The sequence below is a fragment of the Coffea arabica genome, chromosome 11c, assembly GCF_036785885.1.
Source record: "Coffea arabica cultivar ET-39 chromosome 11c, Coffea Arabica ET-39 HiFi, whole genome shotgun sequence".
NCBI classification, from domain to species: Eukaryota; Viridiplantae; Streptophyta; class Magnoliopsida; order Gentianales; family Rubiaceae; genus Coffea; species Coffea arabica.
Genome location: NC_092330.1, coordinates 32,386,176 through 32,458,264, shown reverse-complemented (window position 1 = coordinate 32,458,264; position 72,089 = coordinate 32,386,176). Strand labels below are relative to the sequence as shown.

General features: G+C 33.7%; 6 protein-coding genes and 1 long non-coding RNA gene across 9 annotated transcripts in view; 3 read left to right on the top strand and 4 right to left on the bottom strand.

The window, feature by feature from the left end:
- The window catches only part of LOC113716914 (receptor-like protein kinase FERONIA), a 3,817-nt gene extending 2,532 nt beyond the window's left edge, over window positions 1-1,285 (bottom strand). The window contains exon 1 of the mRNA XM_027241469.2: window positions 1-1,285. This exon is cut by the window's left edge and continues 2,532 nt beyond it. Within this exon, the coding sequence (XP_027097270.2) occupies window positions 1-351 (351 nt within the window). The 5' untranslated portion in view covers window positions 352-1,285.
- A 4,761-nt stretch (window positions 1,286-6,046) lies between these two features.
- Window positions 6,047-6,451, bottom strand: LOC140016553 (uncharacterized). The gene has a single exon (XM_072070098.1). The coding sequence runs from the start codon at window positions 6,449-6,451 to the stop codon at window positions 6,047-6,049; it is 405 nt and encodes a 134-aa protein (XP_071926199.1).
- Window positions 6,452-21,515: 15,064 nt separating this feature from the next.
- On the bottom strand, window positions 21,516-23,300 carry LOC113716044 (short-chain dehydrogenase reductase ATA1-like). Its single transcript, XM_072070097.1, has 2 exons — window positions 23,274-23,300; window positions 21,516-22,316 (listed from the first exon to the last, which is right to left on the bottom strand). Exons 1-2 carry the CDS (start codon window positions 23,298-23,300, stop codon window positions 21,516-21,518), a joined length of 828 nt encoding a protein of 275 aa, XP_071926198.1.
- A 20,213-nt stretch (window positions 23,301-43,513) lies between these two features.
- LOC140003884 (myb family transcription factor MOF1-like) lies at window positions 43,514-48,274 on the top strand. Of its 2 annotated transcripts, none has more exons than XM_072070271.1 (6): window positions 43,514-44,366; window positions 44,487-44,563; window positions 44,688-44,724; window positions 45,321-45,462; window positions 45,689-45,983; window positions 47,866-48,274. In XM_072070271.1, the coding sequence occupies exons 1-6, from the start codon at window positions 44,240-44,242 to the stop codon at window positions 48,133-48,135; spliced, it is 948 nt and encodes a 315-aa protein (XP_071926372.1). In that variant the 5' UTR covers window positions 43,514-44,239; the 3' UTR covers window positions 48,136-48,274. The 2 variants fall into 2 exon arrangements, with proteins under 2 accessions (XP_071926372.1, XP_071926371.1); XM_072070270.1 differs by having other exon boundaries at window positions 45,315-45,462.
- Window positions 48,275-51,647: 3,373 nt separating this feature from the next.
- On the bottom strand, window positions 51,648-63,229 carry LOC113715413 (uncharacterized). 2 transcript variants are annotated; one of them, XM_027239598.2, is made up of 7 exons: window positions 62,899-63,229; window positions 62,672-62,718; window positions 58,848-59,001; window positions 55,422-55,632; window positions 52,678-52,807; window positions 52,323-52,499; window positions 51,648-52,228 (listed from the first exon to the last, which is right to left on the bottom strand). In XM_027239598.2, the coding sequence occupies exons 1-7, from the start codon at window positions 63,104-63,106 to the stop codon at window positions 52,091-52,093; spliced, it is 1,065 nt and encodes a 354-aa protein (XP_027095399.2). In that variant the 5' UTR covers window positions 63,107-63,229; the 3' UTR covers window positions 51,648-52,090. The 2 variants fall into 2 exon arrangements, with proteins under 2 accessions (XP_027095399.2, XP_027095400.2); XM_027239599.2 differs by having other exon boundaries at window positions 55,422-55,620; window positions 62,899-63,228.
- Window positions 63,230-68,001: 4,772 nt separating this feature from the next.
- LOC113716043 (abscisic acid receptor PYL4-like) lies at window positions 68,002-68,529 on the top strand. The gene has a single exon (XM_027240342.1). It carries the CDS (start codon window positions 68,002-68,004, stop codon window positions 68,527-68,529), a length of 528 nt encoding a protein of 175 aa, XP_027096143.1.
- Window positions 68,530-70,517: 1,988 nt separating this feature from the next.
- Window positions 70,518-71,848, top strand: LOC140017065 (uncharacterized). The gene is made up of 2 exons (XR_011823381.1): window positions 70,518-71,154; window positions 71,564-71,848. It is a non-coding gene; the product is annotated as an uncharacterized lncRNA (long non-coding RNA).
- The last annotated feature ends 241 nt before the right edge of the window (window positions 71,849-72,089 follow it).

Genomic DNA, 72,089 nt, shown 5'->3' with positions numbered 1-72,089 from the left:
GGAGTAGGAGGCCGGGTAGAAGTAAAGGCGGACGAACTTTTTGCCGGGAGAGACAGGGAAGGTATAGGAGAAATTAGAACGAATGATACGGGCAATTAAAAAAGGGACTCCGGAGACCGAAGGGGCTTGCTCGGTGGCTGTGACAGCTGATGATATATTCGCCATGTCTTTAGGGGTGAATTTTGAGCCGGCGTCGCCGTACCAGTTCCGGCCATCGGTTGAGTTTGCGTTTGAGGATGATCCGCAGTTGATCAGGATGTAATCTATGGGGCTGTAAGGCGGAGTATCGCTGGAAGTGATGATGAACAAGAGATTGAAGAGAAAGGAGAGGTATACAAGAAGAGTAAACATTGGAGCAAAATTAAGAGGGTACCCCAAAAAACAAAGATTACTCCTACATCGATGGAGATGATAGGTTTAAAGCTGGTGTAGGATTAGCAGGATGAGGTGGGAGGAATTATTGGTCCTTGGAAAATGAAGCGAGGATGGCTCCGTCACTGTAAACTCCTGCGTGGACTTGCCAAGTCGGAAAAGCCAAGTCTTTAGACTGATTCAAATTATACTATACTCCCATACTCCAAAGAATAATTTCTATAATTTTTTTTGGAGGCAGGTAAGGAAAGGGACAAATTCCTGCTTGAAATTATTTCTTGGAAGCTAGCAAAATAGAAAAAGATTCTTGGGTTTATCAGTCTATCACCCTGGTGGCTGCCATGAGAAAAGAGAGCAGTGGAGAGCTGCGGGGACCATGGCAATTGTGGTCGAGGCTGTGAAGAGAAAGCTGTGGGGTACTTGAGAAAATTCTGTGGATGCTAAGACATTAATTTCAATGAGAAGACTAGCAGCAGCAGCAAGATTGCAACTTCATCTTTCAGTATCATTGCTGTACTAGCAGCGGATATGGACCGGTTAATTTGGAGCAACTCTGGCGGCCTTTCTATTAGAGCTTCAGTCATTTTGACTGCTGCTTTTGAGATCGCAAATAGCCCGTCTGGATACTATTTTCTGGAGTTTTTGTGAAAAAATAGATTATAACTATACGATACACATGAGGTGAAAAAAAAGTGATTGAAAGCTGCATTAACGCAAAGTGTAAAATTTTTTGGGAAGAAATGGGAATCCAAACAAGGCCGACTCTTGATTTTTGCTTCACCTCGAGCGGTGAATTTTGTTTACATGTATAATTGATTAGGCAGAGCATATGAGCGGCATATGCACATAGATTACTTGTTTCGGTCTTATCAATTTGTTAATCAATCAAGCAGGTAAGAAGCGCGAGTACGAGCTTGTCATGGAACGGATGCAGAAGATCCGGGAAGCCGAAGCCCAATAAAAACAAGGCTCCCCAGCGGCGCAGCCTATTCCTCAAACTGCCAATGCTTGATCTAAAGGTAATTATTTTTTAGTTTTTTCTTTGAGTTCTATTTTGGATGATTTTACCTGGGGATTTTTTGGAGGCTTTTTGACATTTTTCTGGGCTTCAAGTTTTATTTGGTTTAATCTAAGGGAAGGTAAATAAAATTTTGTTTTCTTGGGTGACGGTTGGATAGGTTTTGTTAAGTGGGTTTGCTTTAGTTTTTTAAATTGACAGTCTTTACGATTTTTAATCTCTATGTTTTGACAGTCTTAAGGTTATCTCTGAATGGGGTTTTTGGCATAGAAATGTAATTTTTGGTTGAAGTGCTTGCAATGTATGAGCTAATGACTCTTATAATAGACAATTTAATGGCAGTTTTGGTCTGCTGTTGAGAATTACTCGCTTCATCCCATAAAATTTATTGCACTTCGGGAATTGTAATTTTTATGAAGAGTGGATAGAATTTGAAAATTGAAGAGCTTTAAGTGTTGTATTAAGACATAAAGAAACGTGGAGCCAATCGCAGATATGATTGCGAACACTTAATGGCTTTAGTTTCTTAATGCCAACTAGCGCGTACTACAAAAGAAGTTGTCTTAGTTTCGTTGGTAATAATCTGTGGGCTCATGAAAAGACACATGCATTGGACTTTTAGGGAGTGTTTGAACGGTAAATGGAGGAATTGAATGCAAATGTGTTAGCCAATTTTTGTAAGTTACAAATAGGAAAATATGACAGTGTCAATGGAACAGAGGGAGTATTAGTCAAGGATTTTTCTTGTTTTAGTTTTTAATTGGTTATTTACGTTTTCTTCAATCGAATGTGGTTTAATTCAAGTTTATGAGTTTCTCAGTGAATTTCTGTATCTGTCAAGACTCAAGAGTGTTGCATTGCTCATTTATGTGGTTCTTTGTGATAAAGCTTATATCCTTCTTTTGTACCTTACTTTTGTTGGTTGGAATTTTGCTTCAGTTTTGTTGATTTGCGTTGGTAACTCTCCTTGTGTGTTTGGATTCTTTCAATGTCTGTCTGTGGATATTGAGGTTCATATGCATTGAACACATTATTTCCAACATTGTGCTTGTAGATTTTTTCGCAAAAGTTTGTTTTTCAAGCAATAGGTTTTCTCTGCGAAATATTTTGACTGGAAAGAAAATATTGATTCCATAATGCATGAAATATTATCTCTTGCACTTGTGGATTTTTCTCACTTATGTCAGGGAAGCTTTGGTTTCTGTTTAATGTTGTAGGTTTTATTTGATAATTTGAGGTACAGAATTCTGCATCAGAGTGCTGTCCTGGGGCACTGGCTGTTTTTCAGATTCAGGTTGGGTCCTGCAGTAGAGTTGGGGAGGAGGATGCGCCAAAAGGCACTGGTGCCTGCCTCCCCATGGTTTTTGTCACCCAAAATAAGTTGGACACTCAAGGTCCTCTTTTTGGTTGAAATAAAGGATTCTGCACATTGGGGGATCTAGTCAAGAGACAGCCAAGAAGTTTGTTGATTATCGGTTAAAGGGCAACATGTGGTGCTTAGATTAGATATTTCACAGTTTTCACTAGTTAGATGTTTTATTCAAGATGATTTAGTTTATAGGAGATGAGTCCATAGTTGGGGACGATCATGTGTAGGTCTATTGGTCTTAGAATTTACTTATGCATAGCTGCCCTGAAGATCTGAATCAAAGTAATCCTTTTTTAAAACAGAGAGCGTTCCTGCTCTATTCAATGGATGAAGTTAAACAGTTCCTAAACCACAAAATAATTGGCATAAAGTTAATTGCAGGATGCCATAGTTTTGCAATCTTTGGTCAGTTGGTAGGCAAAGAATAGTACCACTTTAGAGACAATGTATATGAATTTGTTTTTAGTTCCTTTGCTTTGTGTGGATCTGTGTTTAGCTTTTTGATACCTTTGAATGTTCATTGATATTACGTCTAACTCCCAAAGTTGTTTCTAGATGTGCTAACTATAATGGCCTGATTAGTTTTCTGCTGTCAACTGAACAAATTTTGATAATTTTGTACCTCAGAGGTATTGAAGCTAATCGTTCCGTTGTAATGGAAAAGATTGCAAATGTAGTGCTTTTGTACTAGATAATAAATGATTTTCACATTTAGCCTCTTAGTTCACCTGCAGTACATCAGGTTTCTGTCTAGGTTTTTTCATTTGTACCTGAATGTTTACCAAATTCTGTCAAAGCATCAATCTGAACCTTATGAAATCATCAAGCTAAATGGATGGCTTCTTTTTTACTAAGAGCAGTTGTGTTTCGTGACTGCTTTTTAGTTGTATTAAGTGAGTAGACTATGTGATGTGTGACAAACCGGCTATAAGTGCAACTGCTCGCATGAAGAAAAAACCATGGGATTTGGCCAGTTACAGCTTTCATTTCTTGTATGAGCCTCATTTTTCACTGGATACTGGGCAAAAGGACTTGAAAAAAAAAGAAATAAGAAATTATCCATGTAGTGGAGCTAAACTGCAAAACAGTTGTGGCCTATTGAGGTTTGTAGCCAAAAGTTCTCTTCCAAGGGGCATGTAGAGATACATTGTATCCCCAGCTGGGAACGAATCTGATTAAACAGCTTTTCCAGAGAAAAGATAGCTGAGGATAATACTCACATTTAACAATAAGCTGTATTCCTGGGAATCTTGGCTTTTATTGAGTTTGAACTTCAGTTGAATGGGAAGTATGCTTGAGTTAGGGGCAGAGAGAGATAAAGGCAAATAACAGTTGTTGACTAGTATAGTTTCTGATATGTTTTCCTTTCGAGGTTGGAACAAAGTTCAATTCTTAACAGTTGCTTATTAGCAACTTTCATTGCAAAAGTGTTTTAGCAGCACTCATAATGTTAATGAAGTCTGAAAACCCTACTGGCTAATTGCTGGTAACAAAACTGCTGTGAGTGCAAGTTGGCATGTTACTGGTTTGGTATCTATACTTGCGTTGAAGAATGATACTCAAGCCTGTTTGAAGAGGTTTCGCCGATGGCATTATTCAGCAAGGCTGTAGCTGGATTCATCATTCTTGTCATCAGTAAATTCAAACACGATTATAATCTTGAAACCGTTTTTTTGTAGGAATTTGCTTTCTGTCCTCTTAAAACGGCTGTAGAAATAAATCATGTGTGTTGAGATGAGGGGTATATTTGGTTCCTAATACACATTAACTTTTCCATGGCCAGTTCCGTGGCATGGAATGTTGATTCTAATGTGCCAGGTAGAAAGGAAGAGAGAAGTTAGCTTTATTAAGTGATTGAAATTTCCAGCTATCACTTTCACCATCTATCTTTCTTGGAAGACTGAGCAATGCAAAAGATTTTCCAAGACATAGTCATCAAGTTGTGTATAATTTTGTCAGGGTGAAAGCCATTGTTGCCATCAGGGGTATAAGCTGCACCATGCTTGTCAAACTGGTGACACTAACAAATAAGCTGCCTGAAAATCACCTTTCCACCTATGTTACTCCGGCTCTTTGTTTTAGCCCAATGTACCCATGTCGACATAACTTGACACCGGTACTGGTATGGGATCCGTTTGGGACACTTTCAACAATTTTTTGGGTACTTTCTTTTTTGTCAGTGGATGTTGATGTTGAAGGGGGAGGAGAGAAGTGAAGTGGAAAACTTTAGGACTTTCATGTTACAGAGACAGAAGACCTATCTAAATTCTGAAATTTCCTTGTATAAATGAAATCTGAAAAGCTCCCAAGGAAAAATGGCCCTGTTCGTTAATAAGTAAACAACAATCGATGTACATAATTTGTATATTTCCTAGAATGTCCATCATACATAAGTACCAGTATCCAACTCTTTAGAAGTGCCCCTTTATCCTGACTTTAGATGATTAAAGAACTAACATAGTTGTCCACTCTGTTACAGCAAATTGCATGTGTTTTGGTGCTAAACAATTGCTGCGTTTAGGATGGCAAATTTCGTCTTTAATTGTCGTGTAGCAGGAACTTGTTCACCATAGAGCATATAAATACATATTTGGAGGCCTGAAGTCTTTTTCTTGTGGAAGTTCTTGGACCAGGAAAAGGAAAATGGATTTACTGGTCTGATTTATGTTGGAGATAATGGTTGAGAGCCCTGCTTTATTCAAAACGGGAAGAAGATTATGTAGAGTTGTGGTGAATCTGGTGATACTATGTGCAGAGCAGCATTGAGAAGTGGAAAACCAGTTTCTCGTTGTTCTACTATTTATTGTGGTGACTTTTTTTCTTCTCTCTTGTATTATCTTTTTCATTTCAATGTATCTAATGGTGTGTTTATTCAATGTTCTAACAGGTTGCTGAGGCTCCTGAGATTGTGTCACTATTAGTCCATCAAATTCTGTTCGAAACTCTTCTATGTAATGCTACCTGGAGCTAGCCTATCCTGTTCTGGCATTTTGTTTTTCTATTAAGCATCTTGTGGACACAGCTTTTGTTTTATTGTTAACTATAGACTTAATTTTTTTCAGTTAATTGAGATAACTATTTTTTTTTTTTACCAAACGATAACAGCTTTGTATTTCAAACACAAAGGATTACAAGGATGGAGCAATTGCTCCTACATCGTTTCTGGCTAAGTTGATTAACTAGAGAGGGAAAGAATCCCTCTAACAGACTTCCTTAACCAGAATTATGGCAAATTTTGCCAAATGATGACTAACATAGTTACCTTCCCTCTTGATAAAGGAAAGATGTCATTTACTGAAATTTTGTATAAAACTAAGTATGTCCTCAACTATTGTTCCCATCACAGGATCAAGTGTACAACTCTCTGCAATCTTGTCCACCACCTTTTTGCAATCTGATTGGACTATAACCTTCCTCCAACCTTCCTGTTTGGTCTTTGTCAATGCAGTTCTGATTGCATCCGCTTCTTCAATCTCAGCCTTAATGTCCTTGCTTTCATTTCCAGCCCAAGTGCATACTACTTCCCCATGTTCATTCCTTGTTACAATTCCCCATCTAGCCTTCTCTTGTTTCTCATCCAAAGTTGCATAAGTGTTTAACACAATGAAACCATTTGTAGGCGGTTTCCACTTGACCTCAAGCTCAAAATTCTTCTTACCTTTTCCTGTTTCCCCATCTTCCCCTCTTTGCATTGCTCTATATTCTTGTTATTCTTGCACTGCTTTGCTTGCCACTATTCCTGAACATTTTCTTTCCTTGTTGAACTGAAAGTGGTTTCTAGATTTTCATATCTTCCATAAAATGTCTACTGTCAATACAATGTGTTCCGTCCCCTCTTCTCTTGCCTTTACCTCCATTAGACTGTTCCACCAGAGCCAAATATTTTGTCTGAACATGTTTAATCCACCCCAACTGATTGGGGCTGCCTTCCAAATCATTTCTGCATGTTTGGAAAAGAATAACATGTGCTTCAAAGTTCCTGACCCCTCTCCACAGCATGTACAAGTATCCACTCCTTTCCCAATTCTTGTCTTTATGACTTCATTAACTAAAAGTATTCTGCAATGACACTTCCAGATGAAGTGTTTCAGTTTATGTTTTATATTTAGGCTCCACAAAAATTTCCACACACCAGTATTTTGGTCGTTTCTGCTACTTCCTTCATCAGGTTGAGCCTTTCTGCTTCTTTCCTGTTGTATATCTTTAGCTAATACATAGCCTGTTTTTATTGTATATTTCCCTGATAATGAATAAGGCCATACCACATTGTCTTTTCCCCTATAGCTACTGATTGGTATTCCGCTAATTCTCTTGCAGTCTTTTTCAATCAGTAGAGTTCTCATCATTGACATGTTCCATTTTTCATCCTTGATGATTTCCTGCACTCTTCTTATTTCATAATTTGGTAGTCTAGTAGTTGATACTTTCCCTTTTCCTCTGTCTGGAATCTATCTATCTTTCCAGTCCCCTACTCTTTTTCTAGCCCCTCTCTCCAATAAATCCCTGGCACTACTGATGCTTTTATATATCCAAGAATCACTGCTTCTATATGATCTGTTTACCTAGGATCAAAGCAAATTGATTAAGACTTATACAATGTTTCAGAAAAAGGTTTCAATCTGTTAACCAGGATTTTAGAAAGGATTCTGTACACCGTATTGTAGAGACTTATGGTCTAAATTGTGAAACCAGAAAGGGAGAATGGATCTTTGGAATTAAAGTAATAGCTATTTCAAGAACACTTTTCAGAGATTACCCGTATGAAAGAAACTATTAATAGTTGTAATCATATCTTGCTTAATAATGTACCAGAACCTTTGAAGAAGATTGGAGTCATACCATCCGGCCCTAGTGCCTTATTAGGGTGTAAAGAGAAAACCGCCTTTTTAATCTCCAGTTCAAAAATAGGTCTAGTTAACCTTGAGTTCATTTGGCTTGTAATTGATGGTGAAATGCCTTGTAAGATTGTATCAAATTGCCCTGCATGGATAGAAGTGAGGAGTTTCTAGAAATAACTTGAAATCTCCTCTTCAATTTCATCATTAGTAGCACATCAGTTCCCATCTTTCTTCTGGAGAGTTGAAATATTTATTCCATTTCCTTCACCTTTCAACAACAGCATAGAAGTAGCTTGTATTTTTATCCCCCTCTTTTAACCAATTAATTCTTGCCTGTTGTCCCCAAAACATCTCTTCTTTTTTGAATCCTTCTATTAAGTTCATTTTCAGCTCAAAAATTTTTGCTTTTCTTTCTTGAAACCCTCCATTTTGCATGTCACTGATCTGCTACTTTAAATCCTAGATCTCTTTTTTTGCATTCATGTTCAATGTCCTATTCCAATTAAGCAAGGCAACTCTGCACTCTTTAATTCTATGTTGGAGTTCGAAGAATCTAGATCCCAATTACTATTTGTTCCATACTGTTTTGATTACACCTTCAACTTCCTTCTGTTGAAGCCACTTTCTGTCAAAATAAAACCTTTTCTTCTATTTCCTTTCTCTTGGTTCTGTGTCAAGCGATAACATTCAGTGATCTAAGGCTTCATTTTGGATATGGTTACACTTAGCTTTCCTGTGTTTTGCTCTCCATTCCTTGTTGCTTAAAATTCTGTCTAGTCTCCCTTTCACATCCCTTTCTTGTCCCCAGTTATTACACCAAGTCCATGGTCTAGCTTCAAAACCAATGTCAACAAGTTGGTTGTTACTTATAAAGCTCGTAAGAACACTTAAACTCTTTTCTGATCTTTTATTACCTCTCCACTTCTCTTCATTAGTTGTTATATCATTCATATTTCCTGCCAGTACCCATTTTGTTCCCTAAATCTGCTTCCTTTGCTAAATCAATTTCCATTGCTGTTCTCTAATATGATCCTTAGTATTGGCATAAACACCAGCAAACCACCAATCATCATTTATGTATTGGTTTTCTATCATCGCTTCAATTGTAAAATCAGTAAACAAGACTTTCTTCACTCCCAGTTCCATTCTCCACATAATAGCAAGTCCCTCAGGTTTTTCTATAGGGTCTACCACAAACAGCTTATCAAACTTCAGTTTCATCTTCACAGTATTCAGATAACTTTTCTTATTTTTGGTTTCTGACAGAAATATTAACTGTAGGGAGTGGAGTTTAACCACCTCCTCTAATTGGGGAACTGTTAAGGGACTTCCAACACCTTGACAGTTCCACATCTAAACTCTCATTGGTGATTAGGAGCCCCATTAAGGGAGGGCTCCAACTCCTGCTGAAAAAATATCTCAGTGTTATCATACTCCATTCTCCTACTCTTTTTCTATTCTATTATCTCTTTCTTCTTACTTTCCAAATCAATTTCTGTAATAAATGTCTTCCTCTTACTGGACTCTGTTTTTTCAATACTTCTTCCATTGCATTCTAATAGAGGCCTTCTCATACTAACTTCTTGAACTAGCCTTTTCCAACCCCTATTTCCTTTATATTTTCCTTTTCTGTTCTCTTTCACATTCCCTGTAGTATTCTTTCCTATCATATTGACTTGGTCTAAGCATTTTTTTTTTATGTTCTCAGATCTTGATGTAGCTTCATTCACACCATCAATCCATATAATATCATTTTGAATCTTTTCGCTAGACCCTATTTTACTTTCAAAACTTTCTTCTCTCATATGGTCTGTGACAGGTGCCGAACCTGTACAATAATAAATACCTACTCGAGAAGAATACAGATTTTGTATATAGCGGTGAGTAGGGTCGAATCCACAGGGATTGGGGATAATTCGTTTCTTCTAGAGTCCAAAGTATGGGGGGTTTTGGATTAAATGCTAACTAAATAAATTAACTGCAGAAAATAATTAATTAAAAGAAATAACTAAGAGAAACTCTAGCCAAGGGTATACTTCAGAAATGGTTCATGCACTGATCATTGATGCAAAAATAATCCCAACATTTATTAATAGATTGGTTATAGTTGTCATGCACGCGATAAACAACCAACCCTTCCTTAATTTATCGATAGCTAAGGTACGACCGTTAGCTATTTCTCTAACCCAAAAACAACCCTAGGTACGACCGTAGGATTTAATTTCTAGATTGCATTAATAATTAGAAAGGCCCAATCCTAACTAACAAACACGCTACGAGGGTTTGTTTAAGTTAGATCGTATGTTCCCCTGACATAAATACAATTACGCCAGTTGCTACTGAGATAGAGATAACGAACAATTACGGATTCAATTATCCCTATTTAGCAAAATAGCCTATATGAATAATTAAATATTGCGCATCTATTCAATCACTCACATGAGCTATAACAATTAAAAGCAGGAAACATATAAATACCAATAAATTAAGGAAACAATTAAAATAAATTAGATCTCACAGTAATTGTTGAACCAAATCTTCAGTTGTCCCCTTGACTAGAATTGGGAGGTTAGTCCTCCATTAATGGAGAACAACCATGCGAAAGAATAAAACTAAACTATGCTAAGAAAATGTCTCCGTAGCCTTTCTTACGATTGTCCTTATATAGCCAAAGGAAATGACTAAAGCTATCTATCCAGTGGTCCCCACGAATAAAGAACAAAAACAACTCTCAATACTCCCTACGTTTCTTTCCTTCCAAAGCTGAAAATGACTCAATGCTTTCCCGTGGTCCCCGCCGCAGATTCCAAATCAAAGTACAAAAGGCAAGGCCTCTTGATGTTTCCTCCTCTTTTTCGTCTTTCATTGCTCTTAGGACTCTTAAGTACTCAAGACACGCCCAATTAGCAAAAGAAATGCAGTCCACGTATATCACCATGTGGGCCAAGTCTGTGGCTTATTTGAAGTCTCAATTATTTCCAAAAAGTCCCTCATTTTTGTAGTTTTCTGCTCCATTCCTGAAATGTGCCGAACCTGTACAATAATAAATACCTACTCGAGAAGAATACAGATTTTGTATATAGCGGTGAGTAGGGTCGAATCCACAGGGACTGGGGATAATTCGTTTCTTCTAGAGTCCAAAGTATGGGGGGTTTTGGATTAAATGCTAACTAAATAAATTAACTGCAGAAAATAATTAATTAAAAGAAATAACTAAGAGAAACTCTAGCCAAGGGTATACTTCAGAAATGGTTCATGCACTGATCATTGATGCAAAAATAATCCCAACATTTATTAATAGATTGGTTATAGTTGTCATGCACGCGATAAACAACCAACCCTTCCTTAATTTATCGATAGCTAAGGTACGACCGTTAGCTATTTCTCTAACCCAAAAACAACCCTAGGTACGACCGTAGGATTTAATTTCTAGATTGCATTAATAATTAGAAAGGCCCAATCCTAACTAACAAACACGCTACGAGGGTTTGTTTAAATTAGATCGTATGTTCCCCTGACATAAATACAATTACGCCAGTTGCTACTGAGATAGAGATAACGAACAATTACGGATTCAATTATCCCTATTTAGCAAAATAGCCTATATGAATAATTAAATATTGCGCATCTATTCAATCACTCACATGAGCTATAACAATTAAAAGCAGGAAACATATAAATACCAATAAATTAAGGAAACAATTAAAATAAATTAGATCTCACAGTAATTGTTGAACCAAATCTTCAGTTGTCCCCTTGACTAGAATTGGGAGGTTAGTCCTCCATTAATGGAGAACAACCATGCGAAAGAATAAAACTAAACTATGCTAAGAAAATGTCTCCGTAGCCTTTCTTACGATTGTCCTTATATAGCCAAAGGAAATGACTAAAGCTATCTATCCAGTGGTCCCCACGAATAAAGAACAAAAACAACTCTCAATACTCCCTACGTTTCTTTCCTTCCAAAGCTGAAAATGACTCAATGCTTTCCCGTGGTCCCCGCCGCAGATTCCAAATCAAAGTACAAAAGGCAAGGCCTCTTGATGTTTCCTCCTCTTTTTCGTCTTTCATTGCTCTTAGGACTCTTAAGTACTCAAGACACGCCCAATTAGCAAAAGAAATGCAGTCCACGTATATCACCATGTGGGCCAAGTCTGTGGCTTATTTGAAGTCTCAATTATTTCCAAAAAGTCCCTCATTTTTGTAGTTTTCTGCTCCATTCCTGAAATGTGCCGAACCTGTACAATAATAAATACCTACTCGAGAAGAATACAGATTTTGTATATAGCGGTGAGTAGGGTCGAATCCACAGGGACTGGGGATAATTCGTTTCTTCTAGAGTCCAAAGTATGGGGGGTTTTGGATTAAATGCTAACTAAATAAATTAACTGCAGAAAATAATTAATTAAAAGAAATAACTAAGAGAAACTCTAGCCAAGGGTATACTTCAGAAATGGTTCATGCACTGATCATTGATGCAAAAATAATCCCAACATTTATTAATAGATTGGTTATAGTTGTCATGCACGCGATAAACAACCAACCCTTCCTTAATTTATCGATAGCTAAGGTACGACCGTTAGCTATTTCTCTAACCCAAAAACAACCCTAGGTACGACCGTAGGATTTAATTTCTAGATTGCATTAATAATTAGAAAGGCCCAATCCTAACTAACAAACACGCTACGAGGGTTTGTTTAAGTTAGATCGTATGTTCCCCTGACATAAATACAATTACGCCAGTTGCTACTGAGATAGAGATAACGAACAATTACGGATTCAATTATCCCTATTTAGCAAAATAGCCTATATGAATAATTAAATATTGCGCATCTATTCAATCACTCACATGAGCTATAACAATTAAAAGCAGGAAACATATAAATACCAATAAATTAAGGAAACAATTAAAATAAATTAGATCTCACAGTAATTGTTGAACCAAATCTTCAGTTGTCCCCTTGACTAGAATTGGGAGGTTAGTCCTCCATTAATGGAGAACAACCATGCGAAAGAATAAAACTAAACTATGCTAAGAAAATGTCTCCGTAGCCTTTCTTACGATTGTCCTTATATAGCCAAAGGAAATGACTAAAGCTATCTATCCAGTGGTCCCCACGAATAAAGAACAAAAACAACTCTCAATACTCCCTACGTTTCTTTCCTTCCAAAGCTGAAAATGACTCAATGCTTTCCCGTGGTCCCCGCCGCAGATTCCAAATCAAAGTACAAAAGGCAAGGCCTCTTGATGTTTCCTCCTCTTTTTCGTCTTTCATTGCTCTTAGGACTCTTAAGTACTCAAGACACGCCCAATTAGCAAAAGAAATGCAGTCCACGTATATCACCATGTGGGCCAAGTCTGTGGCTTATTTGAAGTCTCAATTATTTCCAAAAAGTCCCTCATTTTTGTAGTTTTCTGCTCCATTCCTGAAATGAGATTCAAATACCAAATATAAATATATATTTAACAATTAAGCAATATTTGGCAAGGATAAAAAGGGAAATTAATAATAAAATTGCTAACAATTAACACCCTATCAGTCTGAGTAGCTTTCCTTTGTCCCCCCTTATCTGTTCCCTTTATAGTCTTAGTAATGACTAGTGACTTTTCCAATAGTATCATTTTTTCTCCTACAAAGTTCATGTTTTTCTTCCTAACCCCTTTTTTCATTACTCTCCCCATTTTCCATATTACTATCCCCTCTGAGTTCCTCAACACTAGTGTCATATTCAAAAGGCTTCCAAGTCAACATCAGTCTTTCTTTAGTGTTATTCTTATTAGAGTTTCTTCCATCATTAGTATTATCATTTTCAGAATGTTTAGGTATACTTTGTTTTTTTGTAGGACTCCTAGTTGTACTGGCTCTAAGCCAAGCACCAAACTGAGCTTCCTTATCAATATGTCTTCCTCTCACCTTACAATTTTTTTCACTATGCCCCATAATTCCACAACAGTAGCAAAAATCCGAGCATTTCTCATACTTGAAATCAATCCATTTAATTATTCCATTCATTTTAACAGTAGTTCCTCTAATTAAAGGTTGTGTTAGATCTATTTCGACTAGAATTTTCGCATGCTTTCCTTCATTGCTCCCCACCTTAGGTATAATAACATCTTTTGATGACAGAAAAACCCCACCAATCTTTCTCCCCACTTCCTTGGTAATCCAAGGAATAGGTAAGTTCCATATTTGAACCCAGATCCAAGTCTTCTTAATCCTAGGCAAAACAAGTGGTTGATTATCAAACACCCACAGTCTTCCATTCAAAACTCTCTCTTTGTCATGCGTGTTTTCAAAAATCATTTGGAATAAGTTCACTCCTATCTCCACTACTTTCAGATTTTTGGCAAAATCCCACATATTAGTAGCGAAGCTTTTCATACTTTTTGAGTTAGCTATCTTTTCCCCACAACCTTGCATATGTGGTGCATCAGATCTGTCAAACAGGAAAAGGAAAGGATAGCAAACACACTTATAAGAAGACTAAATGAGGTCCAAGCACACAAACTAAAGAAAATCAATGACTCTAAACTAAAATGAGCGTAAAGCGGGAAAGCAAAGCTGAACTAAAGTAGATCGAAACAAAGCTATAAAAGCAGTCGAGTTAAATGAGCATAAAGGGTTAGGTGATTTCTGTGTTTTTCCTTTCTTTTGGTTCCATTGAAGCAGGATTTGTGAAAAATGGAAGAAAAAATATTAAGGGAAGCTCAATCTCAGACAAATCCTTGATCCTACAGTGATTGCTTTGATTTTAGTCAATGTCTGAAGAGAACGAGACTAAATCTTGTGTTTTTGGCAAGAAGGCTAAAGCATTCTAAAAAAGGTGGTACAATGTTTTTCGAAATCTAAAACATCCACCAAAGGGATTTTGACTCTCAAGAAGAAAGAACTTTTTTTTTTTCTAATTGGGATAACTAATTGATAGAGTCTGAATTGTGAATTCTTGCAGAAAAATTTTCTTGATATATTTTTCGATCAATTTTTTACTTTACTAATATCACAACGTCATAGTATATTTTAGTATAAAATTTCAAAAACTTGCAATCCATACGGGCCATTTAGTTTGTAATGAGTCGTTATGAGTACAATTCACAACTGTAAGACTTGAATTGAAGACGTCTTGCATTTGGGAAAAAGCTTGGTCCTTCTTTTCTTCTCTTTTCTTGGGTTTCAACGGGCCCTTCTTGCTAAACAAGACCAGTGGCCCAAATTTGAGCCCACTCTTTTTGAAGAAACTTTTAATTCTCTGCCATAAGGCTGCATCAAAAGTGCAATAAAATGGGTTTTAAGTAATGTTGTACAATTGATCTGGATCGACTGCGTAATTTTTTCTAATAAAGTTTTTGTATTTATTGTCTCCGATGCATAAATAATTGTATCAATCAACAAAGTTAAAAGTTTTATCCTCTTCTGTACAAAAATATTCTCTTAACATTTTTATGTTCTCAAAAAAAATAAAAAATAAAAATAAAAATCTTGCACATATGAATCGGATCATAATTTGCACTTTTCGTCATGATACACTTATATTGCATTTTGACACTAGTTTTTTGTCTGGAATTTATAGTATTTTTTTTCAATGCTTCAAATTAGCATCTAACTAATATTTTATTTTCCTCAAACTTTGAAGACCCTTTTGTCATTTTCATCTCGGGATTTCCTTTCAGCTTTTGGAAATACAAATAGCTCACCTACAGGAAGATGCTTATTGTAATTTTAAATTTCTCACAAATTTCTTTTGAATTTTTTTCAGTTTAACTTTTTCTTTTAGCATAAAGTCCTACCTTTCACACACCATTTGTTCAGTCATATTTTGATTATATATATGTGTGTGTGTGTGTGTGTGTAGACACACAAAAAAAAATAGGAGAGATGTGAGATTTAAGAAGCGGGGTGGGAGAAGAGGGAATTGAATTCAGAACCTCCAATTTTTGAATTACATACCTTTTTACTTACAACGTAAACCAAGCGATAAAATGGGAAAAAAATCTAATAAATGAAGAACCGACCAAAGAAAATTTCAAAACTCATTATACAAAAAAAAAACTCATAAGATTTTCCTTTATTTCTTATTGTCAAACCACAAAGAAACTTTTTTTCTTTTTTTTTTTTTTTGGTTTTGCTCTTCTTGATGCAGTACATGGCGACGCGAATCCACGATTAACGCGTGCATTAGAAAAGAAAGGAATCATATGATTAGTTGAATTTGGTACCTTATTGACATAAATTATATATTTTGACTCTACTAATACATTCTTGGGTAGAATAATCAGCAAAGTTAATCAAGACTAATTGTAGTTCGACGGCACGAATATTCGGATTAGAAAAGGCTTTTTTTGTTTCTCATAATTTTCCTACTCGTTGAAAACTGGAGATGGTGGTCACAAGGCTCAAATATAAAAGTGTAATGGTTGTATTTTCCTACTCGTTGTATTCACATTATTCTTTTTCATCCACAATTAAGCTCTAATTACATAAGATCAATGGCCGGAGTACTTGTTTATTTAACGGAAATGCAGTTTGAACCCTATGGTCCTCAAAAGATGGCCTAAGTATTACCTAAGATATACAGAAGATTCAAGCAATATATTTTCTCAGTTCTTATAGAAAGAGTGCAACAAATCCATGAAGAAGATTTGTCAATTATTGGTGATGGTATTTGTGCTGCATTGTTTCATCTTAGATAGTGTTTGTGTACAAGGCAAAAAGTGAAGCAAATTTAGTTATTTTTTTTCTTTGTGTATGTTTGTTTAGCTAGAAAATTGAAAAAAAAAAATTCTACGCTTTTCCTCGCTTTCTTATATTTTGTGTCATGTAAAATTTGCAGTATTTTGTGAAAAAAAATGGTTGATTAGGCATAAAAAACTTTAATAACTGCCATTAACTATTGATAACATCCCATTTTCTCTCAAATTTTTTCAGTTATTGATGTATGTTGGATTTCAAGGGAGTCTAACAAGGTTGCGCATGTTCTGGCACGTTATGCTAAAACTGGCAATTTTTTGGCCGATTCTTTATGAAACTCGTTCTCGAATTTTTTAAACAATTGGTGTTGAACGAATTCTAGCAAATTCAATAATAAAATTACCTTTTTGTTAAAAAAAAAAAGAGTGTATTAAATCGATTGTACTTGTTGAATCTCATAGGATGCCTTTTTGTCATATCCAGATTAATTTCAATCCAAACATTGAACTTGGTAAACCACTAAAGGTGTAAGCAATTTGAATGGTTGGATGTGATGAAATTCTAATGACAGCTCAGACACAACCTTTTTGTGCACCGAGAGAACTAAAAAAAACTCCTACAAAAGTTTTTGTTTTTATTTATTTATTTATTTTTTTGGGTCCATTTCTTCATGGTGCATGACAGAAGCACAAAAGTAATACAATGGTTGCAGATAACGATGAATTGCATATCTTACTTGTCCATTTTCAAACACATACATCAAATTCTCACCTAATTCCAATCTTCAAGGAGGTAAAAGTCAAGAAAGGTGGGTCCAACACCACATCCTTTGATTTCCTCAAAAGAGAAGATAACTTGACACTTTCTCAGTAACTCTTAAGAATTAAGATTGATTGCCAGGGATTATCCTCTGGACTGTGCCTATTTCCAAATCTTGCATATGAATAAATTGAAACAAAAATAAAACTACTTTTCTTTGCTATAGAAAGTGTGTCAATCGGTTTTACAATTTGAATTTTGTAACGTACGAAAGTTGGAGGAATACAATTGTGTTTGGATAGTAAATTATTTGGGATAGTTTTAAAAAAATACTGTGATACTTTTTCTGATATAATGTTTGTAAAATAAATGGATGATTGAAAAATGCACCGATGATGTAAGCAGATAAATTTCTTGAAATAATCCACTATCCAAACAAATGTAACTCAATAATAAAGTTAAAGAATTTATGTTATATTTCATGAGAGGTGTCTATTCAATCTTCTTTGTGGATTCTACATCTTGAGGTAAATGCTATAAGCAGTTAATCTATCCATTAATTTCTTTAATAGTGATCCAGCAATGTAATTTACTCAAGGAGAAGTTATTTAGGCCCCTTTGGGATTGCTATCTTCTGGAGTTTTTATAGAAAAATGAATTGAAATGATTTGATGTATATGAAGTAAAAAGAGAATTGAAAAATATGTTCACAAAACATATAAAAATTTTTTAGAGGAACATATAGTTTTCCAAACAATGCCTTTTAGTAACTTTTCCAAAACACAATCAATCAATTTATAGGCTGGTCTGACTCTGCTAATAACAATTCACTGGATAGAGCAAGGATCGATTCAAATGGATACAGTCATTGTTGTGTAATCTTCCGGTGCATTTATCATATACTTGACTTTTACTACTGCTACAGTAACGTGTAACCCTTACCCTTTACGTGGTAGATGTGCTAAAAAGTTGTCTTGCACTTGAATCGCACAGTAAATCTAACATAAGAAACCTTGGTAATTAATGAATGAAAACAAAATGAATTTCATAAGGGTCGAATTAGCATATGTGAACTACTAGTATCTATTTACAATATCATCGTTTTATAAAAAAAAAATTGAATGACTATTCTAAGGAATAATAATAAAGGGTTTGTTTCTGGACACTCGATGAGATGTACTTATAGATTTTTTGAAATGTAAAATTCATCATGAAAGTGTATAAATGCAAAAAATGATCGTAATTATTCATATGTATATATATATGTATAGTATCTAATAGAGACTCGTTAAAAAAAAAATCTAATTTATCTATACTTCTCATAAAAATTGCATTTCAAACATTCTAAGTCGACATAAAACCACTCTTATCCATTTTGCATATGATACATAAGATAATTCTTGAAATAGAAGTATGTGTAAAATTGCCTTAACTAAACTTCTCTATGAAAGAATATGGGGGTAGTTACACCTTTTGTAATTAGTACTTGTATTATCAAATGTTAATATCTATAAAATGTTAACGTTTGTGGAAAAAAAAAATACTTCTCAACGAAAGAAGCTAAGGACTTGGAAAAAAGGGGCACATGACAGTGTGAAAACAGTCACATAATCTACACTCTATTGCTCCAAAATTTCCACGATTAACGTTGTATTGACCGACTTGTTTGACCTGGTATCCGTGCAATAGAAGTCATGGAAGCACATTTCAAACATAGCTTTTTCATGCAAGACTAGTATTACCTTTCTACGTAATGATCCAAAAGTGTATGAATTCCTACTCATAACTCATACGGCACGTACCAAAATGTAAAACTGATGATTGGACAGAAAAGAATTGCGACAAAATCATTATTGGTGTTAGAAAGATTCCTAATTATCCCTTTTTTGGGAATGAATTTTCAATGATTAATTATCACAGTGATTATTGCTTAAGCCGAAATCATTGACCAATTCTTCATATGGACATGTACAACAGTACAAGTTTCCTCATTCTCTAGGTATTATTCTCTCTCGACCGCCCCTGATTACTCCAAACACATGTATCACGTATGATGAAATTGATTCCCAATCCCGAGAGAATTTTTTTAAATTGTTCTTCACACGTTTCAAATAATCAATGTAACTTGATGGTGTAACCACAACATACATTTATATATAATCATTTAAAAAAGGTATACTTTCTTTCAAACATTTGTTCCCAATCTCTTATTGGAGCTTCGACTCCTCTCTCTCTCTCACACAACATATACACCAAATGCAAAGCTAATCGGATTCAACTTAAAGAAAAAAGGGTTGAAAAAAATTTCCCTTCTCATTAGAAAAATAGGATTAATCTTTCCTATGTAAACAATAAAATACAATAACGGGTATGAATGTATCATAAGTATTCTTAAATTTTATATATTTAATATGTTTTCAAACTCGCTAATGCATACACTGTTTGTTAGTGTATGAAAATTAATCTTGTAAAAGAAAGCAAACTTGTTGGAGACACTTGATTTGTTGTGTATTCTTTTTTGGACTGCCTAAACTAGCTCATATAATGATAAAAGGAATGTGTATCATATAATGAAGGGTAAAGTTCCTAGCATCTTTTTGAAATTTCCAGCAATGAATTTTTGACCTTTGGTGCCTAGGAAAAAATGTTGCAATTTGTGACATTACATGATATGCAATCATAAGGTCCACATTAAAACCAAAAGAACCAAAAAAAAAAAAAAAAAAAACCAAAGGAACACACGTGGATGGCTATAATTTTGCAATTTTAAATGTCATCAGACAACTTCATAAGATAATTATTAATAAATGGGTCAAATTCTAATAAAGCGCCCAAAACTAAAAGTGTTATGTTGACTATTGCACTTTAATGTTTTCCTTTTTCAGTTTTTGCTTGCTCCAACTTTTCTGTAGGACATTTTCCTCCTACTGTTATTCCATACAATTGATAGAGCAAAATCTGTTACATAATTGATTAAAGGTCTTGACTAACGAGTGTCCAAATCTACTATTGCCCAAAGATGAAATTCAGGTGTTCATATTTTGAAAAAATAATGTTAATTTGTATGATAGGTTAGTTGTATTAGGTGTATTAATGAGCGCCTATTGTACCCAAGAAAAACCCTTGATTAAATTGGAAAGTTCATAATGTATCAACTAATGACACAAACTCTTCTTAAGATGTGGGGGAATGACGTTGATCAAGTTTATTACAGCCTCAAGTTCCTCATTTAATTGGAAGTAAATTGGGAGGTATAGACCTCACAAGTTATTTAGTTAGCATTCCTTGTCACTTAAGTTTTTGTTTTCAATTCATCTAGAAAATAGAGACACAAAAATCTAGGTTAAGAAATATGCTTAGTGCAAAGTAAGAACCACAAAAGGTCAAGGATGCAAATTCGTATTTCCGAAAAAGAGGAAGAAGAAGAAGAAGGAAGCGAATTGATTGATTTACTACTGATATATAGTGTGGTGTTCTAGATTACTTGTCTTATTATAGTAAAAAAAAACTCAATAAACTAATTTTAATAATCAGATAGATCATTATTTTGATCATGGAACTTAATTACCTCAAAAGTCCACAGTAAGGCAAATGAAGAGGAATATTTAATTACTATTCTTTACTTCGGTTGCAAATGTTGAATTTTTACTTTGACATGGTTTGCACCGTAACTTTGTTAATGTGTTCGAGTTAAATCCAATAATTGACAATTCCAATGACAAATGCATGAAAAGATCACATAGTTAGCATAGTCATGAATTTAGGGACTGCCCATCTTAAAAGACTTCTCAATGTGGGGAGGAGTAGCAATTGCCATAACCAATTAGCTAGTGAAAGCAACTTAGTTAAATTAAGCCATCAGGTTATCCAATTATTGCCATCTTTAAATCAACAGCACACTTTTAAAACAAATTTCTTCAACATATTCTATTTTTTTATGAAAAATAATCTTTTTTTTTTTGTGCTTGGGTTGATAATATGCAGAATAATTTAAGGAGACATTATTGTTTACATATTTTTACCTCTAGATGAGAGTAATACTGTAATATTATTAATGGGATAGTGTTTTTCATCTTCCTTCATACAATAAACTCTCACTGCTATAATATTACGTTCATAAGAAATTCTAACATTTATGATGTATTTGCCTATTACACATTTAAAAAAAATGACATCTCACTTTTCTCAGCCTCAAAGTTAAGACTAATTGCTTCACAATTCTCACCTACTCATATTTTGTGCTTCTTTTCAACATTGAAATATAACTGACCTTATATGTACTGAAAAATTTAGTCCATTTAGAACTGGTTTGTAATTAAATCAATTTGGATGGTACAAAAAATGCACAAAGATGATTTATTAAACAGAAAAAAAAAATACATTATCACAACATTCTTTGGATCTATAAGATTGACAACAAATAAGCAAGAGACAACATATTAATTATATCTTGTATCTAGTGTAGCTTTAGCCTAGTAAATGGGAGTGTAAATGAAACTCAAGTGACTAACAGCTGAAGTAAAGCCTCCATCAACCACAAGATTGTGGCCTGCTATGAATCCAGATTCATCACTAGCCAAAAACAACACAGCTTCTGCAACATCTTCAAATTTACCACCTCTTCCTTTCAGAAGACTTGCCCTTTCACCTACGATCTCATGAGTAACATCTTCAGGTTTAATATCATCCTTCCCAAGCCATACCCTATAGGCATCCAACAGCATTTCAGAAGGGATCCCATGAGGCGAAATGCAGTTTACGCGAATCGGATGCATTCCCAGCTCACAAGCAGTGGTTTTTGCCGGTCCAAGAATTGCATTTTTTGATGCTGTATAGGGATGTGAAGCTAGACCTCCCAGGATGGCTGCTGAGCTTGATGAACAGATAAGGCTGCCTCCATTTTTCCCCGAGATCATCGCCCTCGAAGCATGCTTGATTCCATGGATGATGCCATACAGATTGATGGAGAGGACGGCTTTAACATCTTCCATGTCGAGATCAGAGATGCTTCCTCCAGGGCCGCCAATTCCAGCATTGTTGAACATGATGTCTAGTTCGCCTTTCCATGCTAAGGCGAATTCTACGGCTGCTTCGACATCTTTTTCCTTTGAAACATCACAATGTATGTAGCGCCCTCCAATTGAAGTAGCTAAGTGTGATCCTAGTTCATCTAGTACATCAGCAATGACAACATAAGCTCCATTCTTGGCAAATAACTCTGCTGTGGCACCTCCAATTCCTCTTGCACCACCGGTTATGATTGCAACTTTTCCCTCAAGCCTAGACCATCCAAAAGAAAAAAAAAAAAAGGCAGGGCAATTAATTAATGACTAAGAAATATTACTAGGAAGATCAACTGTATTTAATTAACCTGTTTGAGGATGAAACTTGTCGATCAAACATGTTAGAATCCATTTCTTGATGAAGAATGTCAAGAAAGTGTTGAAAAAAAAATTATGTATTTATATAGGGCCTCCTACTATGATATCTAAAAACCTAGGGCAGATAAAGAAAAGTCGTGACACAATTAATTTGTTTAAGAACTATTTTCCCTCTTCACAACTTTCAAATGTACAACTAAATTCTACCTAAAATAATCTGTCTCCTAAAATGGAGTTTAAAATTCCAGACTGGAGATGTTTCCTCAATGTACACAGGAGAATGGCAAAGAATGCCTTCCATCTTCGTCAATTTTGAAGGCTAAATTGAAGGGAATTGTGCCGCAAAGGCCAACTTTTAGCCTTAACCATTTGAGAAACGAAACTCCAATGAGAATCAAGAAAGACCCCTTTTCAGTTTAAAAAAATCGGATATTCCTAAAAAAAAAAAAAAAAAATCAGACATTCCTAAAATTGTTTTTTAATGAGTATTAGCAAATTCCCACTTTTTTTTCCCTAATATTTCATAATCATGTTCTTCACCATCAGAGTTCACAAATGCCTCTTTCCTTTTGTTTCCAACTTTGAGATTCTTTTAGCATCTGGGCTGAATAAGATTGGTTTTTATCTTCCAAAAATTAGATAATATCTTTGAGGGTATGCTTTCAAAATAAACCGGATTAAAGGAATGGTAATGGTATTAGCATTATAAGATTGTAAATTTTAAATAAATGGTTGCTGCCTTTCTGATAATTAATTAAATCTGAAGTGTATATCACGTAGCAAATTTTTGAGACCATAATCAAACTAAGCAATCTTTATCTGTTTTCATGGGCTCCATTCAACAAATACAATTAACTTTGTGGACAATTTTTTCATAGTCTTTGTGATTTTTTTTTTTCAATAGTCTTTGGAACAAACCCACAAGTTTCCTCATTCTCCATGTCACTCGGATTAGATAAAAATGGGATTCTGATTGGGAAAGACTTTCATGTTGTTCTTCCCTGCACAATTCCAACATTGCACCCAAGATAGAGCAGGAGAATCAAATAAGTAATATTTCTGCTATTAAGAAATAAAATACCACGTAGCACCTCCAAATATTAGATGATATGCACATGAAAAATTCCTGCAATTTATCTATTGGAACCAAAAATTTAATGGTGTAATTGTCTTTTCACAATTGAAAGAGACACAATTCGATTTACACCAAACAAGAATTACACTTCGAGGGGTAGTTTGTCTGTTATCATGAATACAGGGGGTAAATTGTAATTAACTTTCGATTAGAGGGAGACAAAGATGTGTTTAAGCCTTTTTCTGAAAAGATAAATATGATACTAATTCCTTGACCAAAGAAAAATTATTGACTGGGTGGCGACAGGCCACATCTATCTTAATTGAACTTTGACAAATTTTTCTCACACACCACATGCAATATTAAGTGGGATGTCGTGTATTAGTTTTTTAATGTGATATATGTGAACTAAACGGGTCAATAATAGACAGAAGGATGAATCAATGGTTAAGAAACATGATTAAGAAATAATCAAGAAAATTTCCAAATAATATTAAAAAAAATTCAAAGATTAAATGTCAATCGCAAACTTGTTGAAGGCAGCCTGGATCATTCATCAGACTTTCTTGTTTGAATTGCCTACATGGACATGTTTTGTATGACGCAGATAGGGCATAAATTTTTGAATAAATTTTACATATACTGTCATTGTATATATTATTACGATTGAATGGATAACACATCAAATTTAAATTTTGCACATATATCATACACTAATGATGACAGTATATTCACGAACAGTATATATATATAAGATTAATCCTAAATTTTTTTACCTTTGGTGCCTAGAAGAAACTGTTGTGATTTATGGCATTATAGTACATGCAATCACACGTAAAACCCGGAGGTCAGCATATGGAAGAAATATTGTTGTCAGCAGAAACTGCCGATGTTTTTACCTAGCTTATGGAAATTAACCTTTATCAATGAGGCAATTTTGCTTTTTCGGTGCAGTAATAAAATGATATTTACTCATTTAACTGATTAAAGAAATTATGTTTTTCAACACGACTGTTTCACAATTTGTATCTTGCCAATTTTTGTGCTTCTTTTCTTTTAAATTCAAAAAGACGACGACAAGTTTCCCAGTACGAGCAAATGGTGTAAAATAACATGTGGATAACTATAAAAATAAAATAAAATTGACAGTTCCAATGTCAGTTGAAAATTCACATAAATAGTTCCCGTTTAGTGATACATTAACCCTTCCCCATCCCTAACTATCAGGCAAACAAGGAATACCCAAAATTGAAAGGCCTTTCCACCTAAAGTACATTTCCATCCAGAATGGTAGGAAAAAAAATTTATTATTCCAGGATTTGATAGACAAGCCACAATGGAATGTATTTTCAGTTTTCAATGTTTTGTATAATTAATAGTTAGATTTCGGAATGGAATATACTAAATACAAATTTGACTTAATTACCCTATATTAGTTTATAGGACGTAATATATCTTATTGCCTTTTGTTTTATTTGTTCTATAACAGTATTTGTCTATTTACGTGAAATTTTGATATTTTAACTTCAAAATGAATGAGGATTGATATCAAAATTCTTCATTGTGATACTTGATTTATTCTAATATATAGATTTTTAATTTAAAATTTTGCATTTATTAGCAATATGATTAGCAATGTAAAATATAAATTAAATGAAGTCAAATAATTATATTTTATTTATAATCTATTTTCAATTTTGATGAGATTCAAAAAAAATTCTTACACAATTTTTCAAAAGTCAAAAAAATAAAGTATTTTAAACCATTTGTTTCTTAATACAAAAGAAAATGTTATATTAATTATTATGAAAATTTGCATTTAAAATACTAATTGAGCTTACAAATAGCCTAAGATATTACGATGCAATATAAAGATTTATAAGGATAAATTTGACATCCTACTTTTTAGGCATTCTAGGACGAAGGTGGAAAAGACTTTTCCTAAATCTTTTGAGGATTGGAATTCCAAAAAAAAAAAAAAGTTAGAATGATTATTTTAAGGAAAAAGGATTTTTTCACTTAAATGAACCATATCAAACGTTGGAATGAAATGGATAAGTTGAAAAAATCTTTCCTTTTCATGCCATTCCTACGTATCAAACAAGGCATAAAAGTCATTATTCCCTGATTACTGACCCGACCCAAGTGACTGTTTAGTGATGCATATCCATACTTAGTTGTTCACAAATAAATGCCAATCCAGATTTCCAGCAGCCTCAGTGATCATAAAAAAAATTATGGATGATTAAATTTCTAAATTTGCTAATACAAACGTCATTAGGCCGTGATATAAGTGGATTAATTTGCACCATCCTTTATATATTTTATGTGAATAGCAAATTAACATTTGCATGTCAAAGTTGACGAAATCCCAGAGATGCATATGACCCACAATTAATACCCCAAAAGTTAAACAATAAGTAATCAATCTAATTCCATGCAATGTTCATAGACAGTGGTACCTTTCAATCACACATCTCACCTAATTCTTAACCTCGAGCTCGAAGAGTCAAGAATTGTGGACCCATTTTAATCAATGATTGTTCATTCCTAGAACTAGAATGATGACATGTATGTGAATATCTATAATAATCTATCCATTAGTCTTTGAATTCAGGCCACACCAATAATTTTATTGAAAGATACAGAAGCTTTAATTTTGCACTTTTCTTTTTTGGCCCATAGCATTAAATTACACTTTGAAAATGATGTTTACACTCATCGGGAACCAATTTTAATTTCTTTTTCCTTAGGTCATATATTTTTGAACTCCCTTTTTTCTGGTTCAGAAGCAGCATAATTAATAAATCTCAATTATAAAATAGAGTTGTAGGCTTAACATGTGAAAAATAATTTTGTTGGAAAAAGTAAATTTAGATTGCTATTTTTCTAAAATACTCTCACTTAAATATGGTAAACGCTATAAGAACTTGAATTGATGGTAAAAAAGAATCAACTCTCATTAAATGTGGTAGGTTTATAGTAACAATTACTTACATTGAATAAGGGTATTTTAGAAAAATTAAAATACAACTACATTCTTCAATTGGAAAGTGGACTACAATTTGGAACAGATGAATAAGGAATACAGGACTATCAAAGTGGGACGGAGGGAGTAAAGATTTTCCTATCAGGTGTTCGTTAGGCACTTATTAATACACTTTATTTACATTAAAATTACATTTTCTGCCCTTGCACATGAACACTCTCCGTATTTAATTTCAAATTTTCACCAACAAAAAAAAACTAACACATGACATTTTTTCTAAATGTCTTAAAAAAAATGGATTCTTGTTCGACAAATTCATTAACAAAAACTACATTAGTATGTTAGCATAATCAAGATGTGGAAAATTATCAACACCTCTAGCTAAGCCAATGTAGAAAAATATTTCATCCCATATTGCTTCTACACATGAAAATAATAGGCATGGGCATCAAATTATGCCACAATTCGATTTCCTAGATTATTTGGGCTCAACTATTTGGATAATAGATTATTTGGGATATTTTTAAAAAAATTTATGCAGTACTTTTTTAATGTGATATATATCTGAAATAAAAAGATAACTGAAAAATATGTTGATAATGTAAGCAAATAAAAAAAGAGTAAATAATTCACCATCCAAAAAAAAATCCATTGTTTGTTATTATTATTATTATCATTTCTTTTAATGTATTCATGAGTATAAAATCGTGCAACTTACATAATAGTCATCCGGTTGTCCTCACAGGCGCATATTCACGTCGGCACCTATGGAACAGTTACTGGGGGTAAAGGAACTTTAGAAGTAGAAAAAAAGAAGCGCTGAAAGTCAATCCACGTGTACAATTAACTAACAAATTGTCACCCAATTTCACTCGTGCGTGCATGTACTTACTTCGCCATATATGAAATTTAGTAGTTTCGTGAGACTTTCTTGTCGACATAAAAGTCATGATGTACGGTTATATGAAATGTTTAATATCAAAACAAAAAGTTATTTTTGAAAGGAAAACGACACACGACTTATACAACGGATGCAAATTAAATGGTCACTCACTTTATTAATTTTAAAATTTTCAATGTTTGTATCTATCGTTTAAACATATTTAATGGCTTTGTTTGGATCCCTGTTTTTGGAGTGTTTTTTTAAATACAATAAAATTTTTTAAAAGGTACTATAAAAGATAATATAAAAATTAGTTAAAATTTTTTTAAAATTTTAAAAAATATTTCAAAATATATTCTAGAAACTCGTCTTCTCTTAAATATCCCAAAATATTTTTTAAAAATATTCTAAAATATACTCTAAAAACTCTACTATAGCAAAATTTTTCAAAAATACCCCAAAAAACAGCTAATCCAAAACAGCTAAAATTTTTATGATTTCCAATTTCGTTCTATATGTAGACTCTATATCTATTGCTTTTTATATCTATCGGGTTTTATATCTATCATTTAGACACATGATTTCATTGATTTCAATGATTTTTGATAGGTGGATTCTTTTTAAGATATAGAAAACCAAAAAATAGTGACGCGATAAAAAAAAATACAAAGTAATTCTTTTGTCAAATGAGAGTAGGTTTGCTTCCATAGTGTTCACAAAGAATCCAATATGCATTGCATGATGGAAATAAAAAAAAAAGGGTTATTGCAATATACACCCTAAACTAATGTTAATTTGAACTTCTTCATAAGTTGTCATTAATTTTGACTTTGCTCCCAAAACTATTAATTTTAGCACTTCAGTACCTTATACTATTATTTTGTGGCACACTATGCAAGTCAGCATTTGAAGTATTGCAAATTTTGTGTCAAGATTGAAGTTTTAGAGAGAATGGGAAGGAAATTAGAGCGAACAAAGCCTAAGAGTAGTTACATAAGTTTTTTAAAAACTTAATTTCAAATTTCTCAATGAACAAAGACAACAAATAAGAGAAAAAAAAAATTAATATAGCTGGTTCGAATTATTTACAGTTTCATGATCCTTTCTGTCTCCTTTCCTCCTACCAGCTGATTTCGGGAATAATGATAGTTTGTCTTTTTAATTCTACGAATGCTATATTTCCTGATTTTTTTTTTCTCAAGGAGTGCTCTTTCCATTTTTGGTGTTTAAGATGAAGATAGAGAGGGATACAAGACTAGTAAGAAGCAAACTTTTGAAAAAAAAAAAAAAAAGACAAAAAGAACTTGAGATTTAAGAGGTAGGGTGGGATTTAAGAAGTGGGGAGAGATAAAAGAAATTAGAACTCAAGACATCTAAATTTTAGAACCTCGATCTCATTACCGTATCAAAACCTTCTCAGCAAACTTTTATATTGACAAAAGAAATGGCTATTACTCGATTATTCAGACAACAAAAGTGTAATTTATTGTTTGATAACTGAAGAAGCGCAGAGCTTCCCCCGTGGAGGCCAATTGTGTATTTTGTCCACCCCAATATCGGGTGCTTGGAGGGGGGCCTCCCCAAGATTCGAACCCTGGTCCTTGTGTATAAGGGTCTTGGGGTTGAAGTCCTGGTACCACTGAAGAAGCACGGAACTTCCCCGGACCGAGCTGAACTGAAGAGCTCGGCGTGCTGATGGAAGAGCTGGTTCCAAACCTGCAAAGCAAACGAAAGAGTGATCTCACAAAGGGGCTCCGAGGTGGTCCCCGGAGGCACTCCGACGATCAAGTTAGTTTTCCGGTGAGTGAGGTTCACGGGAAGAAAAAACAGTCGGGAGTAATTTGCCAATAGTGAGCGTACCTTGTACAGTCGATGTGTGCTATCATTTATACCTGCGAGGGAGTCCGACCTCCGTACGTTTCGGGACTTGCCCGGTATAGCCCTTATCCCGCGATGAGGGGGAATCCCTCCGACCTCTGCGGGATGGTCCCCTGCCCCGTCATGAGCCCTAGCAGCAGAGCGGCCCAGGGTGGCTGCCAGGGGCCTGGGGCCGCGGCCCAGCTCGGTCATACCTGGGCTGCCACGTGTCCAGGCCCAGGACAGGGCCTCTGCAATAACCCAATTCAGTACTTAAATTTAATTGATTTAAATCTTAATATATTCAGATATGCTTGATAATAAAAAATAAAACGTCTTAATTAATTAAATGGCTTTGAATTACTTAGGCAAAACCTATTCAAAACAATAAGTGAGAGACTGTTCATTTATCATTCAATGCAAAATATGCTCAAATGTTAAAATTTCAGTACTTAACAATTTAATAGATTCAAATTTCAGATCTTTAGATTTTATATGTCAGGTTTTAGATTTCAGTTTTATCAAACACACAAACAAGATATTAACGAATAAGAAAGTCTCTTTTTAATCTCCTAATGTATAGTTTCCTTTTAAGAGGTCAAGTCAAATCTGAAAAGGTGACAATAATCAGATACTTCAATATAGCAATTTTATATGAAATTTAGCAGCAATTCGTTTACACATTTCTGTTTATTAACATACGCAATTTTAGGAAGACCAAATTGCAGACTTTACGCGCAATAATGACTTGGGAGAGATGAATTATCAGTGTATATACAATACATACTTTTCTTCATTTCTTCACGTATTTCAACTAAAATTAATTTGGCATACTATTCTTTTTGGACATCTTCAATTGTTCTTATCGGTTTATAGATTAAAGCTTATTTTTCAGTCTATTTTCTGTACTTTTCTACCCATATTTTACAGCAATATTGAGATTCGGAATTTAAAACAATTTCAGATTATATTTTTCCTCATAAAGTTTTTTTCTGTAATGTTCCCTAAGGGCATGAGAAAGCACATTAAAAAAATTTTATGGATCCACTTTGGAAATTTTAGAATTTCATTTCAAGAAAATCTACCAACAAAATGACATCGGACCACTTCTTATCCTCAAAATAGAAAAAACCTTTTTATTATAATTATGAATTATAGGCAGACAGGTTGTAGGAGCCACTATACAGTAATTGAATTTTCAATAGACCACACAACCTTTTTACTGTCCTTTCCTTAAAACACACACAAAATATATATATATAAATATATTTTTTTGTACCACCATTTTTTTCAAATTAATGTTGTACCTCTATTTTGTACCATGGCGTATAATTTCTCCTACTACAATTTAGATGATTTGATCCCCTTCTTTCTCACTACGTCTTAAATCTCATCCTTTCCTACTAAAAATTTTTTTTAAACAAATTTAGATGATTTTACGTACATGATTCAACGCCTTTGTGAGGAAACATTTTGGCCTAAACCTCTGTACCATATGATTCTTTTTCAAATGAAAGATTTTAAATTTTAAATTTTTTATTTATAATTCCTTTCACCGTGCTACCGGACCTAATCAGTCTCCCATACCATACGAACTCACCATTTTAGATTAGTTTCTATTTTTTTTCTCCAAATCCTAGGAGCCTCTATACGCATAAAAAAAAGTATTGAAAATTTTCACAATCAAAATTTTACATGTTCAATGAAATGTTTTTGTATCACATACTTACTTTATACTACACTTGCGTTTGAGTAGCTGTTTTTGAGACAGATTTAGAACAATTTTTTATTGTTTTACCTTTTGATAAATGTATTTTGTATGATGAAAACATAATTGAATTTCTCTTTTTCTTTTCTGAAAACAGATTACTTCAAAAACACTCCATGCTCTGACTATTTAAACTGTGAACTATATGATGGTTTTTGTCTTACATGTTGTCTTTTTTTCATACCGAACGGGAATGCAAATCGAGATGGTCATTATCAAACAGTCTTGTAACAAATAGACTTTTTTAGGTAGTTTACCAGTATACCATAGGATTCCCGCTCTGTCACACAGTAAAATCGTTATTTGGCAAGACAGCATATTGTGGACCGGCCATGTAAATTAGCTCAATAATTTACTCAACTTCCAATTACTTCATTTGTTAGTTGTTACGTATCTATATACGATATAAGGTGAAATTTCATAGTCCTAAACAATAAGAAGTATTGAAAATGTTGTACCATGTCAGATTATTTATCTGGCAGTTTTAATTCACATTCATGTTTTTAATTGTCCTTAGGTAATACAATTCACTTTCTCTAAATGAAGTTGTATATTATAAAAAGATTTGTTTAACGGGTATTCATTGGGTATGTGTTAAACCTTTTAACATAAGCTTTTGAGTCCAATTTTTGTGAATAAGTGAAATTAAATCTAATAAATATCTAAGTACATGAATGTGTGTTTGAATTGTAAGTTATTGCACTTTATTTATACACACTGATTTGCTTGCATCATCAATACATTTTCTAATCACCTTTTTTATCTCACGTACATCATATCAAAAAAGTGTTACAGTATTTTTTTTTTACAAAATTATCTCAAATAATTCACAATCCGAACACACTCGTATGTGTTAAACCTTTTAACATAAGCTTTTGAGTCCAATTTTTGTGAATAAGTGAAATTAAATCTAATAAATATCCAAGTACATCGAAAATAATATCGGTAAGTGTGTGCATACATGGCAAATTAAGTGTATATCAAGTATACAAAACAAGTTCTCGCATAGCACTAGTTAAAAAATTTCCATAATATATAGCAAAATTAATGGTTATCTCACATGCCTCTAGATTGTCTGCATCATAATTACCTTCACACTTTTCCACATAAAACCCCTTAGCATTTGGTGCTTTTCGCAGTTTCTCTCCCAATAGGAACTTTGTTGTACTCTGTCATCTCTATTGAGCAAAAAAAAAAATTTTTTTGGAAAATCAAGAACTAAGTTCCAACATTCACTTCTTTTAAAAAAAAAATAAAATTAAATCTAACCACGTTATGTAAGTTTGACACTTTTCTATTATTAGAATTATTCCTTCTCAAATTGGCATCAATAGTGGAGGTGAGATACAAATGTGTTAAAATATCTCGCATACCTATGATGTCGATATTTGATAATTTGACAATTTTTTGGTTAAAATTACATGGTATTCTTTTGTGGCAATTATTTTTTGATTTTTTTACATGAAATGATTTTATTTTAAATTTTATAATAGGATCCAAGAGCATGTAATTTTTTTTAAGTGGTTGGATCCCATTCCTAAGAATAGTCTCTCGCAATAAAAAAGAATCGGATATTCTTTTCAAGTATTTTTACTTCTATTTTTTACTTTTAGGTCATTAATATCTTTTTACTAAATTGTTAGCATTAACCACTAGTCATGGGAAAACAAGCAATAAAAAATAACGTTAGAGGGTAAAGTGTAAATAAAATCAAATGTTAGGAGATTTGCCTTTAACCCTTGTTTATATGTCTTTTTGAAAAAGAGCGAAGCATAGGGAAAAGAATGTGTTTGGATAGTAAAATTATCTCAAATATTATTTTATTTATATTATAAATATAGGATTAATTTTCTATACACCGACAATATATACACTTTGATGTATGACACATAATCTAAATTTGAATTTAAAATTCAAATTTTACATATGTGTCATGCATCCAATCGTGATGATGTATACACTATCAGTGTATATAAGATTTACTCTTAATAATATAAAAAATTTAATTAGAATTATATTTATAAGTATATCCTGACAGTGTATAATCACCGTTGGATTCATAACATATATGTAAGAATTGAATTTAAAATTCAAATTTTACATATTTGTCATTCATCCAATCCAACGATGATAATATGTAAAAAGAATTAATCTTATTATTAATCACCTTTTTAATATAAATGCATCACATTAATTATAAAAAACATTACATTAATGATTTCAAATAATGTGCTGTCGAAAAGACACGAACCAATCGTGCAAAAGACTTGTAAGTATTGATCCGTGAAAGCGCCAACAATGCATTCAAATCAATGTGGATTTTCGGACAGATCTATTCCCTTCTTTTTCACTCACCTCGAGGATTAATCTCCCTGCATACGCCAAAAATATACCGGCGGCCTCGATGGCCCTATTGCCCGGCCCCTCTCTACCTTCTCAATTACTATTAATTAGCTGGCTAGGCTACCATGTGACCAAACTCCCCCTTTTCTTCTTTTGACTGACCATTCCTGAGGTACTAAATTTTTGTATTTGTTAAAGAGAAATTTCATGTTTTAATATTTATTTTTTATAGGAGAAGTTCTTCAAATTACTGAAGCTTGTAATTTTAGACCCTTTCTTTTTCTGAGAAAATTATTTTCAGACACAAAAATAATATAACAAAAATGTCAAAGTGATGAAGTTTATATAGTAGTAGTATGTCTTTGCTTAGGCATATTTTTAGTGGATGAGAAGGTTGGCCATTTGACACACAAAATTTGCCATCTATTGTAGTTCATCATAAGTAATTTATATAACATTTTAACTGAAATATAAAAATAGTTAGTTGTATATTTTTGCATTTTGAAAATCAAGGGCTAGTGGTTGAATTTTTAGCACAAAATTCTTGTTGGCCAAACATGGCCTTATAAAAGGCTCCAATTGACATTTGTTTGATTTTGAGAAGTTTGTAAGAATTCTTAGTTGTTTATTGGTAAAATTTCCAACATTATAGGGAAATTTTGGTTAGACCTCACCTTCTTGCTTGCATTCCAAATACACGTAAAAATTAATTTATACATTACATTGCAGTTCGATACGCTTTTCTTTTCAATTTTTTTAATTCAAAAATCTAAATAGCCTATCATCTCGACCTTGGTAAAATCAAGTAAGCTAGTTGTACTACTCGCGAGCTTTTCTTATCACTGAACAAAAAATAATAACTGATAAACGTATTGAAATTAAATGTTGAATTGTATAAATTGTTCTTCAAAAACATGATCCATTATAATTCAATCCAATCCAATCCTCGAAAATTGATCAATCTCACAAGCATTTTTGACAAAAGGTCGCAAATGAAACTTTTCTGTAAAACACACGCACATAATTAGATTAGGAACATTAGAAACATTCAGGAAGTCATCGAAAAATTGAGTCAGTGACTAGTCTAAGGGGGACCCACAAACTAATACCATCCACCTAATTGGTGACAGGAAGTGCGGGTGAGGATCTTAAATCCAGATTAAAGAACTCACAATCTTTCGATGTGGGACGGAAATCCTCCCTCCCGAGCATACCCTCGCCAATAACATGGAATGTTTTTTACCATTGACAGTAGAAACACACACAAACAATTAGATTAGAAACGTTCAGGAAGTCATCGAAAAATCGAGTCAGTAAATAGTCTAAGGAGGATCCACAGACCAATACTATCCAACCAATTGGTGACAGGAGGTGCGGCCGAGACCTTAAATCAAGTTAGGGTTTGGTTACTTTTTTTTTTTTCCTGCCAAATTTACTGCTGCTATACCTACAAATAAGTTTAGTGCAAATAAAGATAAGTAGATAACTCTGCAAATAAAGGTAACTCTGAAAATTACTACTAAAGAAGGTGAAAAAGAAAAGTGGGATAAGCACGTGACAGAGTGCAAAGAGTTTAATTCCTTTTGTCTCTGATGATCAGTACACTACTGATCATCATCATCATGATCCATTAACATCAAGCAACGCAGTTCAGTGATGCAGGCTCATGAGCCTGAGAACACGCACACAAACTATTGGTCTGAGTGATGCCAATGGCGAAGAAGTAGCTGCACAGCTAAGATAATATGAGGATGCTTCGCAGGTTATCGTTTCCCGCTCTGTCCTGTCCCATAAAAGACAAGCATTCAGGTAATAAAGACTCTCTGTGGTTTGGACTTTCTACAAGGGGGAAAGACTATTTGCCATTTTCTGTGTGTTTTCTCTCTCATGTCTCATGTCTGTCTCCGTCTCTGTAGTCTGTTCCCCCATTGAATCATTCCATTCTGCAGGAATTTCCATCATTCCCTCTGCCACTGTCTTAAATGTTCCTGCCTCCCCAGTGCCAATCCCAAAACACTGCTGCATTGTGTCCCCCCAAAACCACCCCTAAAAAAAAAATTCCCACTAGACAAATTCAATTCTTGATATATTATGGATAGATTGTATTTTTTGGAGAGTTTTTGGAGAAATGCTACTTTGTTTGAATTGCATTTTTCTAAAATTTTTATAGAAAATTACTGTAATAATTTGATATATGTGAGATAAAAAAATAATTAGAAAATATGTCTACGGAAACGTAGCAATTGTTTCTTTGAAAAGGCATTCCAAACACACCCAATGAAAAAATTCTTTTAAAATGTAATGTATGTAAAATGGAAAAATGAAAACGTAACATTAGAATATTTTTTAGAATGTAATGTATGTAAAATTTTAAAAAATAATTAAAATTGTGTAAAGAAACATTTATGAAAAAAGTACAAGATTTGTTTCAAAAAACTGCAATTCAAACATGGCCAGAAGAGCTTTTTTGTCACAATCATAGCCAAATTTTTTTTAAAAAAAAAATGGCAGCCCTTTTGATCGTGTTTTTCAAAAGGATTTTGAATTGTATAATTTTGTATGATGTGACGTATGCGATATACGAAGGTGATTGAGGAATGTGTTTACGAAGAATTTTAGAAAATTTTAATTTTTCTAGAGTTCTTTTTTTTCAAGATTGAGTTTAAATAAAAAAAAATGTACGTGTGTTAAGAATGAAACTTTATTGACAGCCACATGCTAAAATGAAGAATTTTGACCCCATAACTGAATCAGGTGCAAAGATTTTATGGACCCTCTTTCACTTTACCCAAGCCAAGAAACTTTGGGAGAGGAGTAGCGAGGTTCTTATTTTACCCTTAAGCCAAACAGCAAAAGATACCACCGTCAGACAAGTTTACCGGTCAATTTTTCATGGTATAATGAAAATTTTCTGGTTGAGACAATACGGCATATGTTAGTGGGAAAGTATAAAAATCAGAATGAAGTGTTGACCTACCAAGAGCAAATTACCCGAATGTTCACTAAACTTTTCAAACAGTAGAGTTTTAACCACTCAATTTTTAAAAGTATGTATTTACCTACTAAACTATCAAAAATATAAAATTTCAATCATTCCATCTATTTTCATAATTAAATTTGCCAAATATAAGGACTCGCATGCACGAGACATAACTGAGGGGCAATTTAAGAAGTACAAAATTCATTTGCTCGCTAAATTATCATGCGAGTATATATTTACCACAAAACTATCATACGGTATGTTTTTACCTATTACGTTATTGTGTGAGTCCTTAGATCTGACAAATTTGACACTGAAAATAAAAGTAATGGTCTAAAATTTATACTTTTAATAGTTTAATATATGAATATATACTTTTAAAAGTTGAATGATCTAAATTCTACTATTAAAAAAGTTTGATGAGTGCTTTAATTTGCTCACCTAACAATAATGTACGATTTTTGAAAATCAAAGTCACATATTACAGTTAGATTTAATTTTGTCATTTTTTGGTAATTTATGAGAAATTTCAGACAAAAATTTTACCAAAACCTAAATTATGATACAGTGTTCAACGCATCTGGTTGACCCAATAAGATGAATCGTTCAAGAGTCAAAACCTGCAAAAGTTTTGGTTCCTGCTGGTTTTTGAAATTCTGATGTCGTAGTTGTGAAATGACTACAATTCAGCCTACCAGATTAGGTTCTTTTTTTTTTTTTTTAAACAAGCCTACCAGATTAGGTTCACATTGGCTTCTTGGAACGTAATTTTTTTTTTTCAACTAAATCAGGAGAGTGCTATGTCACAATCCTTATATTTTTTTCGCTGCAAGTGAGGTTCAAACCCTCACCTACAGTCCAAAGAGGACTTAAGCCCCTTCCTGATAGTCACTGAGCCATTGACCCAGTGATTTCTTGGAACGTAATCCGGTCATCCAAAAAGAAAACCATAAGGAAGAATTACTAGCCATAAACTCTTAAAATGCCAAGAAATTTTCTCTTAACCACCCATCTCTCTCAATAATTTTTTTTCCTTTGAAAAACTATGCCAATTGCCAATAAGAAAGAGTATTTGAAGTTTGAAGATAAAAGGATATGAAAAATTAGTACCAATATAATACAGAATTCGACCATGCTAAATCAACAAGTACTTATCACTTGAGCAACTCATTGTTAACAAAGACACCATTTGGATTGCTATTTGTTTAAAATTTTGCAACAAATTATACTATAATAATTTGCTGTATATGGACAGAAAACGCAAAAAAATTTTCTTAAAAACTGCAGTCCATAAAGATTCTGCACTCATAGTTACTCATTTCTCGACTTTGGGCATTGTTCAGCAAAGTCGAAAAGTATGTTTGGATTATACATTATTTCCACCTTATTTAAACGGTTTGTTTGAATAGGGTATTATTTGAAATATTATTTGGAAAAATTACTGTAGCACTTTTTGTGATGTGATGTATGTGAGATAAAAAGTTAATTGGGAATATAAAAATGTGGGTTGGAAAATGTGTTTATGATGCAAGCGAAATATTATTATTTGGGATAATGGAACTATCCAAACCATCATCAACACATTTTTCAATCATCTTTTTATCTCACATACATCACATCAAAAAAGTGCTACAATATTTTTTTTGTAAAATTATCTCAAATAATTTACTGTCCAAACACACTTTGTTAACATTTTTCCAAGCTTAAGAATTTATCATGAATTATCAGTTAGAAATAAAAATTTTTGGGAGGTTTTCTTTTTGCTCACTGTTAACATAACTTTCTATTTCACATGCGTTACGTTACAAAATTTGTTATAACAAATAAATTTATTCTCCTGCCGATATTCAATCCAAATTGGCTGCATTCTTTGAAAACAATTTCGAACGGTTGTTCAAATCCTCTTAACAGGGTCTAGGGAATAAAGCATGCGTGCTTGCACTGGCGTCTATATGTAGTAGCGCACACAATAAATTCCAATGCACAAAACAGGGCCGCAGGATTTTCAACAGTCGGCACCGTCTCAACCTTGGTCACGCCCCCTGAAGCCTGTGGATTCGCAGTTTGATATGATTGATTTTGAATTGAATGGATTTGATTGAAATGGATTTTACACTGAGTAAAACATACCCCTGCTATTTGCTCATTGGAGAAGAACTCTATATAAGCATGTCCAATGTAGTAATTTTATCTACTTTTGTTTTTTTAACAAACCTATGACAAATATATGAACAAATTTAGATTGTATTCTTTAAAATTTTTATTATATTATTTTTATAATTTGATGTATGCGAAACAAGAAAAAATGATCACATAAATAAAAATAAATATTGAAAAACATATTTTAGAAAATTTTTCAAGTAGTACTATATTCACTTTTGAGATTATACGTGAAAATATGAACTAGTTAAAATTTTCTTCAACATGTAAAATACACATGCTTGATAATTGCAGGATCTTCGCCCCATACATAGCAATATAATAACTATATTCCTAGGAATAAAAAATCATCAACACATTTTTCAATCGCTTTTTCATTTTATATACGTCACAATAAAATAAAGCTACAATATTTTTTTTAAAAATTATTCCAAATAATCTACTATCCAAACATGCTCACGCTCTTGTTTTTTGTAGCCAAGTTTCCATTAAGTATATTATATTCAACATAACGTAGTATTATCTTTTAACATTTATTTCGACAAATACATCTAACTTAAATAGAAATACGACAGTTATTACTTAACAAAAAAAAAACAGTTGGGTCATGTAAAAAAATCAGATTGTAATTGCATATTCATGTTATTAGATACTTTAACCTGTGCATTAGCACAATTTTTCTTTTTTTTTTTTTATATATAGATTCCTAAATAGACCAAAATCTTTTTTTTTTTTTGCTTTTTGGAATAGATCAAAAACTTGTTTGATTATTCCTTTTTTTGGATCATCAATACATTTTTTTTATATATATAAGGAAGCTACAATATACATTATATTGTGCGCCAAAAATGATAGCAATCTTATTCTTTCAAATTTCAATTAATATAGCTTCAAACTATTTTATTTTTTGCAGCATTTTCCTGCACAAGAATTACTTAATAATAGGGGGTAGCATCGTAATTTCCCCTCTACTGATTTTCAAAGCATGTCACTTCATTCTGCCAAGGGTGGTGGTGAGTGTGATTTCTCAAAGTTAACGGGTGCTAGGTGTGATTGGGGGAAAACTCAAGGGAGGTTTCCGAAATTAACCCTACGTATTAATACGGAAAAAGCCAATAATAACACGGAAGGGAACTTCGTGAAGTGAACCCAAGCAGTTAATTTTTGGCTGGAACAAACATAGGTGCCCCTAAGAGAATTTTCAGGCTTGAGCAGAGGTACCGATAGATACGGTCCAGATTTGAGGAATTCTTCCTTCTTTAACCGTTGGGTATTTGTATGGGTCAGCCTTTACTTTTCGTGCTGTTCATACGGTTGACTTTTGTTTTAACGTCTTTTGAAATGAAAAGCAAAGCAAACTTGAACTTACCAAACTGGCCATTTTAAAGAACGGAAAAGTTTTCAATATGCTTTTGACCATTTCACCACAAAATATATCACATCCAGATGCCCAGTGAAAAAGGGCAAATGAGGGACACGGAAAGAAGTCAGGATTTGAGAATTTTCATGGCCTACAATAGAAGCCTTGTCCTACAAGGCCAGAATTTGAATAATCGCTTTCAAAGGGTCGTTTGGATCGCAAGTTTTTGGGGTTTTCGTAGAAAAGACACACACACACATACATACATATATATATGCATATACATATACATATATATATACACACACATACATATATATATATATATATATATGTGGCGAAAATGTGATAAAAAAATATGTTAAGAGAATTTTTCTGTGAAAACTCGCAATCCAAACAAAGCAAATTTTGTCAAAGAAAAAACATTTTTGTTGATTGAGTGACAAAATAATATATGTTTTATAAATTTATTAGGCAACCAAAAAAAATACATTTTATTGGTTCAGTGATATGGACAGGAGATTATTTAAAATATTATTTAGAATAATTATTGTAACACTTTTTGTGATGTGATGTATGTGAGATTAAAAGATATATTAAAAAATGCATTTGTAATGCAAGTAAATAATTTTTTAGCAAATAATTCCTATCCAAGGAAATATACGTATGTTTTATTAATTGAGTGACCAAGACAGATTAAAAAGGTTACCAACCAAAGAATTTTAGTTAGTTCAGTGAACATTTGAGCTACTTTGCTCATGTCAGTTTTTAATTGGTTCTTTTTTTATTTTCTTTGTTTGATGATTCAATATAAAGCAATATTACAAAATGGCACCTAAATTTAGTACTTTACAAAATATTGTTTGTACAAATGTAGATGTAATTATTTGAAACATATAATTCACGTGAACAATTCTGTGCTCCAGTATGTATCTTTTGGTCTATGTGTTATTCTCCAGATAATTTTGCCAGTTGATATTAAATTATCAGTAAATCTTATATATATTAATAGTATATACACTATCACCATTACAGTACAAAATCAAATGTCTTTTATGCCGTTCAAATTGTGCCACCAAATTTGACACTGATAAACCTTTAGGGGTATAGGGATATTTTTATTAATATCATCTGGGACGCGCATAAAAATTTTAAAAATAGCAGAACGCAAATTATTAATGCCCTGATTTAAGTTAAATGTTTTTTTTGGGGTCTGATTTTAAACATAAACTTTGTAACCATTGTTGCCTCTATTATTGCACAATGGAGTTTTGAGTTGTATCATTTTTTTTATAGTTGTGACATTTAACTTCATATCTTGTGGTTGATAATTTGGATACCAAATTATTTCAAATAATATTTCGCTTGCATTATAACACATTTCCCAACTCACATTTTTATATTCCCAATTATCTTTTTATCCTATATACATTACATCATAAAAAGTGTTACAGTAATTATTTCAAATAATACTCTATCCAAACAGAATAATGTTTCTAGTCTGGTATCTACCTTCCTATTGGTTGATGTCTTTCATATTTTTTTACTGCAGTAATACATTGAATTTGTTACCAGCTTGTTTGGATTCTAAAGTTTTCGTAGAAAAATTTCCTCAACATATTTTTAATTACTTTTTTACTTTATATATATATCACGTCACTATAATATTTTTTTTTACAAAAACTCTAAAAACTACTTAATTCATTTCTCCATGATGTATTTTTTTCACCTTACTTTTGACATATACCATCTAATTTTGTTAACACACAAGTTGATATCTCATAAATTGAAAGCATTCTTTTCCTTTTTTGTCCAAAATATGTTATGGCCTGAATGTTGTGCTAAAGTAACATCTTAGGTTACTAGCTTGATTTGGTTTATTATTGTGAATCACGTGAAGTTAGGTCAAATAGTTTGCTAATCAATAGCTAGAAATAGTAGGCTGGTTTTGCTAATTAGTAAATAATAGTTCAGTACCAGGAGAATTTGAAATGATTAATTATTCTGTAACAATTGTTTTTTATTTGCACTATATGGATCAATGTAAGTTTTTCTATTAATCGAACTTTAGTTATATGAGCAATGGTAAATTTATGGTGAACATGCCATGCATCAAATCCCAAATCTGTTATAATGCTTTACATTTTTAGCAAATAATAATGTTGATTCCGTTAGTTAACATCGCCGCATTTGATATTTTTGGTCAAGTAGATTGATTTTTTGGCGACAATTTTGGTTGTTTAACGTAGTTTTTCAAGGAAAATATTACAATTTGTGTAGAATATTTATAATATTGAAAATCAAATGTTAGGGAACACTTAAAGAACTTAATCTTAAATAATTACTACTGTGATCATAGAAAATCAAATGTCAAAAAATTACTAGAGATGAAGTTCGTAAGGTAGGAGATTTAGCTTAATGACAAATGCACTTCGAAATTAACTGCTAACAATTCATATTTCAATTAAACAACTAGGTTAGAGTTGGAGCAGGAGTAGAAGTAGGCTAGATTAAGGCCTTGTTTGGATTGCGATTTTTCGTCAGAAAATTACGTCGTTTTCCGTGATTACATTTCCCTATTACATTTTTCTCTCACATACATCAAATCGCTACAGTAATTTTTCCATGAAAAATCATGAAAAATGCAATCCAAACACAATCTAAATGTGCTGTTACGAAAAAAACCAACAGCTATCACCACATGTATTGTGGGGTGGGAGGTCAAGGATTCAAATCTTACCTCTCATCAATGTGCCACTATATACGACTTCTTCTAAATTCATACCGGTGCGTGGTGCATTTATATGGTCTGATGGTGATTCAGTCTCCTCTGATTTTCTCGACTCAATTGGGCCACTCTTAGAGTAGGTTAGAGTTGGAGTAGGAGTATGAATAAGTTAGATTAGATGTGTCATTACGAAAAAAAATAATTAAACAACTAGGCAAGAACTATGCAACAGTGAAATGCTTGAGGTTAAATACACCATACATGTTGGATAGTTGAATTTCTTTTGTTTTAGAAACAAAACAAAAAATTAATCCTATAATGAATTAATGATGTACCAAAAAACAAAGCAAAAAAAAGGAAGAAGATAGTAGTGTATCTGTCATTATATATCAATAACAGTAAAAATTAATAGAAATCGGGTTGAGTTTCATCATCAGATAAAATAGGGGAAAAAATTAGAGAAAATAAATGCAAGTATACCAATAAACAAATGTACATTTAGGAAACCAACCATTTTTGCTCAAAAAATTTTTACGTTTTTTATGAATACATTTTTCAATCACTTTTTTATTTCACATATATTAAATTACCACAGTACATTTTTTCTACAAAAACTCTAGAAAGTAAAAAACGAAATGGGAATCTTGTCATTTACAAGTAGTTAAACAAACTTAATCGATATTAAATCATTTGAAAATATGCGTCCTATATATTTGTAGCACTAACTGTAAAACACTTGACTACTTAAGTAACATCATTGATAGTTACGGGTCAAAATAGAAACAGGTATCAAATCATGGGTGCATATTGCAATTAAAACTCCTGCAAGAAAAAGAAAAATATGAAATGAGGTTTTGTGATGATGACGACTTTGGCAGTATTAAGATTCTACAGAGAGAGAAAGAGAATAAGAAAAATAGAGAAAGAGAGAAAAGAGTCAAAGCAGCAGAACTCAGAAGAGAAGAGAGGAGAGAAGAAAAGGTTATTAGCATTTAGCAGCAGCAGCAGCAACAGTTGGTAGTATTTGTTTTGGTAATGATTTCGTTCCCCAGCTGCTGATCAGAAAAAGGTTCAGACGAGTAAAAACTCTCGTGATAAAAGAATTTTCTCTCTTCTCTCCTCCTTCTAATCTTCTTTTGCTTCATCAGAATTTTTTAAAAAAAGTCAAAACACCTCCAAGAGCATCCCACATCATCATCATTTTCAGACTCTTTCATTTGTCTCTCCTCTTCCTTTCTTTCTTGTCTTCTGTCTTTCCACTTGCATAGATATTCTGTTGCTTTATATATTGACAACGGCTAAACAACTGTTATATATTTTTTTTCGTGGGTTCTTGAAGTTTGAAGAAAAAGAGGGGGATTCCCTGAAAGTGAAAAATAGGTTTGGAGGTGAAAAGACCGGATTTTGAGGGGGCCCTTTTGGTTTTTGAGCTATTTGCTTCAACTTGCATAGTTGCTTTGTTGCTTCTAAAAACGGCTGGGAACAAAAATTTCAGTTTCTTGCAATCCCGTGTTTATTTGTTTATTTATTTTGTGGGCTCTTGGCGTTTGAAGAGCAGAAGGGAAGGACCCTGAGAGTAGAAATAGGTGTGGAGGTGGAAAGAAAGGATTTTGAGGTGACCCTTTTGGATTTTGAGTTGGTTTTTGGCTGGTAAGGAAAGAGAAGAAGTAGTATGGGTAGTTGTGGAAGAAATGGTGGTGTAAGACAGTATATAAGATCAAAAGTGCCTCGTTTGAGATGGACTCCTGATCTTCATCACTGTTTTGTACATGCTATTGAAAGGCTTGGTGGCCAAGAGAGTAAGCTTCCTGTTTTTTGTCATCCTATTTGTATTTTCATTTTGGTCCTTGGTTTTTCTGATAAAGGTTTCCTTTTTCTTTTCCTCCCAATGTTTCGTTTTTGTGGCTGTGAAAATGCAGAGGCTACACCAAAGCTTGTTTTACAGATGATGGATGTGAGAGGACTGACTATTTCTCATGTCAAAAGCCATCTCCAGGTTCTCTTTTCTTCTATCTCTACTCCGTGTCCATCCTCATTTAAAAAAAGACTTTTTCTTTAAATGTTGTATTGTGTTCAACCATCTTCTTTATTTTCTACTTTGACTTTATCTTTCTCCGCAGATGTACAGGAGCATGAAGAATGATGTTGCAAGGCAAGGTATTCATTTTATTTCTTTTTGTTTTTTTGTTTGTGGAAAAATGACGGTATTTGAAAGCGAAAACAACCATTCTTTCCTCCAATTAATGGAACATAATTCTTTCCTAAAACTACTAAATATCTATAATCTTGTGGCTGTTGCTGGGTCTGATGTAATAACGTGTTTTTGCAATTGGTGGAAAATCTGTTCTTGGTTGTAGTGGTTTCCTGTATTTGTTACTTTCACATCCGCCATAATCAATGATGCTGATATCTCTTCTTTGCACATCTTTTGGAAATGATGCATTTGCCTTACTTCATTGATTATCTCTTTCCCCATAAAGTCTTCTAGATGCTAAAATCCATAAAAACTGCTCTCTCTAAATATTCTAATATTAGCATTCCTTGTACTACTATTATATGAAAGTCATACTGGTAAGATATCAAATTCTCTTTCCAATCAAAAGCATGCTAAATTCTGCAACTCTTTTCTACAAAATTCAAAGATGCATCATGAAAGAACATAGCCTTTTTCTTGATGATTTTTTTCCTTCCTCTAATTAGTACTACTTTTTGTCTGCTTGTGCTTGTGCTTTATTTTTATGTTAAAGCTGCAGACAGAAACATCACAATAGAACCAAGGAAGCAGCAGTCTGTTCAAGATCTTCATGAAGGTGGTGTTGAACAAGAAAATAACATGGTTTACCATCATCCCTTTTCAGATTCTCAGTTCATTTACAATCCTCCCCCTACGAAAAGGTACTCATCAACTTAATCAACCTAAATAAGCCATTTGCTAAAGTATTTCAAATCTTGATAAGGGATACTGTTAATTAGTATGACAGCGTTGTACTAAACCTGCATTAATTTGTGTATTTATTTTCTTTTTGGGAAGTGTACATCTTTTTCAGTCATCCCAACGTTGTTTACTTGTTTATCTATGCAAAATAGTAAAATGTTCTTTTTGTTTCATATCTTTGTTCAGAGCTAGAATCGAGAAGATGAGTTCAATCTCAGAGAAGCTGCAACGCTGCCAAAGAATACGTGAGTCAGTCACATATGATCCGTACGGTGATGATGATTATGGACAGACCACAGCTGAGAAAAGTGGAATGATAAAGGAGAAGGAAGAGGGGAGGAGGGATTTCAGATGGTGGCAGCAGACTCATGAAACAGCAACTCCTATTCACATCCCTTTCTCTCTGCCACAAGATTTCTTTCAAACCCTTAATCCTTCTAGCAATGCTGGTCCAATGGAAGAATCTCATCCTTTTTTCAAGGTACATTGCTAAAAGTCTACTGTATTGTCTCTCTCTCTCTCTCTCTCTCCACACTTGTTTCTTTTGAGCAGCTTTTTTCTCAAGAAGGTTGAGTGCATTTTTGGTTTTTATAGGATTGCTTTCTAGTTTCAACTCTGTCATGCAGGATGCCTTTTTTCAGTGTCGTTTAATAACACTTTCATGACCAGCGGATGCATGTGTATACATGGTTTTGTTTAAGGAAATAAAGGGACATTTTCTTTTTGTTTGGGGGAAGAAAAAAAAAAATATATATATATATATATATATATTGGGATTTGTAAAGACCGTCTAGAGTAGTCTAATATAGTTACTTTTTAGGGTTGGATTTATGCACTTAAACCAATGTTCTATGATCTACAAAAAGGGACTAATCTTTTGGTTGGATTTATTGGTATGGATTTTGGGTATTTAGGCTGGACTTTATGACTTATTGCAGAATTTATGATGAAATGATAATTTTGAAGCATCATGGTGTCTCCCGCTTTAACCATGCATTTCCTTTTTGCTACCCGACTTTGTCTATTGACCTGTAGCTTTTGCTTTGCCTTTTATTTTTCCCAAGAAGAATGTTCAGATCCCTTCCTGTTTGGGATTCTTCTGTCATGTTCCTGAAGAATAAAGGTCCATCCTAAGAAATGTTGGGCAAATTCTTTCACATACAATAGTAATAAACAAATGAGTCACCTTATGAAGCCATTTCCATATATGCAACGAAATTTTAAAACGTGCTTGCTCCCAGAAAGGCAGTTTTGGTGGGTGAGAAATTATTGAGGAAAGGTTGGAAACTTTGAATTTTGAGGCATGCAATAGACTTAACAACCATGTGGCACCAACATTTGTTTACCTTTTGAATTGAGGAATATTGTACACTGCTCATGTTCTTATACCAAAAGTGTTGAAAAAGGGCTGGATTTTTTCATGCTGAGGATTAATTCTTTTGACTAGCATTCTTGGTGTTTGTTAGTTCATATTCCCTTTTAAGAAGCTGCTTCTTGAAGGTTTAGCTTGCAAATCTATGCTCCTTTGAACCCATTTTGGTCCTTGAAAATAGTGTCTATTTGGTCCCCAAAAATTTTTTTTTTTTGCATAATGGGATACTCCAAAATAATGCATATTTATTGCATTGTACCTGTACAGTACAAAATTGTAGAATAGCAGTGTGACTTTATTACTAGTGGGCCATCTCATTTAAGAATATATACTGCCTCATTTTATATGGAAGTCACTCCTGTTTTTTCTTTGTTTGGGCTCTCCTGTTATTTAAGATTTTCAGAGCATGGGACAGATCAGTGCATAAATAATTGGCTCTTCTGGGATGAACATTTATGCTACCATTCTGGCCTTTCTGCAGTAGGAGGATTGCTTGAATGCAGGGAACACAAGAAAGAACAAATGTGGCTAAAAACATACTAATATGCTAAACTGATGAATACATCATACAAGTAACAAAACAAAAAAAGGATAAAGTAAAAAGTACAGTACAATGTAGGGTTGCAAATTGAGAGAATTAAAATTATCAACTATCTAAGGAGGTACTCTAAAATGACAACAATTATAGGATAGAAGGTATATTCTACTTTTCATTCTGTCAATATATGTTTTCTGTGTAGTCCTGATTTTGCATACTAGATGTGTATACTTGCTGCATTCATTATTTATTTACAAGTGGAGGGATGAAGGTCCAGACTTGTACAAGCTTTGTCTAAACAAATTGTGAGTTGACTATTTTGTTTTTTTTTTCTCCCCTTTTTTGTAGTTTTGATTTATTATTGCTCTTCATCAATCATGCCATGTAGTAGGTGCTCAATAAACACAAGATGTAGTACTTATTTCAACTAACTTATTTTGTGTTTGTGGACAGGTTGCCAACCAAGAGGAAGTAAAATTTGAACCATCAAAAACTGCCAAATCTCAGAATTTGATAGAAAAACATTATGTGCAAGAAGAGACTGATGATTGTGGACTATCATTATCCCTCTCATTGCATCATCCATCGACTCAGATCAGCAATGTTTCTTCCACAAGTGAGATAAGCGAGGCGATTTCTTCGTACTCTAGGAACTTCAATGACTGCTCTGGGTCATATTTAGTCCAGCATACTGTTAATCTGGATCTATCAATAGCTCTATGAATTTCATCATGGAAATTGCTGTCCTGGTGGGAGTGTTCTTGTCTATAATGTTTTCGGCTCGAGTATGGATTTTGTGTACCATTTTAGGCTTACATTTCGTATTAGTTTTCTAATTCAAAGTTCTTGAACATTGCCTCTAGGTCTCCATGGATTATTGTCAGCACAAGTTAGCTTACCAGATCTTATGCCAACTTAGTTAGATGCCTAGGTTAGCTTACTTAAAACTTGAAATTCTGGCCGTGGAAAGCTGCTCCTGTCACCCCTCAATTCTGGTACCTAACACGAGGGTGCACGAACGTAATCAAAGTAATCGAGAGATTAATCCCACCTCTCCCTTGGTAGAAAAATTTTGTTCAAAAATAAAAAAATGTAATCGCGATATTAGCGTCTTAGCTAAACTAATGGTTAAGAATTTGTCTGATTCTAATACAGTTAGGCCTGTCTTGGTTCAAGAAGAAAAAAGATTAAAAAAACAAAACGGCCAATTGAAGTTTGATGGACCAAACAAAAACCTAGATGATGAGAAAATTTACTTGTAAGAGTATAAAATGCATCGTGAAATTGTGATTAGATAATGGTCAAATTCTACCAAATGTAAGGTTGCTTCCGTCAACCACTGAGCTTAGCTCAATGACCACCACCAAAAGCTGGTAGGATGGGAGGTTAAGGGATCAAACCTTACCCCTCATTATTGATCACAAAAATGTGACAGGCCACTTTAAAGTGGCTTTCAGACAATTGTGTAATGTACTTGTCTGGACCGGTAGGTGGTTCAGTCTTTTCCGATTTCTTCTGGATCTCTTCGGGTTTCCCTTCCTGTAGCATAGAATAATTGTACGTTTATCATGTCGACAAAAAAAAAAGGTTGCTTCTGTCAAACTAAATCACAAGAAAATTTGCCGGTCACAAGCTTGTATCCATGTCTCATCTCCAAAATTCATCATCTGCAATGTCAAGTGTGTCAAGTACGTTCTCATCCAGTCAACAGTTCAACAACCTCCTATTGCATTGAACAAGCTAATACTAGCATATCTCTATAGGGATTGGCCTGTTTTCAAGAACTGTTTTCGATAACCTCCAAACACTTTTTCAACAGCTTTTTAATTTCGCGCACTCATTTACTTAAGAAAGGTGCTGGAATACCCCCACTAAACAGCCATCATTCCTGTGAAAAGCATGCATGATACTGAGGATCCTGTTCAAATGTGCTTGAAGCCATAAAAGTGGTTGCAAGATTAAACCATGATTTAGGGTTAAGTTGCAAAATACTCCCCTGAGCTTTCTTTGGGTGGCAAAGTGCAGCACAACTTATCAGTTTTCCGTAATGTACCCCAATCAACTTGCCACCAGGAGAGTTTAATGAGTAAAAAGTCTTTATTCTATCGTTTCGATAAAAAAAAAAGTAAAAATTCATTAGTGTCAATAGATCTAGTTTTAAGTGACCAAAACAGTCTTCTTCTTTTACAACTGATTTATACACATATCAACAGCCTTTTCATAAATGCGAAGAGAGAGAGAGAGAGAGAGAGAGAGAGAGAGAGAGAGAGAGAGAGAGAGAGAGAGAGAGAGAGAGATTTTGAGTTTATGTGAAAAAAAAAATTTATTTATATATGACAAATTATAGAGGAAGAAGTACATTTTATCCACTTAATTATATCTAGGGACACAAATGACTTTTTACTTATTAAATTCTACAGGCGAGTAGTTGGTTGTATATCGCGAAAATTTGATAGTTCAAGGATTTATAGTGCTGAAATTGATAGTTCGGGAGGCACTTTGCAACTCAAAGAGTGTTCAGGGAGGTATTTTGCAATTAAGCCTGAACTTTTATTAACTGAAGGATGGCATAATAATTAATACAAGACAGTACAAGCCCGTGACGAAGTCAAAAATTGGTCCACCTATAAGAATCCAGTTCAATAGTTACCCCCAAAATATAGGTGATCCATGATGCTATACAAACCTATTGATAAAGCATAAGTACAGAGATCAACAATGTCCTAACCAATAAGCCACACTATAGGTCTTTCGTCATACCTCAAATTATTGGTTAAAGATCATTCAGTTGTTTCAAGTTTCTACTCATAAGTCAAAGAATAGGTTTCTTTTCTTTGGCCATTTCTTTATTTCTTTATTTTTTTTGGTTGACAATTATATTTTAAAACCTTGGTCCCAATTCTCAAATAAAAATTTCTTAAAGGCCACTTAACATTTATGGGGAAGATACGTTTAATATGTTGATTCTGATTTGAATTGAAAATGTACAAGTTCCAAATCTAGTTTCTAGTCAAATTCTAGATTTTTCTGTGATCTTTAGTTTTTGGTAATACCAATATTTAGTCCAGAAAATGGTACCGGCCCATGTAGATATAAGCTAATCAAATACTCCTAGAGTAGTTGGTCATATCAGGGAGAGAAGCTTTCTTTGGGTGTAGGTTAAAGGATTGAATCCCTTGGTTTGTATTTTTGTTCAGGATTTTCTAAAAATTTCACCAGTATGTGCATAGGTACCCGTTTGATCCGATGGTGGAGGGTTCAATCTCCTCCGGATACCACTTTGACCCCTTTGGATAGCTTTCCTTGGATGCAAGTTAAGGAATCAAATCTCTTGACTTGCATTTTTGTTCAGGATTTTTTTTGAAAATTTCACCATCGCGTGCATAGGCATTGATTTGGTCCAATAGTGATTCAATTTCCTCCGTATTTCGCTTTGACTTTTTTGGATCCACCCCTTTCTCTTAGTGTAGAGTAGGAGTAGATGTAGAATGAAAAAAAAAGTGCAGATATAGTTAATTCTAATTAAGGTCATTGAGTTAATTCTTTTGCTTATCTTCCCCCAATTACTCTAGATACCCCTCCTAAATGCTCATTAACAAGTAGTCCTCGTTAGACATTTCTTTCACTTTTTTGACAACTCCAAAGTGGGAACTGCTCATGCTTAGTTCATCCATACTAAACTAGATTCACTTCTGGTCTAAGTTTAGCTGAATCACAATATATCATTCACTAATTTACGTGGTGGAGCTATTCCACTAAACGAAATGATTAAAGGATTTATCATTTTTTCAGGATCAAATCACTAGAATGAAAAGAAGTTTACTTCAGACAGTTAAACGCTGGTTAATGAACTAACTCCAACTGTAAGAATGATTAAACCATTGTCCATATAACTTCTCTGTTTGTCTGTTCAAATGGCTCGGAGAAGAGAGGTGGATAGAGGTGAATGTCGAGACAATCCACACAGAATAGAAGGAAGGACGCACGAATGAAGAGCATGCAGTATTTACCAGAAAGCTTCGATCGTTTCGAGGCCTCTCGAGTGGCAGGCTCTCACAAAGGAAAGACCAAAATTTCTGATTCATCTCATTCTCCTACCTGAACAAAGACCTATATGAATATGATAGTGAATATTTCTTATGTGCTAACATCATGGTTTCAGCAGCAAGAACTTGTATGCTAGGATGAGCAGCTGGCAAGGAACATCTATCGCTGATAGAGCAGCGAATTGAAAATTTGTTCTAACTGAATCCTTATTCTAATTTAACAAAGATACCTTGATCACTGTTACCCGATTCTCCAACAACGTGCTAACATAACTAATACAATTTATGTTAATTGTATCATAGCTCCCAACAGTTAGCTATATTAGAGCATCCTGATTATATCCAAGTATAACCACCAGGAGTTTCCAGTTAAGAGCAATTAGCAAGAAAAGAGCTACTCTCTTTTATGTTTCCGTGGGATGGTCTGTTTACAGGGAAGCTTGAGTTGCTGGGATATGCACTATCCATCTTCAAGTAGCTATACATTTTGATCCGTCATCGCATTAATTTTTGCAGTAGCAAACGCATCACCATCTTTCTGAGTAACACAGAATGCTCACTTCACCTTTGCTTGTGGAGATTATCATCACAAACAAGGTTATCATCATTAACCTCTCTTCCCAGCATTGGACCTAGCATCCTTTTACCAATGCCTTGACACACAGACGTGGTTTTGAACTAAAAAGCATTTGTGGAAGAACTGACACACCAACCACCACACTCTCATTAGGAATCCCAGAGAGTGGCAGAACCTCAAGCAGCACAGCAAGCTGCAAAAAGGTTGATAGAATAAGCACATGAAACTACAACAGCCAGGAAAAGTAAAGGAATTATGTTTCTTTATGCTGGTATTTTAGCTTTTACCTCAGGGCACTTCAGATCTACAATTGAATCTGGAACAGCATCTTTAACAGCAGCTGCCACAATGCTAAAACATTTGCCACGGTCTAAGAGAGCAGATATTTTGGAACCATTTGAAGTCACTCTCACATCCTTCATCTCAGTTTCCTCAATTCCTCTTCTATTGTACCCAACTGCAAACTGGATAGTCATGAGACCACAGACAATTATACAGCATAAAGTGAAAGATCTCTCTCATAGGCACTCATATGCCTATTCCACCACCCCCTTCCCCATGGCCCCAACATCTTAGAAATTGCAGATGCTCATGCAACAGAATTAATGATCAACCTGCACAAAAATAAACTTCAGGGCGTACCTTTACTGGCTGCGTAACTTTGTTCTTTTTATCTTTCAGAAACTGATTGACTAGCTTTGACACTATAGAGTGTACTTCCTTCTCATCTAACCTACAAGTGGCTTGGATAGGGAATATACGGTGGCACCATCTGCATCAGATGATTAAAGATGCAATTAATAACCAAATGCATCACAACCAAAGATATTCTGAAAAAAGTAAATGTTGAATGAACAGAGAACCAAATAAATGCCAGGTAAAAGAATTGGCTATCACAAAGAAAGTTACCACCTACATTGAATAGTCCTATGTACTATATCTTCTGTGTCTGTTTCTATGCGAGGTAAAAGAATGGGCTATCACAAAGAAAGTCCTCAAATGAGCTCTCTTTGTGTGAGTGCTCTGTGTGAGAATGTACACTCTTATGGAAGACAATTAGTTTGGGAATACCACCACTACATTGATTAGTCCTATGTACTATCTCTTCTGTGTCTGTTTCAATGCGAGGTAAAAGAATGGGCTATCACAAAGAAAGACAAACGTGGAGCTCTCTTTGTGTGAGTGCTCTGTGTGAGAATGTACACTGTTATGGAAGACAATTAGTTTGGGAATACCACTACATTGATTAGTCCTATGTACTATCTCTTCTGTGTCTGTTTCTTCTTTTTTTTTTCCTTTTATGTTTTTTGCCTGCTTTGGGCACTATTTTCTTTATTCTCTCCTTTTACTTTCCTCTTTGACCCAAGAAAGGCTATGGGAGAGTTCTCATGCAGAGAACAGTTGAGTATGGCAAAAGAAATAAAACCCATCCGCCCCCCCCCCCCCCCAACCTAACACTAATTTTCTCTTTCTTTGCCAGAACTTTTTTCTAGCATGCAGTTGTTTTGTCATAAGTTTACGATTCTGATGAGGCTCACGTTTCGCTGGGTACACTGTCTACTGCTCTCATGTATTGTGAGAAAGAATTACAAATGTATAGCCATACAAACTCTTCTGAGTAATGCATCAATTATCAGACAACATGAACTTATAGAAACAAAGAAAGCCATAAAATTTCCATAGGTTTCTGTAACATGTTTTTGCTTATCAAGAGGAAGCTTGCAGAAGATAAACTCCAATAGCAAATGAATGTGCTAACTATGCTATAATAGACTGCAAAAGAGGATAGGTGGAGCCAAATCAGAGAGTGGTTTTCTTGAGATGTAACGTTGAGTCAGTTGTTTATGCATGTTGACAACAAATTTCTCCACCTACAAAGAAACTCACCATCCAATCGAAGAAACAACATTAAAAGGAAAAAATATGTTGACAATCAGGACTTGAATTCTTTGCACAAAATGGAGTCCTAATGTTTAGCATTATGTAATTCCCTGGCAAGATATCACTACTAACCTTTGAAAATTAAGCATGATATGGGACTCCGGTACTAAAATGCTACTGCAAGAGACTGAGACCAACAAGCAATTTCCTTGATAATCCTAGAATAGCTTAATATGGAAAGCAGATATCAAATAGAGTGACTCAAAATGCTGTAAGCTCATATGTTACAATATCAAACCATTTAAACAAGCACATACTGTCTAACTTTTCCTGCTTTCTCTTTAGATTCATGGCTTTTATCTTTTGTTGAATCTTTGTTTTCCCGTTCTTAATCAAACTATGGATCTGAAGTTTAGATATACCTAAATGACTAATGCTTTTGTCAAAACAAAATAAAACTCTGCAAAAATGTAGTACAACAAGCCAGACAGTTGGATCCCAAAAGATAAATTGTTGCCAAACAAGAAGAAATGGTCCTTGGAAACAGCCGATTGTGAAAAGAAAATCAATAATAATTTAAACAGAAATCACCAGCAAAGTCAACACCTTCACAATAATTTTGTTTTCCGTATATGATGTAATGTATGATCACCCTTCTACTGGGAATGGAGGTGGTGGAGAGAGAGAGGGGTTGGCTGTCCAATGGACAAGATTCTTTGCCTTAAAAAAATGAAAAATTAGAGACTTCATCTAGCCTCATCAATCAGGGTTTGGTAGGGGAAAAAGGCTGATTTAGAATGCTGCAACCATTTTTTGGTTACCTGCTGCCTAACTTCATTGCAATGATGCATTTGTATCCTCCAAGGACCTCAGTCTAAAGACTTTCAGCCGGCAATATCAGAAAGCAAATAAGTCTAATACAACAGCAAGTAATTTTGAAAGCAAAACACCACACTCTATGCTGAAATTAATCTGGGAATATTGCAAGTAAAAGAAGAAATAAGAAAAACGTGCATTTGAAGCAACCCTTGAAAACTGCATCTGTGACTTTCCCCTATGATATATTATTTATATTTTATTTTAAAGCTTCTTAAGATAGTAGATTTGATGCTGCAACAACAATATACCAGAAATTGCTGTGAACTTCTTGTATGTTCGTTTACTACCATAACCTTCTAGCAATATCTCCACTTTGTTATTTCTTTTACATTTTTACCACATTTTCACTTGGTTCTCTTGCCATCAAATAAGCACTTTTTCTCGAACAATATAACCATGTTACCACAAACCCCATACCAATTAGAAGACGTCAATTGACATAGAGGAAAAAGAGCAAACATAAGAAGGATTTGTCAAAATATCCCCCAAAATCAAAATATATGTAACAACTACTTAAAACAAATTTTGTAATGCATGCCTTACAATCTCTTGCTAATAAAACAAGCTTTAAGTACAGAGATCCGGATAAAGCTAAGAACATTCAAGGTAAGAAGTAAGAATCTTACTGTGCTGACTTTAGGCTCCCACTTTCCCGCAACTGAATGATGTTTTGCACAATATCAACAATGGCAGGGTGCTCCCCCTTAGGAAAGATGAAGAGGAGTAAACCACTCCTGGTCAACTTGACTAGCGAAAGTGTATTATTTGTTTCAGTGTGACTTATATTATCTTTAACTGAATCTGGAAGGAGCGAGTAAGAGTTTTCTGTGCATTTACCTGACATTTACAGGTTGTGGTCAGTTATTTCAGAAGACGTAAAAGCAAAAGAGTTAGAATTACTATAGTCATTGTAAAGTTTGAGGAATTTTGCACTAAAGTTGAACTTCTAAGCTTATGGACGACAAATGTGCTTTCAAATATTTGTACTTTATATGATATGTAAGTGGGATGTGAGGATCCTATAGGAATTTCCCCCTTTTGTCCTTGTTCCTTCCATTCTTTTATCCATAAAACCTTATCTTATTTCTCATGTTACTAAAGCAAAGAGAACTTGATGCATCCAAATCCAGGAAAAATTTTTCAAACTTCTTTTGAACTTAAAGAAACAGCAAGGAAGACTACAGAAGTTTCTCATACCAATGTCAGTAAGCTGAAGTAATTGTTAGACTTGCTATTTATTATCCAGAAGATTGCATTTCGGTCTACTGAAAAAAGATGGCAGGATTTATTTTCTAATAATGCATTTCAATGGTGCCTAACATCAGGGAAGGTCATTTCATTGGATATTTCTGTTGACTGTTGAGACCCAGAGGTATGAACTTTCCAATGCCTTCAGTGAAGGTCATTTCATTGGGCATTTCTATTTATAATGACAGTTTAGGACCCAGAGTTATGAACTTTCCAAATTGAAAATTATGCAGATGTTTACTTTGTTTCTTGACATTGAATTAGAATAAAAGGACTCAATTTTTATTTTTTTGTGTGTTATTTGGCACCTCAAAAATGGTGATTATGAGGTCAATAGCAGGACATTCTAATTGCTTTCAGTTTATCTTAATTTTTTCCATCATTAATTTTCTTGGATAATGAGTCACTTTTAATTTTTAATAAGCATAGGAAGAATTGAGTTATGCTTTTGGTTGAATAGAGAAAAAATCAAGCATTAGTTAATTGTTGCTGCCTCAGAATACTACATGGTTGACTAAATAGAAGTAACTATTTGTAATTGTCAATGGCTATGGAAATTATTAGTAACATCTAGGTGAAAAGCAAACAATCTCTCTCATGCACTTCTATGCATAGTATTACCCCTAAATGAATACAAGAGGAGTTACCATTTATTACAGCAACGAAAAATTTTATAGAGCCTGATGTTTAGTAGTTGCAGTCCTTGCAATACTTCAAAGAAGTTTGGATTACGTCAAAACAGTCATATTCTTTCTTGAACACTAACTTTTCGTGCATGTTTAACTTCCAGAATAACTTTAAGTTGCAAAAAGACAGAGAATGAGAGAATGATTTACCATATTTCAAAAAGACTTATGGGTAGTGGAAATCCATGGTACCGATTTGTTATGCAAAAGATGCAAAACAGCGAGAGTACGAGCCAATAAAAAGTGTTTAGCTTGGCTTAAGATCAGACATTGAACCTTCCAACACACTTGACGCACACTCAAGGGCAAAGAGTCCTACTCTTACAGCATTACTTTCTCATCAGTTAATCCAGTACTTGACACACTGTTTATCCCTTGCTTTCCAATCTTATCAGTTACACTGGTGTAGTTATGGTTTAGAGTGCTGGTACAGGAAAACTTGCACGTCAAAATCTAGGTGGTAGAATGGTACTTGTGGTAGAGAAGCGGAAAGCATAAACACAGCAACTAGGGTGGTCAAACTAGTGGCTCTTTAGGATGGCTTTGGTAGACTACCAAGGTATGCTAATACAGCCATTTCTAAGGCTTCTAAGGTACTTGAACTGTTGTTTCTCTAGCTAATAACGACTAGAAAACTTGAAATAATGCATGAAGAAAAAGTATATTATCAAGTAGTCAAACAAGTTTGCACTTCAGTAGTATCATTTTTCCCAAAATGCAAGGCCTCTGTGTTTTTTGTCTAAGCACATGCCATCCTACATCTAGGGTTATTGACAATGAAGCTATTCATAATATTATTAGGCATATCTGAGTATTCTCTTTAACTTAATACGTTGTTCTTTATTACAAGCAGATAGGACTAAAATCACTTGTGAAGCATGTTTAGTCCTTCACAACTCCAGACCCTTTTCATCACTATCTTCTATCCTCCATCTCCACTATTTTCCTTTCAGTCTTGTGTGTCAACAGACTTGCTCTTTAAATTGCTTGGTATCATCCGTCTGGGATTCTATAGCCAAATAAGATGATCGGAAGATTACATGAAATATAGAGATCTTGACCGCATTAATAGATCTTTATCCCTGATTACATGCCTGAGTTTCTCCATTTACAATTATACTGGTCATACATGTCTTTAAATGAGAAGTTAAAAAAAAAAAATCGGTACATAGCACAATCATATTTTGTTTGCTTTTCAAGTTAACAATATGTCCTCTAGTCTTGGTGCATTTTGTTACTTATTTTGTAAACATGATTTCTGTAATTTTGATAGCATAGATAACTAATATTGAATGGTTCCAAGATATTTGGCTCCACTATCTACCTTAATGGGGAAATTAAGACACCATAACACCTACAAGTTTTTATTGTAAGTACCAAATTACAATCTCTTTCTGATTCTCTCATCACTTCTGTGAAAAAGAAAAGAATGATAGATTGTTCTGCTCCAGTTCTCAGACCATACAACAATATGGGGCTGTTGAAAGAAAGAATAGACAATGGAAATAACACAAATTCTTGTACGACTTTTTTAGAGTACACTCTGTTCATTCATTCATTAATTTTTGGGAGGGAAGTTCCATTTCATCTATTCTCTACCTGCTAATAATTTTAATTGCACAAGTTTTCTTCAGCAATTCTTTGTTGCTTGCAATCCACCAAATCTTGCCTTGAACTTTACTCTTGTACTAAGAAGCCAAAACCTTCACAGATACGTACCTCTCACATAAACTATTTGTAGCAAACTGGGTACACAGAAAATTTTTGCTAAAGGCTCAGTGGGGGGGAGGGGGTTGGTGTTTAAGCATATGGGCAGTATTAGAGCCTTTTACAAAGTCAAACAAGGCTAAATAAGTATGTTTCAGGGATGCAGCTATCATAAGGTATTTTCTTTACTCTTCTCCTTCTATTTACTTCTCATTCCCTGTTTTTATAGTCACATATTGTTTTAATAAACTTGTTCTTATTTTTTCATGCATACAAGTCATATTACCTGTTCTTACAGACAAATCCGCACCCTCTTCATTTTCTTTGTAGATTGCAGGTAGTTATACATGTTAATTTGCATTATCTGTATGAGCACGTGTATAAACTAAAATACCAGACTTAAACTATTACCAGGTTCTCCAAAGTCATCGGCCGCATCTTTCCTCTCCAAACTGTTGCCAAGTTCCTCCTCTGTACTTACAGATATTCTCCTCTTCTTAGCTGACATATTCACATCCAAACTTTCAGAACCTTCAGCATTTAGAATACTCAAAGATCTGACATACTGCAAAGCATATTAATCGTACAACTGGTCAACATCTCACAGAACATAAACGCGACTTGAATTAACTTATTTAGTTTACATACACAACAAGGTATGTAAGAAAATGTACTGCAATTGCAGGTAACAAGACACCAAGCTGATTTCCACACTTTACACCCTCTAGATGCAAGCAGATTTCCCATTGAGATAGTTCAGATATATGAAATTGGATGAATCAATCAGATCATCAATAAAAAAATTTAAAAAAAAAAAAGAAAAGATGGTGAAGAAATATCATGCATGCTGATTCTGCACAACTTCAGTAGCATAAGTATATAAAAGACATAGGCTATTGTCTTCAAGGATTACATTTCATTAAACTGCAATTTCTCTGCTAATAATCATATCAAACAATTATGTCAGAATTGCTCCCAAACTTGAGTATTCTGCCCCAAGACCATCTGTTGTACAATCAATTTCTGATTATCCTTGTGCTAGTTGTCACTCTTTTAACCAAGATTTCATAAACTAACACAGCTATCAAGATAGAACCTGGTTAGCAAAAAAGTTGTAGAAAGAATCATTCTTCTAAGATCAAAAGTGCTAAAAGTCAATCAAATTTTGTAAAAAATTAATGAAAAGAAAAAGTAAAGAATGACGATAGATCACCACCAGCTAGCCAGACTCACTTCATTTCTCCACCAGTTTCCATGAGAAAACAGTTTACATAGAATAGCCAGCAAGAAAGTTTCCATGAGACTCACTTCAGAGGGACTCTCATCTTTAAAAGTCAATAGTTCGATTGGTCACAGATATTTCTGTTCTCATGGAATTCTTCAGGTTTCAATCACGAATCAGGATATAAAAGTCTTCTATACTTGCAACTGATGGAAGTAGAAGAATACAGATAGTTGTTGTATCCTAGAGCTCTATTTAGTGCACAACTTCAGCAACTCACTATTCCAACAATATAGAGCATGCTTCAAGCTTAAGACCCATGCCCAGATAACAAAGCACTTCCCCAGCTTTTGAAATCCATTAGAAGTACACTAACATAGCTTCTGACTTACACAGGCTGCTGATAAGTAAAAATGTCCTGAACTCTTTTAACTGATAGTCTTAAAAGCAGCAAACTCATTTATACAAAATTTGAACACAAGCTTTTAACACTGAATGTTATTTGACAGTGGGGAAGATAGGTTGAACTCTAACTTTCTCATTGGTGTATATTCAAGGACAGGAAAAGAAACTACCACATGCAATGGAAGATGAGAGTAAAAAGTCAGGAAGAAAGCCACATATGACAAAAAGGTTTAGGACATCACTTCCAAGACAAAGATGCATAAAAAATTCACCAATGAATAACTTAAATAACTCCTTCATGGATGGCCTAACAAAACTGGGTCTGTGGGTGCGTGTACAGTAGTACATGCAATATGTACCGGGCTTCAGCTCAGCCCTGGGGACCAGAATATCTTATGACAGGAAATTGAGGTGACGAATCCCAACATTTCAATTAAAAGCCCTTCCATCAAAGTCAATGAATAAGCCTATGGTCTCAAACAACAGCCGAAGTGTCATCCACTGTCAGTTTACCCAATACCCATAACACATAAAATACCCATAAGCTGCTAAAGCACCACAAATTTTAAGTCTACTGAAATATGTAGAATTTAAACTTCTAATAAATAACTCGAGATCCTAAAAAGATTACCCATTCTTCAAAGTGGGTAAATTGGATCTTCAGCCAAGTTCCCAAGAATATTTAAATTTACTCTTCCCTTAAACTCTTCATTGGTTGCATCAGTCGTGAATATTGATGGCATGCATAAAAAAGAATAGAACGCATAATGTGTCAATATATCAACATCAGTTTGAAGCCCTAAGAAAACATTCAGCACACACAGCTTTTATAAAAACTCCATGAAGTCAAAAGAATAGAATCTTGCAAGCACCAGATGCACTCCTCCCCATTCTCCAAGTTGGTTCATTACTTGTCTTCCTTTTGCAACAAGAGAGGTCCAAGAAATAAAAATGATACAGGCTTTGGAGAGGACTTCAAATACAACTGAAACTCATTCATTTCTTTCACATAGTGATAAGCCTCAGCAACGCTTGGCTTCTGGTGTAAATATATCCAAAAACAATTCCAAACAAGTTGTCTGCCACAAGATTTTAAGCTAACTCTAAATTGTCCACTTATTATTTGGGCCCTAGAAGAGTGCAACATCTCATGCCTATACAGTCCCTTTAGGTATGAATAAAAAACAATTATCCAAAGCTGCTGCAATGAAGAATGCCTTTTTAATGTTAAAAGCAAAACTGAAGCTTATATATCTATTTCTTGAGAACTCAAAATAGATGATTGGCAATCAGCTATATATTTCATGCATATAATATCTGATGTCTCAAATGCCTAACAAAATTAGACTAATGGTCTTCTCCTTCCAGAAATATGATCACTTAAGACCATGTCATTCTTTAGAGAAATATAACCATGCACTTATTAAATTGCTTTTATGTTTAAAAACTTTTTCTTACGGCAGAAAATATTGCATATCTTCTATCTATTGTTTCTGATTTATTTTCAAAGAAAACAATGCAAAGGTTCCATATTAGTAAGGTGAATTTGTGCTTAACCTGTATGAGTTATGTGCTCAAGCTTAAGATAAGGTTAATATGTATCCATAAGAAACTTCAAATTCAAGGAAATTGGTAACTCATATATATATATATACTGGAAAGCTGAGTGATAAAGAATTTAAGCAGTGTTGCATTTTGGATGTCGAATCATGTCATTTACTCAAGAAGGCACAGCAGACTTAAGCAGTCACTCGATTGAACCAAGTGACAAATGACAGTGTAAGCAAAACAAGTTGAATAAGACTTGTAAACAAGGACTAAACCATACTAATCTGTGACCTAAAAATGCACCGGCTACAAATAAATGGATGAAGTGGAAGATCATAAGCAAAAAAATTGGAAGCCAGCTACTAGACTCAGAAGTTAATAACCTATTGGCAGGATAATTGACATCTTATCCTTCTGTTTGTCTGCAAACAGAAATCTTAATCAAGTTTAGAACCAAAAAATCATAAACGTTTTTCCTAGACTAAGTTCAACAGATGGAAACAGTGTTGCGTGCATAATTTTGCCATTATTCTCACAAATGAAGACCATTAGCATTACACTTCATTTCCAAAAATTTATCGCGTTAAAACAGTAAACAACTTTAGTTTGTTTGTTTTTCCCCCCTCAATACCTAATGCATTTGAACAACACAACATGCCTGTGCCTACCTTTTGCATGGCTCACCCAGTTCTCCAAACTTCATCAGTTTTATCAATTAGTCGCCATCCCATTCGCCGTTTACTTATGCTTAATCATTCAAACATCTCTTTCTTTAGAAACCAATTCCGTAACATTGCTACTCTTCATCTTAAACCAAAACAATTACAGCAGCGAACACATTATACCAGTAATTCAAGTCCGCTACAGTCTTATTCACTTACAAATACCCCAAGTTCCCAAACTTGCCCAGAATTTAAGAATCCCATAAAACCAAGTTCACTAAACCAATTTAACCGTCCTGATTCTCAAGTCAGCATGAATTTTCTTTATATCTAAAATTTCCTTATTTTGACATTATTCCAGAGAACTGACAAGAGACAAAACCAGCAGAATTCATTACCTTTTCAAGAATTGACATGGCTTCTTTTGTTGCACTCTTCTCCCTCTCTACATAACAAAGGAAGCATTTTTATCAATCACCACACTGCCCAGGCTATCCCAAACAATCAAATTGAAAATTTTCAAAAACCCAGATGCAAATTACATAAATAAATGCCAATAAAGTACAAAAATAACAAAAAAAGAGCATAACTTTCTGGACAGAAGAGATGGGATGAGAGGCCTTACTGATGGGGCAGGTGATGAGGAATCCGGAGTGGGAATGACTGAGGAGAGAAGAAGGGGCGTTGTAGTCAAAACGAGGAATGGTGATCACAGCAGAGTGCTGCTCCCAGGGCTTCAGCTCCTCCTTGGTTTTCAGTTCCACTTTCATTGCTTCTTCTTCCAATTCTTTTGCTTTTTCTTCTGTTTTTGCTGTCATAAGTTTTTCAGCCATTCTTTTCTGAGTCTATCGGTGTTCATTCCCAGTATTATTGATCATCTTTTGTATGGCAAATGAGATTTATATTTATATTTCGCCCCCTCTTTTGTATGGCAAATGAGGTATTATACCCTAGTTCTTCCACTTACTTTACTAATAAAATGTGATTTATACTAAATGATTTAGACCCTCTTTAATAACCCAATTCAGCAATTAAATTTAATAAGTTCAGATCTGTACATCTTGAGACACATTTGACAACCAAAAATAGAATGCCCAAATTAATTAAGTAACGTTGAATTTTCTAAACAAAACTTACTCTCAAATATAAGTAATAAGTTATTCATTTACTCTAAAATACACTCAAATAGATTGGATTTAGCGTGCATTTGATAAAATTGAAATTTGAAATTTTAATCCGAAATTTGAAATATGAATCTATTAAATTATTGAATTGTTAAGTACTAATGTGATACATTTAAATGTATATCACATTAAGTGATAAGTGAATAACTTATCACTTATTTTTTAGAGTAAGTTTTGCCTAGAAAATTCAGTATCATATTATTTTTTGAAGCAAGTTTTGCCTAGAAAATTTAGTATCATTTAATTAATTCGGATGTGCAATTTTTGGTTATCAAATACGTTTGAACATGTTAATATCTAAATCCATTAACTTTAAGTGTTGAATTGGATTATCAAATAGGGCCTAATAACAATTCAACCACTTAACTTAATGGAATTCGAACTTCAAGCTTCAGTTTTCAAATTTTAATTTTATCAAACACACCCTTCTTTTATCCAAATTCTACCAAATAGAATTTTTCTACAAATTACTACCCTCACAATTCACAAAGTCATTTTAACAATTGAATCTATTAACTGATGTCAGTCCGTTTGGACCGTTGTGTGATATCAAAGGTGAAAAAAAAAAATCACATGTGTGCACAAAAATAAAACAAAAAAAAGTGTAGATTTTTTCTTTTGGAAAAAGGGAGAATTGTAGTTTTAGTCTCTAATTTTTAGCATATGTGCTAAATTAGTCTCTAATGTTTCCACCAAAATAAATTTGGTTCTCAAAGTTTTTGGTAGTAGGTACATTCAACAATGATGAAAACTCAATAATGACTAGTGGTCAAATTATTTAACAATTTTTTACTTTGTACTTTTGAACCCTAATGTTTGAAATTTTAATCATTTTAGTCGCTTAAGTTTTCAATAGTGATATTGAGGATATTAGAATAAAATAAGATAAGAATTACACCGCAATTGTCTTAAATGGGTACTAGCAATTCTAATTAAAATTTTTTATTTTTTTACTTCATTTATTCATGCCACTAATGTCTCATATACTTCTTCCCTTTGGTATAATTGGTCTCAAATTTAGTATTATATATGTAATTATTGTTTTATACTATTAGTAATTAACTGATAATTAACCCATAATGAGTAAAAGCACTTCATATTAGTATCTATGATTGCTAGTTTTTATAACAATTCCTAACTATAACAATTTAAGGCCTATATGCACAAACCATGCAAGAACTGGCATGAAAGATAATAAATTTTATATTAATACTAGAATTTTCCTTTTTTATTTATATATTATGTATATATTGTCATTTGATTGTAACTTATTCAAAAAATAGCAATAAAACTCTTTAAGTTCAACGATGTTATTATCTCGATATAAAGTGTTTTTATGAAATTTATAGGGATTTAGGATGACATTTGTCAAATCTTTAAATCAATTCACACCTTTTTTTTTTCTTTTTAAAACTCCTAACAATAACTAGAAACTTAAGAGACCATATTGATTGAAACTTCAAAAATTAGGGACTAAAAATGTAAAGTTAAAATCAGAAAATTTAGAGACCATATTTGTTTTGCTAATACATTAGAGACCAGTTTGATCTACAAGTCAAACATTGAGAATCAAATTTGCGTTTCTCCCTTTGGAAAATTTTGAGAAGCAGTAATAGAAAGATTTAAATTCTTAAAGACATATAAGTTTTGGCAAATTCACATATTCCTAATATCTAATAAAACACATGTCATAACCGAAATTACCAAATTAACCTATCCAACCAAGCAAGCCCCAACTCTAATCGTCTGATCCCCAAATTCCCTTTCTTACCCATTTTGAGAGGGAAATGAATTAGCATCAAAATCTGTGGCAATCCTTCTAGGACTATTACTGGGGCCTGGGGCCGAGTCAGTTTGAACTCGGCTCCAAGAAAAAGTCAAATGAGCCTGACCTTTCATTGAGTTGGGTTAAAATTGGATCTAAATATTAGTTCTGAATTAAATGTGAGCAGAGTTTGGATCTTATTAGGATCAAACCCGATATAGGCTTGACCCTTTAATATGCATATATATTAATTATATATAATATATTTATATTTTGATATATATATATATACATAAGGAATATTAAATATACAAAATTATGTCAAAGATTTAGTAGGACAAATCTCAGTATGAGCAAATTGAGGACCTTTGAAGATGTATTGACTGTTGATTGTGTTTTATTATTATTTTCTATGTACATAGAATTAATTGGATATATTATTGTTGAAAAATTCTTGGTATTATATACTTTTTAATGAACTGTTACTGGTTTCTATATAGTTTTAATGTTGTGGTTCTGCAGATATCAAATTAGTTTAAAACTTAATAATTATAGTAATTATATTAAGGAAGTTAAGGAGTTATAAGTGAGCTTGAGTTAAGTCAAAATTAAACTTATAATCTGAATATTTTGTAAGTCAAGTATAAGTTTCATATTTATCACTTCAAATCTCATAATTCGAAACACAAAAATGGTACTAACTATATGAGCCAAATCTGAGTTTGTTAAACCTCACTTCACATGGCCCAATGACAAGCCTAAATCCTTCCCTTTTTTGATTTAAATGAAATTAAATTTAAACCTATAGTTTAGTACTCATACTCTTTTGTACCCAAACAACCTTTTGACCTTTGAAAAAAATTACCCAAAATACTACAAGTTATCTTCACCTTGATTAGAATTATGTCAAGTAATCATGAGAGTCAAGTCACATAATCGATTTTGTTGTCTAGGTTCTATTTTTCTTTTTTTGTTTTTGTTATTCTAACTGCAAAAAAAAGGTTCCTAATCGCAATATAACTACTATGATTGATCATGGAAGTATATTGTTTGGATTGCATTTTCTGGAAGGGTATATTGTAACACTTTTTTAGATGTAATTTATATGAAGTAAAAAGATCATTGAAAAATGTATCAAGGAAATATTCCCAAAAAGCATGAGATTTTTGGCCAGAGAATGGCAATCCAAAAAAGCCAGTATATTGGCATACTAGTGCAAATTGACTTCTTTTCTACAAATATATTATTTTTTATAACTTAAACTATCCCAAAAAAAGATCTCTAATCAAAATATTGAATTGTTATGTTCAAACTTGTAACATATATGCTTCTAACAAAACAAGAAAAAAAATGAAAATGTTCAATCTTTAAAAGTAGGGTAAAATACAAAAAAGTCCCTCGTGGTTAAGCTAACCTACGGAAAAGTCCATTATGATTTCGAATCATACATTTTGACCTCTCATAGTTTGAAATAATTTGAAATAGCAACGAAAATCGTCAAAACCAGTTGAGGCAGAGGAAATGACATAATTACCCTAATATATATATATATATATATATAAGCAATAAAAGACCTTATAACAACCATCCTATTAAGTAAACTTACGGAAAAATCCATTGTGATTAAGCCAATCTACGGAAAAAGCCCCCTATGATTACATGTAGCTTTTATTTATTTATTTATTTATTTTGTGCATAGGAATAACATAAGCTATATTTGGAAGTTTTATTACCCTAATATATATATATATATATATATATATATAAGCAATAAAAGACCTTCTAACAACCATCCTATTAAGTAAACTTACGGAAAAATCCATTGTGATTAAGCCAATCTACGGAAAAAGCCCCCTATGGTTACATGTAGCTTTTATTTGTTTATTTATTTTGTGCATAGGAATAACATAAGCTATATTTGGAAGTTTTATTTATTTATTTTATGTATAGAAATAAGGTGAGTTTTATTTGAGAATTTTTATTTATTTATTTTATATATAGAAATAAAGGTGAGTTGTATTGGGAGTTTTGGGTTGTTTTTGAAAATTTTATGAGTTCTAAGGTATTTAATAGGTATGTCAACTAAAATTTTGAATTAAAAAAATTATTTTTCAAGTCAAGGAATCTCAAACTCATTAATTTAAATGACTTTTGCCGATTTTCACATTAATTCAAAATCACGAGATATTGTATTGTATGATTTGAAACCATAAGGGCTTTTTTTGTAGGTTTGATTAATCACAGGGGACTTTTTTGTATTATAATTCTAAGAGTATAATAGGTATATCAATTAAAAATCTATTTGTTTCCAGTACAAATACTCGCAAAGAAACGCGTGTATTTCAAACCCGTTCAAACAATTCCCATCGCTTTCTAAAATAATTTCTAACCTTGAGGTACCGGAGTATATGTTTAAAAACTATAGGGGGTGTTTCTATGTGTTTACTTGATCTCAAGGGGCATTTCTATATTTTACCCAATAGTTAATGGCGTAATTCAATTAACCCAAATTTAGATGGTTCTCCAGCCAGCCTGCGCCACCGCCAGTTCTAACGTCTAAGGAGTCTTTGAACCTGATATCCAATTCTTTTTCACATAGGAAATCATAATCCTAATCCTTCCTTAGTTTGGTAATAGTCCTTTCTGCTCTTAGGAATTGGAGCAATTTCTCCTACGCCTATATATATAAATACACGTTACGATTCTTCCAACTTCCTCACAGAAACTCCTTCCATCTTTTTCACTGATAAACAACCCTCCAACGCCCCTTCCCACAGCCATGGTTTTTCAGCTTCCCACAACCGTTTCCAGCCATCACAACCCTGTTTTGCAGCCGAACGAATGTTCATCTACTTTGTTCCAAACTATCGCAGCTCCTGCCTCCGTCGTTTGGGCTCTGGTTTCCGACTTTGAAAATCCTCAACGCTACAAGCCATTCGTGAGATCCTGCAGAATCATAGATGGCCAGGCGAACCAAGTCGGATGCTTACGCCGTGTGGATGTCGCGTCAGGACTTCCAGCCTCCCATAGCATCGAGCGGCTCGAGATTCTTGATCATGATCAGCGCATCTTCGGGTTCAGCATTGTCGGCGGCGACCACCGGTTGTCGAACTATCGCTCGATCATGAGCCTACACCCCAATGGCGGCAATGAGACGGTGGTTGTGGAGACTTACGTGATTGATGCAGCCGAGGCCAACACGAAAGAAGAGACGTGTGCCTTTGTGGATACGATCGTGAAACTGAATTTGCGGACCCTGTCCAGAGTTGCTGAGGATTTGGCGGGCAAAGCGCAACAACAGGTTTGAAAATCTCAATTTCTTTCACTGGTTTATCTGATTATTAGCTAAGTAATTAGCCTAGTATTAGCTAGGAAGAGAATCATCATAAATTTCAAAAAACAATGAAAAAACCAAAAAGACAAAATTTTTTTAAAAATTAAGAAAAAAAGATTTTGGTTTCCTCCTTTTTTTCTTTTTTATTTGCTAAAAAAACATTGAAAAAATCAAAAAATCCAAAAAAGCAAAAAAGATTTGGCTTCTTCTTTTTCGTTTACTTTTCTTTGGTAGGAAAAGAATTTTCAAAAAAAATTGAAAAATCAAAAAGTGAAAAAAAGATTTTCGTCTCTTTTTTTCTTTTTTATTTGCAAGCAAAGAACAAAAAACATTGAAAAAAAAAAGACAAAAAAATCCAAAAATCCAAAAAAGCACAAAATATTTTGGCTTCTTTTTTTTTTGTTTACTTTTCTTTGGTAGGAAAAGAATTTTCAAAAAAATTGAAAAATTAAAAAAGTGAAAAAAGATTTTCGTCTCTTTTTTTTCTTTTTTATTTGCAAGCAAAGAACAAAAAACATTGAAAAAAAAAACAAAAAAATCCAAAAAAGCACAAAAATATTTTGGCTTCTTTTTTTTTCGTTTACTTTTCTTTGGTAGGAAAAGAATTTTAAAAAAACTTGAAAAATCAAAAAAAGTGAAAAAAGATTTTCGTTTCTTTTTTCCTTTTTTTTTTTGCAAGCAAAGAACAAAAAACATTGACAAAAACAAAAAAGACCAAAAAAATCAAAAAATCCAAAAAAGCACAAAAATATTTTGGTTTCTTTTTTTGGTTTACTTTTTTTAGTAGAAAAAACATTTTTTTAAAAAAAGAAAAAATTGAAAAATGATTATGGTTTCCTTTTTATTTTTTTATTTGCAAGTAAAGAACGAAAAATTGAAAAAAAAATCCAAAAAACTAAAGGATTTTGGTTTCTTTATTCCTTTACTTTTTTATTAGTAGGGAAAGAATTTTTTTTAAAAACAGAAAACATTTAAAAAATGAAAAAAAGGCATTGAATGTCTTATTTTTCCCCAAAAATAGAAAATTCGCTTAGCTCTGCCTGACACGTATCTATCAACTATGCATGAGGTGTTATTGTTTTCAAAAGAAAAAAAGGGTAATGCATAATTTTAAATCTGCCACTCTAATGTCTCATAAATACTCTACACGATCAATAATTAAATCTGTCCTTTTGTTAATTAAACAGCACTTGATTCTTTTTTGCCCCATTTAGCCTGCCTATAAATGCTATGTTCTTAACTTTTTAACTGTTTGTGTGCATTTTAATAGCTACTGATGATCAGTTGAGTTCCTATTAGTGTGTCTAAGTGAGTTCCCTATAAATGTGCCTAAATAGCAGAGGTGAAAATAATAGGTACTTCCACTTTCAGGCATCAAAGTTAGCTATACTTGGGAATCTGTCTAAAGCTACTTCGCACACCTTTGCACGTATAGCAACTAGCCCTGTAATTGTGTGATAATGCGACGGTGTAGCTTTTGATGTGAATGAAATACTAATTGGCCTCTTTCCATTTCTACCTTGGCTTAGAAACTGAAAGAAGTATGAGTTAAAACTTGAAGTCTACGCCTAGTGATTGGAGTTGGCATCTTAATATACTTAATAAGTTGGTGAGGCGATAAAGCAATTAGGGGCAGGTTAGTGCCATGTATCTGTTGTGGTTCCCTGTTCGGTTGTTGCAGAGTAAGCCAAGTCGGGAGTCTCGCTATACCAAATAATAAGTGAGGGTGCACTTGTGGTTCCCATGCCAAACATCTCCTGAGTGAGCCAGTTGGATTCTCAGGAGATCTAAAAATGAATAAGTGCAAAAAGAGCACAAAATAGCACCAAAAAAAAGGTGCTTCTGACAAAAATTGGGATTGCAATTGCCACAAGAGGGACAGCTTTGCAGTCGAAAAACAAAATCTATTAACAAGCTGCAGCCAAGTCCTTGCACTCACACATCAAGGGACAATGGGGGGAACCCCACCGCAACTATAGTGCAGGCCAACCACTGTCGTTACCATTGTTAACGCCCTGGTTCTGGTGAGCAATCCTAGATCTCACTTGGACCTTCGACTTTTAGGTATATTGGGATTTTAAACCAAAAAACTTGGTTGTGGATGGAAAGTTAAGACGAGTCTTGTGAACGTTTTTAACCCAATTCCTGTGAGCATGCCATCTTTCTTTAATATAATTGTCATATGGGCCAATTAGTGTTGAATTCATATCAAATTGTTATGCTCGAACAAATTTCCTTTACTAGGCTAGATGACATTTCATCCCTCACACATGCTGAAGACTGGGAATTTACCAATTATTGCTATTTGATACAGCCTGCTCTACATGTTTTTGAGTGGGAGTATCGTCAATTTTTCCTCGCATTCAATGGCATAGGGGGTATTCATTGTCCAAGGTGACTTGTCTATGATCGTGAAGAGATGGCTTATCATGCTTGGCACTAGAGACATGAAGTTTTTTAACTCCACCTGTGTTGACACAATACATCACACAGCCGGTCCCAAGTCCGGATGAAGGAGGAGGGATTTTTTTTTATGTTTTAGAAGGCAGCTCTTAGCATACGTTCTCAAAATCCTTCTGTGCAGATTATATATGAAAGGTTGGTGAATGCGAGTTTTTTCGTTTCATTCTTCTTGGTAGTGCTGAATTTCTGGTCTTCATTTCATAGTTGATCTGGATTTTAGCATCTATCCCGGGTTATGATCCAATCACATATCTTTCATTCTTTTACTTTGCTTTGTTTTACAACCGCTCTTTACTTTTTCAGAGTTTGTATACTTGTTCACGTAAATCTGTTGTGTGTTAGAGCTGCCAATGAACTGGTTTACTGTGAGTAATCAACATGCACTAGTACGTTTGGCATTGGTAATTGACAGGAACTTTTAAGCTGGTTCTCTTCTGTTCATTCAGTCACCTGAATTGTGTTGTAATATGTTCTTAAGCTCACTTGCTGTTGCAAAGGTAATGAACTTTGTTTTATCTCATGCTGATCTTTCATACATGTGTAGTTTGTATCGGCAAAATATGATACGGAATAAAGGTTACGCTGCTGATATTTCAGACACAAGTTGTACTATTTGGTGTGGCCGAAGTCTGACCGTAGAGTGGCTTTCATATCTTGAATTTCTTTCCCAAATTCGTGTGCTATAGGTAGATTTGCAGCACCATTTTAGTCAGAACAGATGTTAGAGCGAAGTGATGCTGATTACTTTCTAATTTTGCAATTCTATGGGATCAGTCTAATGCAATTTTGTATTGTTACAGTTTAATTAAATGAACAAGCTTTTATAGAACTCGTGGTCTCACATATGGATTTGAAGTCCTGTGTGTAGATTAGAAACTCTGTGAGTGGAAAGTATGTCTTTCTGGCAATGTTATCAGGTGTCAGATAGCCTGCAGACGTGGTTATGGGCCATTACATAATCTTTGGTGAAAATCTCCATATAGTTCTTTGCTTTTCAATCAACACTTCAAATGATAATGCAAACAGGGTATGTGACCTATTGTATGTGAACTATTATATAAATATAGGCT

What these genes read in the sequence shown, in the direction of transcription:
- LOC140016553 (XM_072070098.1), bottom strand. Translation starts at nt 6,451, where the DNA reads ATGCAAAGAGGGGAAGATGGGGAAACAGGAAAAGGTAAGAAGAATTTT.
- LOC113716044 (XM_072070097.1), bottom strand. Translation starts at nt 23,300, where the DNA reads ATGAAAAAATTGTCCACAAAGTTAATT. An exon ending in AATTGTCCACAAAGTTAATT is followed by an intron (nt 22,317 to 23,273) that starts GTATTTGTTGAA and finishes TCTAGGCTTGAG; the next exon opens with GGAAAAGTTGCAATCATAAC.
- LOC140003884 (XM_072070270.1), top strand. Translation starts at nt 44,240, where the DNA reads ATGGGTAGTTGTGGAAGAAATGGTGGTGTAAGACAGTATATAAGATCA. An exon ending in AAGGCTTGGTGGCCAAGAGA is followed by an intron (nt 44,367 to 44,486) that starts GTAAGCTTCCTG and finishes GTGAAAATGCAG; the next exon opens with AGGCTACACCAAAGCTTGTT. An exon ending in AATCCTCCCCCTACGAAAAG is followed by an intron (nt 45,463 to 45,688) that starts GTACTCATCAAC and finishes ATCTTTGTTCAG; the next exon opens with AGCTAGAATCGAGAAGATGA.
- LOC113715413 (XM_027239598.2), bottom strand. Translation starts at nt 63,106, where the DNA reads ATGGCTGAAAAACTTATGACAGCAAAAACAGAAGAAAAAGCAAAAGAA. An exon ending in GGGAGCCTAAAGTCAGCACA is followed by an intron (nt 52,808 to 55,421) that starts GTAAGATTCTTA and finishes CATCTGATGCAG; the next exon opens with ATGGTGCCACCGTATATTCC. An exon ending in AAGTTACGCAGCCAGTAAAG is followed by an intron (nt 52,500 to 52,677) that starts GTACGCCCTGAA and finishes ATGACTATCCAG; the next exon opens with TTTGCAGTTGGGTACAATAG.
- LOC113716043 (XM_027240342.1), top strand. Translation starts at nt 68,002, where the DNA reads ATGGTTTTTCAGCTTCCCACAACCGTTTCCAGCCATCACAACCCTGTT.